At 39.3% G+C, this 60,948-nt stretch overlaps 2 protein-coding genes across 2 annotated transcripts; both read right to left on the bottom strand.

The window, feature by feature from the left end:
* Window positions 1–9,502: 9,502 nt before the first annotated feature.
* Window positions 9,503–11,765, bottom strand: DEFB129 (defensin beta 129). Its single transcript, XM_086335184.1, is given in 2 exon segments — window positions 9,503–10,044; window positions 11,708–11,765. Coding segments are annotated over 2 exon segments (600 nt in total).
* An 18,631-nt stretch (window positions 11,766–30,396) lies between these two features.
* LOC147360457 (beta-defensin 127-like) lies at window positions 30,397–33,101 on the bottom strand. Its single transcript, XM_086332591.1, has 2 exons — window positions 33,003–33,101; window positions 30,397–30,782 (listed from the first exon to the last, which is right to left on the bottom strand). The coding sequence occupies exons 1-2, from the start codon at window positions 33,049–33,051 to the stop codon at window positions 30,532–30,534; spliced, it is 300 nt and encodes a 99-aa protein (XP_086188717.1). The 5' UTR covers window positions 33,052–33,101; the 3' UTR covers window positions 30,397–30,531.
* Between the last annotated feature and the right edge of the window lie 27,847 nt (window positions 33,102–60,948).

Below are 60,948 nucleotides of genomic sequence, written 5' to 3'. Positions count from 1 at the left end.
GATCAGAAAGAAGCAATGAGGAACTAAAGTCAAAAGGCAGAATAGAGAGGGAGATGCAGTGGGGAACTAAAGTGAGAGGGTCTTCAGTCCTGTAAAACGTCTCCAAGGAAATGGCCAGCCTTTGGAAGGGGGTGTGTTGATCTCTTCTATTCACAGGTTGGTAGGGACAAACTATCCCTCCATGAGCTGAACAAAGGCACTTCAGTTTACAGTCAAGCAGAGGGGCAGGGTCCTTCAGGCAAGCCACTGAGTATGATTATAATAATAAAAGCAAGTCAAAGAAGCAGTTTCCAACAGGGAGTCAGAATTGGTTTCCTCCCTGTAACACAGTTAACTAGGTACTCACAAGTTCTGTCTTATGTCTTTCTACAAGGGAGCCACCGAGGTGTCTTCCAACCCAGCCTGGGGTATTTCTTGGTAACTTCCAACCAAGCCCCACCCAGTATCCAGACCTTGGGTGGATATATCTACCAGTGCCAGATATCTTTCAGCCAGGTCTCTCTTCAGTACTTTAATGGGAGGGAGCAGGTACCTGTTATACCTCATCAAATTAAAAATTCAAGATCTCAGCTGTCAGGCGAGTGTATGCTCCTCGGTTCTGTCTCATCACAACAAAGATTTGGAGTGACGGACATTAAAGCCCTCGGCACGTCACAGCTCTTGGGTCTTGGACAGACCGTGTTATAGCTCTCAGGTCTCGAACAGACCGTGTTATAGCTCTTAAACAAATCAGTGTTACAGCTCTGTGTTACAGCTCTATTTTACTTAGAAAATATCAGGAAAATCCATCCTCGAGTTGTGAGGGCATGCCGACCCAAAGAGAAGCGCATCCCTGCGCACTCAGGGCATGGGGGGGAGGTGGGGATGAAAGAAAGAGAGAGAGAGACAGATCCCCGGCCCTTTGGCTCCTCTTTTTATATGTATTTTTCCTCCCCCTGGGCCTGCCCTATGTAAATTGGGCTAGCCAGGAGTGCTGTTTGTTCTACCTGAGGTCCTCACTCTGGTCCTCTGACCTTCCTTTGTTCTATTTTCCAGGGCTTTTCCCTTCCTTGTCTTTTAGCCACCGCACCATTCTGGACTCATGTTTCCTATTCTAACTACCTAACATCAACCAATATGGGAGATCCTAGAACAAGGAGAGACTTACTCAAATCCATTTGGAACTCCCAAGGCAGCAGATGGGCATAAGGGGCCTTTGCTGGTACAATGGCTCTGGTTTCTTGTAAAGTTGAGACAGAGGAGAAAAATCTACTCTGGGTCCCTTCAGTTCAGTCACTAAGTTGTATATGACTCTTTGTGACCCCATGGACTGCTGGACCGCAGGCTTCCCTATCACCAGCTCCCAGAGGTTGTTCAAACTCATGTCCATCAAGTCAGTGATGCCATCCAAACATCTCATCCTCTGTCATCCCCTTCTCCTCCTGCCTTCAATCTTTCCCAGCATCAGGTTCTTTTCCAATGAGTCAGTTCTTCGCATCAGGTGGCCAAAGTTTTAGAGTTTCAGCCTCAGCATCAGTCCTTCCAATGAATATTCAGGACTGATTTCCTTTAGGATAGACTGGTTGGATCTCCTTGCAGTCCAAGGGACTTTCAAGAATCTCCTCCAACACCACAGTTCAAAAACATCAATTCTTCGGCATTCAGTTTTCTTTATAGTCCAACTCTCACATCTATACATGACTACTGGAAAAACCATAGCCTTGACTAGATGGACCTATGTTGGCAAAGTAATGTCTCTGCTTTTTAATATGCTGTCTAGCTTGGTCATAGCTTTTCTTCCAAGAAGCAAGCATCTTTGAATTTCATGGCTGCAGTCACCATCTGCAGTGATTTTGGAGCCCCCAAAAATTAAGTCTGTCACTGTTTCCACTGTTTCCCCATCTATTTTCCATGCAATGATGGGACCAAATGCCATAATCTTAGTTTTCTGAATGTTGAATTTTAAGCCAACTTTTTCACTCTCCTCTTTCCCTTTCATCAAGAGTCTCTTTAGTTCTTCTTCGCTTTCTGCCATCAGAGTGGTGTCATCTACATATATGAGATTATTGATATTTCTCCTGGCAATCTTGATTCCAGCTTGTGCTTCATCCAGTCCAGCATTTTTCATGATGTACTCTGCATGTAAGTTAAATAAGCAGGATGACAGTATACAGCCTTGATGTACTCCTCTCCCGATTTGGAAGCAGTCTGTTGTTCCGTGTCCAGTTCTAACTGTTGCTTCTTGATCTACATACAGATTTCTCAGGTGGCAGATAAGGTGGTCTGGTGTTCTCATCTCTTTCAGAATTTTCCACAGTTTGTTGTGATCCACACTATCAAAGGTGTTGGCATAGTCAATGAAGCAGAAATAGATGTTTTTCTGGAACTCTCTTGATTTTTTGATGATCCAGTGGATTTTGGCAATTTGATCTCTGGGTCCTATGCCTTTTCAATGTTCCAGTTTAAACATCTGGAAGTTCACTGTTCACGTACTGTTGAAGCCTGGCTTGGAGAATTTTGAGCATTACTTTACTAGCGTGTGAGATGAGTGCAATTGTGTGGTAGTTTGAGCATTCTTTGGCATTACCTTTCTTTGGGATTGGAATGAAAACTGACCTTTTCCAGTCCTGTGGCCACTGCTGAGTTTTCCAGATTTGCTGACATATTGAGTACAGCACTTTCACAGCATCATCCTTTAGGATTTGAAATGGCTCAAATGGAATTCCATCACCTCCACTAGCTTTGTTTGTAGTGATGCTTTCTAAGGCCCACTTGACTTAACATTCCAGGATGTCTGGCTCTAGGTGAGTGATCACATCATTGTGATTATCTGGATCGTGAAGATCTTTTTTGTATAGTTCTTCGTATTCTTGCCACCTCTTCTTAACATCTTCTGCTTCTGTTAGGTCCATAGGATTTCTGTCATTTATTGAGCCCATCTTTGAAAGAAATGTTCCTTTGGTATCTCTAATTTTCTTGAAGAGATTTCTAGTCTTTCCCATTCTATTGCTTTCTTCTATTTCTTTGCATTGATCACTGAGGAAGGCTTTCTTCTCTCTCCTTGCTATTCTTTGGAACTCTGCATTCAAATGGGTAAATCTTTTCTCCTTTGCCTTTCACTTCTCTTCTATTCACAGCTATTTGTAAGAAAACCATTTTGCCTTTTTGCATTTCTTTTTCTTGAGTATGGTCTTGATCCCTGCCTCCTGTACAATGTCATGAACCTCCATCCATAGTTCTTCAGGCACTCTATCTATCAAACCTAATCCCTTGAATCTATTTCTCACTTCCACTGTACAATCGTAAGGGATTTGATTTAGGTCACACCTAAATGGTCTAGTGGTTTTCCCTACTGTCTTCAATTTAAATCTGAATTTGACAATAAGGAGTTCATGGTCTGAGCCACTGTCAGCTCCTGGTCCTATTTTTGCTAACTGTATAGAGCTTCTCCATCTTTGGCTGCAAAGAATATAATCCATCTGATTTCGGTATTGACCATCCAGTGATGTCCATGTGTAGAGTCTTCTCTTGTGTTGACGGAAAAGAGTGTTTGTTTGTTTATTGATATGGCAGGACATATTTTCATTTCACACTGACAACATTAAGTGCTGGCAAGGATGTGAAGCAAATGGAAATCTCACCCATTGCTGGTGTTGACCTAAAACTGTTAGAGGAAACACTGACTGAAACCAGCCACCCTGGCCATGCAAGATAGTAGCCACTTGCATGAGTTACCTTCGAAAGGAGGTGCTGGTAAAGAATGAAGAACTAACAAGCTACCGCCAAGCAGAAAAATTCGGGATAGGTCAAAAGGAGAGAGGAGTCTCCAGTCCATTCGTCCTACCAACCTCCCAGAATCCTCTCTGGAATCCATCTTGGCTGAGCCATGCACACAACCAGAAAGGAGGCTAAGTCAGAGTGATCGGCCAGAGACAATCTGGAAATCAATCCAATTACCATAAAACTCAAGGCTGCAAGCCTCATGGGCGGAGTAGTTCCCCTGAGTTCCCTTATTCTGCTGCTCTCAGCCTGGGCATCCCTTCCCAATAAAGTCTCTTGCTTTGTCAACATGTGTGTCTTCTCAGACTATTCATTTCCAAGTGTTAGACAAGAGCCCACTCTTGGGCCCTGGAAGGGATCCTCCTTCCTGCAACAAAACAATAAAACAGCCAGTTGTTTTACAAGTAAAATGGGTTTATTCAGGAACAGCAAAGAATCACAATGTGAGATGCATAAATCTATTGTAAACCACAGGCAAGTCCAGAGAACAAAAGTAGAGAAAATGTTCTTTTACAGAGAAGAAGGGGGAGTTGAGAGAGGCTGTTAAAACCAGTTTGTGGGAATAAACTGGGCACTGAAAGGCCACTGAAAAGCGTAGTGGCTTTTTCATTGGCTGAATAGTGACAGTTTTGTCATTGGTAAGGCTATAGGCAGGCAAGGAGAAATTGTTTCCTTTTCCTGCTGGGTAGTAAAGTAGTAAAGTATTAACTTTCTTCTTGTTGATAATGCAATTAACCTTGAGTGGTAGAGTATGAGAGCTCCCCCTTCTGACCTCTCAACTCCATTTTGCAAGATGTTTCCATTGATTAATTTTCAGGGGGTGGCAATGGAAAATGCCGCAGTCACTCTGGAAAAGGGTTTTCAGTTTCCTTTAACGTTAAACATACCTTTACCATAGAACCTAGCAGTCTTACACCTGGGTATTTACCTTAGTAAAATGGAAACTTTTAATAACACAAAAATCTATAAGCAAATGTTTATAGCAACTTTACTTGTGTTAGTCAAAAAACTGCAAACAAACCAAATGTCCTTCAGTGAATGAAAGGATAAAAAACCAGTATTAAATGTCTAGAATACAATACTATTTAGCAGTAAAAAGGAATGTATTATGGATATTAATATATTTGGGAAATTTGGATGAATCTTAAAGCCATGTTAAATGAGAGAAGTCAGCCTCAAACGTTCCATTTTTGTGATATTTTCAGATAAGGCAAAACTACAGGCAAAATAGATCACTGGTTGCCAGGAGTTATGGTGCAATTAGAGTTTGAATACAAAGTGGTATGTTTCAGAGCAATGAAACAATGTCCTGTTTGTGGTGATGGTTGCATGAATCTAAAGATGTTAAAATTCATAGAACTGTACACTGAAAGGAAAAACAGCCAAATTTACTCCATGATATTAATAAATTATGAACTTCCCTGATGGCTCAGATGGTAAGGAATCCAAGAGAATCTGCCTGCAGTGTGGGAGACCTGGGTTCAATCCCTGGGTTGGGAAGATTCCTTGGAGAAGGGAACAGCTACCCACTCTGGTATTCTGGCCTGGAGAATTCCATGGACCGTACAGTCTACGGGGTTGCAAAGAGTCGGACATGACTGAATGACTTTCACTTCACTTTTTATAATAAATTATAGAAAATAAATAATTGCATCATCCTATACTTATTGTTCTTCAGCGTCCTTTAAAAAATTTAACATGTCTAAGAGCTCACTTCATATTGAAAAATATAGATCTCCATTATTTTTTTCTAATTTTACATAACTTTTTATATATGAACATACAGTGGTTTAGTTAAACCCTTTTGATGGACCCTATTGAGGCTTCCATCATAGCTCAGTTGGTAAAGAATCTGCCTGCAGTGCAGGAGACCCAGGTTCTATCCCTGGGTCGGGAAGATCTCCTGGAGAAAGAAATGGCAACCCACTCCAGTATCCTTGTCTGGAAAATCCCATAGACAGAGGAGCCTGGTGGGCTGCAGTCCATGGAGTCGCAGAGTCTGGCACGACTGAGCAACTAATACTTCCTATTGATGAACATGTATTTTACTTTTTCTATCTTTTCTTTTTACAAACAAAATGGGAGAGATTATTTCAAATATCTGCTACTTCAAATAGCTCTTCTGTTTGTGGTTATGCTATCAATTCAATACACACTTTACCTGTTTATATTAGGTAAAATGTTTAAATAATTTCTAAGTCAAATCTTCAAAACAGGATATATTCAGAGAAGTCTAGCTTCTTTTAAAAACCTCTCCTCGAGGGTGTGGAGAAAAGGGAACCCTCTTACACTGTTGGTGGGAATGCAAACTAGTACAGCCACTATGGAGAACAGTGTGGAGATTCCTTAAAAAACTGGAAATAAAACTGCCTTATGATCCAGCAATCCCACTGCTGGGCATACACACTGAGGAAACCAGAAGGGAAAGAGACACGTGTACCCCAATGTTCATCGCAGCACTGTTTATAATAGCCAGAACGTGGAAGCAACCTAGATGCCCACGAGCAGATGAATGGATAAGAAAGCTGGGGTACATATACACAATGGAGTATTACTCAGCCATTAAAAAGAATACATTTGAATCAGTTCTAATGAGGTGGATGAAACTGGAGCCTATTATACAGAGTGAAGTAAGCCAGAAAGAAAAACACCAATACGGTATACTAATGCATATATATGGAATTTAGAAAAATGCTAACAATAACCCTGTGTACGAGACAGCAAAAGAGACACTGATGTATAGAACAGTTTTATGGACTCTGTGGAAGAGGGAGAGGGTGGGAAGATTTGGGAGAATGGCATTGAAACATGTATAATATCATGTATGAAATGAGTCGCCAGTCCAGGTTCGATGCACGATACTGGATGCTTGGGGCTAGTGCACTGGGACGACCCAGAGGGATGGTATGGGGAGGGAGGAGGGAGGAGGGTTCAGGATGGGGAACACATGTATACCTGTGGCGGATTCATTTTGATATTTGGCAAAACTAATACAATTTGTAAAGTTTAAAAATAAAATAAAATAAAAATAGAAAAAAATAAAATAAATAAAAACCTCTCCTCTTTCTCATTTCTTCCTCTTTCCATAGATGGGCATTTAAAAATTTTCCTTCCATTTAAAAACAGATGTACCTAGTGCTTTTGTTTCTGTCTCCCCTCCCCTCCATCACTCTCTTCTCAATATGGAGAATTTCAGGTTACTTAAGGTTACTGAAGTGAGGAGCAAGATAGCAGCAAAAGCCAGAGGCAAGAACTTCTTGCCTGAAGGATGGGGACATGCCTGGGGAGAGTGCAGTGGGGTGGATAGGACAGAGCTACTTGTGTTACTTGCCTGGAGCTCCAGTATTTATTAAGACTTCAGATGAGATCTGAAGTTGGGCAGTGGGCAGATGATAAAGCAGAAAGCTCTGCCATCAGGTCACAGATTTGGTTAGACTGTCTAACTGGCTACTGGGTAAATTTACTGAGTACTCATAGAACATCTAGAAGATTAGCTCCCAGTCCTGGAAAATACGCCTTCTAGCTACTTGGCAAAGGTGAAGCAAAACAGGGACAGCTCTGTACTGTTCCTGTGACTTTAACTTGATACAATATACTTTAGAGAGCAGTTTGTTGATAAACATCCAATCTCCAAAGCAAAATTAAACAGAACAAAACTATGACAAACCTAGACAACATATTAGAAAGCAGAGACATCACTTTGCTGACAAATTTAAAGAAACAACTACCATACAGCTTTTATTTTCTAAATCTTCAAGTTAAAAGCATATACTGTCTTGAAGTTGTCTTTCTGATTGTGAATGCTTACCATAGATTTGCTACAGTAATCTTAACATAAAATCTTTTGTCAGCTAGATAGCCAATTGCAGCTGTTCCAAAAGCAATGATAATCACTGTGATCCTTTCAACTCCTAGTGCTTCCCAGGTGGCTCAGTGGTAAAGAACCCACCTGCCAGCACAGGAGATGCAGGAGACATGGGTTCAATCCCTGGGTTGGGAAAATCCCCTAGAAGAGGAAACGGCAACTCACTCCAGTATTCTTGCCTGGAAAATCCCATGGACAGAGGAGCCTGGCAGGGTACAGTCCATGGGGTTGCAAAGAGTAGGACATGACTGAGCACAATTTAACCCATATGCTGGAATTCGAAGTCAAACTCCAATTGCTGTCACTTGCAAAGTGTGTGCGCAGGGCACTGAGCACAAAGGGACTCCTTTATTTTCACTCTAAAACAGCAACTTTTGGTATTTATTAGTAAATTCAAACCCAGTTTGTGTGTAAAAATTCAAATTGTCTGACAATTATTAAATAATTATTCCATGCTTATTGCCTTTTACTATGCATTCTGTGGCTTTTATTCTCAGAGTTAACAATAAAACAGTCACATCTTACTATGAAAGTGAATGAAAAGTGAAAGTCATTCATCTCTACACATCTTACTGTAACTTTATATAAACTGATATCTTTGATTTAAGTATACAAATTCTACTAAGGATGCTCAATTTTCCTTATTGACAAACCCAGAATGAAGGCAGAGAGGCTTGGAGTCTTTTAAGAGGCATCTGTTGTTCCTACCTTTAATTTTTACCCAGAGCTCAGCAAGAAGGAGGAAAAGGATATCATCTCTCTCTTACTTTTTTCAGTATTTATTTTTATTTATTTATTTGGCTGTGCTGGGTCTCAGTTACAGCATTTGGGATCTTTGATCTTGGCTGCAGCATGCGGGACATTTAGCTGTGGCATATGAACACTTAGTTGTAGCATGTGGGATCTAGTTCTCGAATCAGAGACTGAACCAGGGCTGCCTGCTTTGGGAGTGCAGAATCTTAGTCACTGGGCCATTAAGGAAGTCCCAATACCATCTCTTTATGACTCACTGGTCTGCTTGGGCTGCTATAACAAAATACCATAGGTTGGGTGGCTTTAACAACAGATACGGATTTTCTCATAGTTCTAGAGGCTGGAAATTTAAGCCACATGGGACTATCGAGCACTTGAAATATGACTAGTATGATGAAATATGCTGTAACAGTAATATACATAAGAAATTTCAAAGACGTACCAAGAAAAGGCAAATATTTCAAATAATTTTTACATTAATTGCATATTGAAATGTCAAGGCTTTGAACTTACTGCATTAAACAAAATGTATTATTAACATTCAATTCACCTATTTATTTTTACCTTTTTAATGCGGCTACTTGAAAATTAAAAATTACCTCCATGGTTTGCATTTGTGGTTTGTAGCCTGTATCCACTGGAAGCAGCACTTTACCTGTTGTCCCTTCAGGAATCTGGTTGAAAATGCCTTGGATCAGAGACAGAAGTCATATCTTCCCCCTCTGCCCGCCCCATATTTTTATCTTAAGTGGCCTCATGAATTTCTTCTGTGGAGAAGGTAAACTTGGTCTCCCCACCTTATATGGGCCTTTCTATGGGAAAAAAAAAATCTATGGAAAAAGAAAATATGTCTGCTGTTTCCATTCCTATCACCCCAAGAAAAGCACATAATATGAGAACCATAAATTTTTGTTGCAGAGGCTTACTTTGGCTCATCGACGGGTTAAATTCAACACAGTCAGCATTTCTGTTGCTCACTCTCTCCTGAGCATGTAAACTAGAATTCTATTACTTTCTAGCTCTGTCTCCTCTGTGAGGCTCCTGTGAGAAAGATAAAATTATATAAACTGTGGGTGCTTGAACAGTGTTTATTGAATGACTGATAACAGAGGAAACAGTTCTGTCTCAGTTTATAGATAGAATAGATAAAGAGGAACTTGGTGTTTTAAGGGAGAGACCCGAATCCCTGCTCATCTGCTTCTCCAGCTCCAGTTATGCTGTCGGAAGTATATACGATGGAGGTGGTGCTGGTGGTGGGGAGTCAGTGCCTAAATCTCTTCTTTTTCTGGTAGAAGTAGCAGTGTGTATTATCTTCCCTGAGTTCACGGGGTTGGTGGTGGCAGAGTTCACAATGGTGGCATTTGGGATGATGATGGTGTTGATCTTGGCAAAAGCACTGGCACTTTTGATTTTGGGCAGAACAGATAAATTATGATGTTCGGTCTGCATCATGACACTAAAATTCTTGGTAATTTTTAGCACTTCCTGAGAGTCCTCTTTAAGCATATGGAGCATTTCATTTTGTATGTAGTTTTTTATCAGTTGAACCACTTTTGCTCTAATACAACATGTTTTCTTTTTGCATTTATCTAACTCTTTTTCATCCATGTTGCAGTGCTCTTTGCATCTCCCCAAACCCATTACGCATCTTCTCAAGCCAAAGTATTCTGCACAAATAAAACAGAAAACAGTGCTAAGGTTAATAACTAGATGTGATATTAAAATTGGTAGAGCAAGAGGAATAGAGTCAGAGTGAATTTGTTAATGCTAAATTTAAAGTACAGTGGTTAGGGACGTTGATGGAGGCAACAGGCAGGCCAAGAGCGTCTTTGTACATCTCTGAAATCCAAAATAAATCTCTAGTCTTGTCTCATTGAATAATTAAAACCTTAAGAAGAAAAGGAAACTCATTTGCTTCAGGGTTAAGATTTTAGATCTCCAATATATAACATCTTAGACACTTGTTGAGTGTTATTATCTCTTCCCAGGATCCTAGGAAATACAGAGAAGAGTAAAATCTCTCATAAAAGTAACCCAAGGAAGAGTTTCAAAAGAGAATCAACTAGACTGTTCAGAAGTTCTGGCTTCTTGCCAAACTCAGTGGTCTACGACCTCCCCCTCCTCAACAATCACTTGACCTGTGGTTCTTGCAGCATGGTGTTCTATCATTTTCATCCTCTCTGGACACTGTGTCCCTCAGAGATCTTACTTATTAGCATAGCCTTAACCTCATCTCTATGAAGATAATTCCTGCATTATTATCTCTATCTCTAAATCCCCTGCTTAGTGTAGTATCTCATCTTCATCTGTTGAATGTTTTTCCATCCTAATGGTTCATCTATTTTTTTTTTCCAAATCCAGAAGCTTCTCCTTCACTCAACAATTCAACAGATTTTCCATAAAATACAAGAGATTTATGTAGCACCTACTGTTCACAGGCATTTTAATATTGTTTCTCACCAGAGAAAACACAGTAAAATATTGTATTTTAAGCAGCTACACTGATTAACCTTATCTTATGTGGGATTTGAGACTCAAATTTGACTTTACCGGAGATGACACAACCATACTTACTTATTTATAACCCTTTTCTTAGGGTCCCAAGATAAAAAAATTAGACACATCTTTGACTACTCTTTTACTTTCCCTTCCTTGACCCATTGCCAATTTAAAATCTGGAAGATTCTTGTATTCTGAAACAAGTCTCAATGCTTCTGTCTCCATTGCAGAAGACAGTGGCCAATCTTCTGACTTAGCCATTTGCCCTGATGTGTTCCTAGAGGCTCTTGTGGGTAATTTGGGGGTTTCCAGTAAAACAAAGGCTGAGAAAAGGAATGAAACTCTGTAGAAGTCTGAAAAAGTTGAGATGGAGAACATAGACCTGTTCACTGAATCCTGAGAGTAGATTTTTTTTCTTGAGCGTAATTTTGAGGTCTTCCTTCTTGTCACACTGAAATATAAACTGATTGAACCTTTTACTTAGAGCTAGTTTAAATTAGAAATAGAGCAAAAATGGGGTAGACTTGGCCGGAATCCCAGGTGATAGCTGTGTAGGGGGCAAGGAGGCAGTTTTATATACTGAATAATTTCTGAGTTCACAAACAATACCCTACTTCCTTTGTAGCTCCATGTGTATCCCCGTCAGACACAGTCTGGGTTTGGAGCCTGTGGGACTATGTGACGGATGGTGAATGACTGATGCAATATAAACTTTTCAGCTGTATCTTTGGGCATCTCATTTTCAGTGTCTCTTTGGGTTTCCGTTATCAAGGACTGCCAAATCTCTGCTTCCTCCAACCACTCCCTCTTAGACCCAGGATTTCACATTACCTGTGTTCACCTGCCACTGTAGCATGAGGCTAGCAAAGATAGGGAAAAGGAGCTTCATGGCTGGGTGTCAGAGAAGAAGCCTTGGATCTGGGTTCATATTCTTGAGCTCCAGCCTTTATTGGCATCTTCATGGCCTTAGGCTCTGAGCAGTCAAGTGCAGCCAAAGCTCACGGCAATTGTGTTTTCTATGATTCTGTTTGAGAATCAGTTCAGTTCGGTTCAGTTGCTCAGTTGTGTCCGACTCTTTGTGACCCCATGAACTGAAGCATGCCAGGCTTCCTTGTCCATCACCATTTCCTGGAGCTTGCTCAAACTCATGTCCACTGAGTCGGTGATGCCTCCCAACCATCTCATCCTCTGTCGTCCCCTTCTCCTGCCTTAAATCTTTCCCAGCATCAGGGTCTTTTCCAATGAGTCAGCCCATCAGCTGTGGCCAAAGTATTGGAGCTTCAACTTCAGCATCAGTCCTTCCAATGAATGACTACCTGAATACCTCATGCAAGAAATTTCCTGTTCTTAATCCTGGGGGGAATTACAAGACACATAAGACATGAAAGAAAACACAGCTCTTTACATTTCTTCCTCTTTAGATTTATTTAGGGTATCTGATTTACCCTTTGTGAGCCTAGAGTTAGGCCTGAGGCATTTAATGTATGAGAATCAGAAGAACAGAGCTTGTATAGCCATAGACTCCTGGAGGATAGAGACTTTGTCTTTTCTGTACTGTTTTCTCCATGGGTGCCAAATTAACATGAGAACTCAATACATGTTTGTTGAATGAGTTTGTGGGAAGCAGTTCTTGGCATAACTTTAGCTTCTTAAAAAAAATGAAATGTAATTAACATATAACATTATATTAGTGTCAAGTAGAAGTGAAGATGTTAGTTGCTCAGCCATGTCTGCCTCTTCGTGACCCCATGGACTGTAGCCCACCAGGCTCCTCTGTCTGTGGAATTTCCCAGGTAAGAACACTGGAGTGGTTTGCCATTTCCTTCTCTAGGGGATCTTCCTGACCCAGGGATCAAACCCAGGTCTCCTGCAGATTCTTTACTGTCTGACCACCAGGGAATGATTTGATATCTGTATATATCCTCAGAAGTGGAATTGCTGGACTGTATGGTAGTTCTATTTTTAACTTTTTGAGGTACTTCTATATTATTTCTATAGTGACTGAACCAATTTACGTTTCCACCAACAATGTACATAGATTCCCTTTTCTCCTTGCCGTCTTCATCCTTGCCAACACCTATCTTGTTTTCTTGGTGATAGATATTCTAACCGATGTGAGGTGATATCTCATTGTGCTTTTGATTTGCATTTTCCTAGTGATTAGTGCTGTTGAATGCCTTTTCATGTACCTGTTGGCCATCTGTATGTCTTCTTTGGAAAAATGTCTATTCAGATCCTCTGCCCATTTTTTAATCAATCTTTTTTTTTTGGCATTGAATTGTCGACTTTACACATGAACATCACCAAATGGTCAGTACCGAAATCAGATTGATTACGCCCTTTGTAGCTGAAGATGGAGAAGCTGTACACAGTCAGCAAAAACAAGACCTGGAGCTGACTGTGGCTCAGATCATCAGCTTCTCATAGCAAAATTCAGGCTTCTTAATAAATAGTGGTCCAATATTTCTACAAGTATTCAGCTGGTTAGAATATTTTCTTTTTTTACACTTCTTTTTGGAACTTGATCCATTATTTTTCACTGAAATATTTCAGAGTGAAAGTCGCTCAGTCGTGTCTGACTCTTTGCAACCCCACGGAATTCTCCAGGCCAGAATACTGCAGTGGGTAACCTTTCCCTTCTCCATGGGATCTTCCCAACCCAGGGATTGAAACCAGGTCTCCCACATTGCAGGTGGATTCCTTACCAGCTGAGCCACAATGCAGGTAAATTATAAATATAATATTATATTTCTATACATTCTAGTAAATATTTTTTTGAAAAAAGGGTTATTTTCCAACATAGCCAACACAATATCATCGCACTAGGCAAAATTAATAAAATTTCCATAATATTTAACAATTACTACTCAGTCTATTTTCAAATATCTTTAATTATTCCAAAACTTTTTTTAAAACAACTGATTTGTTCACACTAAAATTCACTCCAGGACCAGTCAATTTGAAGCTTTCTCTAAGTTAACATCAAATTTGCTTGACATGGGTGTGTCAAGAAGTGATTTTTTCTCTTTTTTTCTTTTGGCTGTGCAACATGGCTTTTGAGATCTTATTAAATAGTTCCCCAACCAGGGATTGAACCCAGGCCCTCAGCAGCGAAAGTTCTGAGTCCTAACCACTGGACCCCTGGGGAATTCTCTGATGTGATTTTTAATCTTGGAAGATACTGTGCACATGCATTTTTTTTTTTTTTTTTGAGAGTTGCCCACACAGGGTAAAAACTGTAACAGGCTCTACTTCCTTTTGAATTTTTAAGATTTTCCTTGATATTAGAGAGTCTTTTGAAGTCTCTAGATGTACTTGAGTCTTACAGAACAATTATGAAAGTATGATGTTTGTCATTTCCTAGGAGTTCTCTTAAAGTTTTGAAACTCATGATATTTGGATACCTAGTAGGAAAATTTGCTTTGTCCACTAGGTGACACTTGAAATCTGAAATGCCTGAATTTAACATGAATGGAAGTCAATGAAAACCAGAACTTAGCCATTCATGGAGCTTATGATTGAAGAAAAGGGGAAAAATGCATGACTGCAATGGATTTTTCAAAGTCTGCAGAAATATCAAATGGAGTATTTTAACTGGGAAAAATGCCTAATATCCTTTATTGCCTCTTAGTCTGATATGATGGGTAGATTAAGAACACAATTTTGACTAACCTGAAATTTTATCCATAATTTATGAAGTTTATTAATTTTATTGCTCCAAACATTTTCTAATTTGTTGTTGCTCAGTCGCTCGGTCATGTCTGACTCTTTGCAACCCCATGAACTGCAGCATGCTAGGCTTCCCTGTCCTTCACTGTCTCCTGGAGTTTGCACAAACTCATGTCCATTGAATTGGTGATGCCACCCAACTATCTCATCCACTGTCGTCCCTTTATCCTCCTACTTTCAATCTTTCCCAGCATTAGGGTCTTTTCTAGTGAGTCGGGTCTTCGCATCAGGTGGCTGAAGTATTGCAGCTTCAGCTTCAGTCCATCCAATGAATATTCAGGATTGATTTTCTTTAGGATTGACAGGTTTGATCTCTTTGCTATCCAAGGGACTCTCAAGAGTCTTCTCCAACACCACAGTTCCAAAGCATCAATTCTTCAGCACTTAGCTTTCTTTATGGTCCAACTCTCACATCTGTACACGACGACTGGAAATACCATAGCTTTGACTAGATGGACCTTTGTTGGCAAAGTGATGTCTCTGCTTTTTAATATGATGTCTAGGTTTGTTATAGCTTGTCTTCCAAGGAGCAAGCATCTTTTAATTTCATGCAGTCACCATCTGCAGTGATTTTGGGGCCCAAGAAAATAAGATTTGTCACTGTTACCATTTCCCACCCACCCCCCCATCTATTTGCCATGAAGTGGTGGGACAAGAGGTCATAATCTTTGTTTTTTGAATGTTGAGTTTTAAGCCAGCTTTTTCACTCTCCTCTTTCACCTTCATCAAGAGGCTCTTTAGTTCCTCTTAGCCTTCAGCCATTAGGGTATGTCATCTGCATGTCTGAAGTTGTTGATATTTCTCCTGGCAATCTTGATTCCAGCTTGAGGTTCATCTAACCTGGCATTTTGCATGATATACTCTGCATACAAGTTAAATAAGCAGGGTGACAATATACAGCCTTGATGTATTCTTTTCCCAATTTGAAACCAGTCTGATGTTCCATGTCTGGTTCTAACTGTTGCTTCTTGACCTGCATACAGGTTTTGAAGGAGGCAGGTAAGGTGGTCTGGTATTCCTATCTCTTTCCCACAGTTTGTTGTGATCCACACAGTCAAAGGCTTTAGTGTAGTCAGTGAAGCAGAAACAGATGTTTTCCCTTGCTTTTTCTAGGGTCCAACAGATGTTGGCAATTTGATCTCTGGTTCCTCTGCCTTTTCTAAATCCAGCTTGTACCTGTAACTATTGTTTTATACTTAAAAAATCAGGAGTAACTCTAACTGAGCTAAGTATTTTGTTGAGCCTGTCCTATGTACACAATTTTCCCTAAATGGATAGCTTTTCAAGATAACATATTTACACTAACATTATGTATTAAAAAAATAATTTAATATTTTTGACTGCGTTAGATCTTTGTGCTGTGTGGACTTCCTCTAGTTGCAGAGGTTGGGGGCCACTCTCTAGGTGTGATGTGCGAGCTTCTCATCGCAATGGCTTCTCTTGTCGTGGAGCACGAGTTCTAGAGGCACACGGGCCTAGCGGCCCCATGGCATGTGTAATCTTCCCTGATCAGGCATTGAACATGTGTCCCCTGCACTGGCAGGAGGATTCTTAACCACTGGACCCCCAAGGAAGTAGGGAAATTATTTTTATAGAGAAAATATTTTCTTCATTTTCACCTATACCACATGAAGGTATATGTGGTCCTTCTGGAATTACAAGCTTTCCTGTCTTGTATCCAGCTGTAATTTGGCCTAGAGATAACTCTGATGTCTCTGGAGTGTCTTATCAAAGAATGAAATGTATCTCTGGTTTAGATTTTAAAACCTTAGGAAACTCTCCAGAAAGATCCCGAAACTGAGTTATCACAGAATTTATTTTCTAGACTAGAAGATATTGATTATCCTCTGTGAATAGAGTCTCAGTTCAGGTTTGGAAACTTGTGAAAAATATTGTCCTTTCTGACAATACATGTTTTTTTACTATCACTTGAACCAGTCATGAAGCTTTTCTAGGTCATTGTAAGGAATGTTGACATTTTGGTATGAAATTTAATGTTCTATTAATTTCTTATTGCTGCTGTTACAAGTTACAAAAGAAAATTAGCAGCTTAAAGCAACACAAGTTTATCATCTTATTGTTGTGAAGGTTATAAATCCCAAATGAATCTCACTGGATTTAAAAGCAAGATGTCAGCAGGGCTGTATTCCCTTTGGGGAGCCTAGGAGAAAATCTTTCTTTGTTTTTCCAGCTTCTAAAGGATTGAATATTTGGACTCATGGGCCTTTCCTCCATCTTCAAATCTAGTCAGGTGACATTGTCAAACTTTTCCTGACACTGATTGTCCTACCTCCCCAGTGATTCTTGTTATTATACTGGACCCATCCAGATAATCTAAGACAATCTCCTTATTATAAGGTCAGCTGATTAGCAGCCATAATACCATCTACAGCCTTAATTCTCCCTTGCCATGTAACATCATGTATTCGTGGGTTCTGGGTTTTAGAATGTGAACATCTTTAGGGGAGCATTATTCCACCTACCTTAAATATCAATATCAACACACTTTGATTTTTCTACACTTAGAACTGGCTCAAAATTGTACATATAACTTATTTGTTTTTACTGTTGTAAATTTTTTATTGTTGATATTTGTTTTAAATATTGTTTTAAATATTGTTAAAAATAAACAATATTTAATTGAGCTTAACTTGGGTTTCGATATATGGAGGCTGAAACATGAAGGCATCTGACATATCACTTGTTGATTGACAGGTCTGCTTTCTTCATGTTTTTATTTAACTAGAGTCCAAAATACAGAATTATTTAGAGAAACTAACCCTGGGCATAGCCTACCTGTCATGGACCTGTATGTGATTTTCTCTTCAAATCATACTATAAACAAAGTTAATCTAAGTCACCCAAGACTAATCTATGATCTTTCTCTTTACTCTGGCAACTTTCATCAGCCAGTAAATGTCAGGCAGACATGGGCAGACACACACACACACCCCTCATCTCATTTGGAGAAAATTCTTACTTTGTTATGCTATGGAATTCTGCATCAAGGCCAAGGTGCTATCTTTTCTATTTTAGATCCACCTATCATGGTATTACTTAACTATCAATACATAAGAAAAACAAATCAAACCTTTGATTCATTTTGATTTAATGAAATAACCTGAAACCCACTGTAGCGTGGAGACAAAACCATGACATTGTGTATTTAAAATAGTTTAATCCTTCAATAGCTCTGGATGAAAGGAGAACAATAGTTAAATGGGGTGTGTGTGTGCACAGTCATTTCAGTCATGTCCGACTCTGTGTGACCCTATGGACTAGAGCCTGCCAGCCTCCTCTGTTTGGAAAGATAACATCTTAAGTAGGATTCAGAGAATATTTCTGAGTAATGAAACACATTAAAGGTCATTTATAAGTAAGGATTAAAAGCAATTTGTACTGCTACGGATTACAGTGGGAGCTACAGTAAATGTGAATGGGTGATTTTTTTTAACTGATCATGACTAGAAAGCAACGTTTCATTATCCATTCCAGCCTACTCAAAGGGAAAGTCTATTGTTTAGCCACAAAGGACCTTGAAAATGAGGAGACTATGGGCTTTTTGTGCCTAGCCAAGATTGCATAAAGCCTCTTGGATATTAAAGAGTTGACACAGCTGAACAGACTTAGAAGATCAACAGACTTAGAAATCTGTTGAAGTAGGTAGGTGATACCATTTTCAGGAAATAGTAATGTCATCTTTGGAAATCATAAATGTTAATTCTCTCAATACAGATTTTTCTCTAAAGATAGGTTCCTCTCTGAGTTGTGAGTAGGATATAAGGAGACGGATGGGGGAAGGATGTCCTGCCAAGTGCATTACCAATAAATTTCGTGAACAAAGCAACATCCTGTATTTGAATGTTTTGTCTTCAGTCTTCCAAAGATTGACTCAAAGAAGGCAGCCAGCGAGATAGGTTGGCATAGGTTAGCACAATGGCTAAGACCTTTACTTTAAGGTTTATGCAGACCTGTGTTATCCTAGCTCATTCCTCACTACTTGTGTGACATTGGCCACATGACCAATTCCCTAAATTGTGGCTTAACAATTTTAAAAAGAGATGTTAATATTAATTCCTACTTCATAGTGTTCTTGCAAGAATAAAAGTAAGTAATGCACATAAAATGCATTTGTCATCCAGTAGACCCAGATTGGGGCTTCCCATATGGCACTAGTGGTAAAGAGCCTGTCTGCCAATGCAGGAGATGAGGGTTTGATCCCTGGGTAGGGAAGATCCCCTGGAGGAAGAAATGGCACCCCAGTCCAGTATTCTTGCCTGGAGAATCCCATGGATGGAGGAGCCTGGTGGGCTAGTGTCCTTAGGTTGGTCCTTCAGAGTTGGTCACGACTGAAGCAACTTAGCATGTGTGCATGCAGACACACACTAAGAGGTTGTGGACTTCTCAAACCCTCCAGGGACTTCTCTGAAGTCCAGGGTTTAAGGTTCTGTGCTCCCAATAAGGCGGCATGTGTTCCATCCCTGGTCAGGGAACTAAGATCCCACATGCCGTGTGATATAGCCAGAAAAAAAAAAGAGGTGGAGCTGAGAAATGAGCTGAGACCAAGTGGGATACCAATGGGGCAAGTGCAAATCTGGTGGGGCCATTGGTCAATTCTCACTGCTCATTTTGACATATGAGCAATATTTGACAATCTTTCCTCCCTGACAAACTTAATTCACTCTGGTTACTGGTAAACATAATAAGCGATGTGCTGTGCTTAGTCGCTCAGTCACGTTCAACCTTTTGTGACCCCATGGACTGTAGCCCACCAGGCTCCTCTGTCCATGTGGATTTTCCAGGCAAGAATACTGGAGTGGGTAGCCATGCCCTCCTCCAGGGGATCTTCCCAACCCAGGGATTGAACTGGGGTCTCCTGCATTGCAGGTAGATTCTTTCCCAGCTGAGCTACCAGGGAAAACCATACTAAGCTATATGTAATACTTATTCTTAACCCTGATCCTAACTTTGTGCTATGATACTAGTTTAATCATCTTCAACATATATTTATATCACCTTCACAAATTTCAAAATTCTTCCAGGTAATGTTATAGAAAGATATTTGGATGGGCCCTAATTACTATAAATTCAAGCTTCTGGTGTCCACAAATTATAAAACAAGGTAAGCAACTTTCTTTAGGAAATTTCTAAAATAACTTTATTACTGTCTTGGGGGTATTTTATTTAGCAATAATTTTTCAGTACTTTAAAATCATCTTGTAATTATATACTGAAAATATAGTGTGAGTTTTGTGCTGTGTATTGAGAACTCCAAACTGAACTAGACCAGTGACCTGCCTTTAAGGGGTTCATGTGCGTGCATGCTCAGTAGCACAGTTGTGTCTGACTCTGCAATTCCATGGACTGTAGTCCTCTGTCCATGGGATTTTCCTGGCAAGAATACTAGAGTGGGTTGCCATGCCCTCCTTCAGGGGCTCTTCCCTACCCAAGGATCAAACCCGAATCTCCTGCATTGCAGGTGGATTCTTTACTGTCCAGCCACTGAGGAAGCCCCTAAAGTGGCTTGTATTCATAGATTATTGCAAATAATTGGAACATGACATGGTGTGACCAGCAACAAAAATATTTACAAAACACAGTGGTGGCACAAAAAGGGAGTTTGCAGCTCTATTTCATTGGGCTAGGGAAACTTTCACAGATGTAGAGATAATTGCACTTGGTTTTAAAGGAAAATTAGGAGCTCAACAGGGACAATTAGGTAGATGAGATAGGGTAATATTTGTAAAGAGAGATTTAAATGTGCTGGAATCAAATATCAACAATCTCAGATATGCAGATGATACCACTCCTAATGGCAGAAAGTGAAGAGGAATTTAAAGAGCCTCTTGATGAGGGTGAGAGAGGATAATGAGATAGCTGGCTTGCAACTCAACATTTAAAATACTAAGATCATGGCATATAGTCTCATCACTTCATGGCAAATAGATGGTGAAAAAGTGGAAACAGTGGCAGATTTTATTTTCTTGGGCTCCAAAATCACTGCAGATGGTGACTGCAGCCACAAATTTAAAAGATGCTTGCCTCTTGGAAGAAAAACTATGACAAACCTAGACAGCATATTAGAAAGCAGGGACATCACTTTGCTGACAAAGGTCTGCATAGTCAAAGCTGTGATTTTTCCAGTAGTCATGTACAGATGTGAGAGTTGGACCAGAAAGAAGGCTGAGTTGCTGAAGAATTGATGCTTTTGAACTATGGTGTTGGAGAAGACTCTTGAAAGTCCCTTGGACAGCAAGGAAATCAAACCAGTCAATTCTAAAGGAAATCAACCCTGACTATTCATTAGAAGGACTGATGCTGAAGCTGAAGCTCTAATACTTTGGCCACTTGATGTGAAGAGCTGATTCATTGTAAAAGACCCTGATGCTGGAGAAAATTGAGGGCAGGAGAAAAAGGGAGTGACAGAGGATGAGATGGTTGGATGGTATCACTGACTCAATGGACATGAGTTTGAGTAAACTTCAGGAGACAGTGAAGGACAGACAAGCCTGGCGTGCTGCAGTTCATGGGGTTACAAAGAGTAGGACACAACTTAGCAACTGAACAACAACAGGTTATGGAAGTAACAAGTTGAGTAGGGGCACCAACACTAATCTGGCAGAAATGTAGCTGGTTCCATAAAAAAAAAAGCCCAAGAGAGGAGAGTGGGAACCAGTTCAGAGTGAGTTGAACACCATACTAATGAGACTTGATCTTTGAAAGATTTTAGTTGTGGAATTGAGTTTTGTTGTTGTTTTAGTCGCTAAGTTGTGTCTGACTTTTTTGGGACCCCATGGACTATAGCCCACCAGACTCCTCTCTCCTTCAGATTTCCCAGGCAAGAATACTGAAGTGGGTTTCCATTTCCTTCTCCAGGGGATCTTCCTGACCCAGGAATCGAATCCACATCTCCTGCATTGGCAAGTGTTTTTTTTTTTTTTTTTCCCCAACCACTGATCCACCAGGGAAGCCCTGGAATTGAGCTTTACTGGATGGGTAAGACATTATGGGAAACTGAAATAACATCAATTCATCTAGTCAAGCCTAAACGCAATCTTTCTCTTAGAGAATTTTCTGAAAGTTTCATACATTAAAAAAATTATTCCCTGGTGGTCCAATGGTTAAGAACCCACCTGCCAATGCAGGGGACACGGGTTTGATCCCTGCTCCAGGAAGATTCCACATAAACCATGGGGGCAACTAAGCTTGTGTGCTGCAACTACTGAGCCTGTGCCCTATGGTCCTTGTGCCAAAACTACTGAAGCCGTCACGCTCTAAAGCCTGTGCTCCACAACGAGAGAAGCCATCACAATGTGAATCCTGTGCACCGCAACTAGAAAGCATCACCCCTCACCGCAACTAGAAAAAGCCTGCAAGCAGCAATGAAGACCCAGCACAGCCAAAAACAAAGGAATGAATAAAATTATTATTGCACATGCTTGTGTTTCCCTGAATTCGTTAATGATTCAACTTTCCAGATGAATTTGTGAGTGAAAGGTGGTACTAGTTGGATGGGACATTGGAAGAGAAGGAATGAACTAGGACTGACCCGCACAAACCAAGATGTGTAGCCAACCCACTGTGACCCAAGTGGGCTGATGGCCCAGGTGGAGAAATCACTGTTCTTGTTCTCTGGGAGCTCATATCCTGAGGAAGGGGGGGTAAATGTGATGTGATGAAACATTCGGTGACTGTGAACTCCATATTTGGGAATGAACGTGGGGGTGGACTTGAATTTCATCTTCTTCCATGTGGGTTAAAATGAGAGCTCAGAATGCTCATAGCATCCAAAGCCGTGTCTCATCTTGAAAGACTCTCTGTGGTTGTGTGACACAGATCACTGGACAAAGAAATTCTGCTGCCTAGTTGTCTTGGGAAGTCTGTAAACATGAAGCTGTTTCTGATCCTCATTATCCTGCTGTTTGAGGTATCTGAAGGTAACTTGTCCAAATGCACCATGAAATTCAAGGAAATATTACTATTCACAGGACTAAGGGCAGGGCCTTCAAGATAGTTGATATCTTGCTGAGATCATCTAAAGGACCCACTGCCCTGGGTGCCTGACTTGAGTCTGTCTTAGAAGACAGGTTCCAGGAAGGTAAGAAATTGGGGCTGAACTCTCAGAAGTCCTCTCCTTCCATCATCTAGCATTACCTTTACAATGGTGAACAGTTTTCACCCAGGAATCTGGCCATCTCTTTTTCCATTTAAATTCATTTTCAGCCTATATTACAACAGTAATGTGAACAGTAGAAGCTGTGGAGTCCTGTAGATGTGAGGTTAAAATACATCTTCCTCATTGCCTAGTTGTATGACATGAGCTAATTATTCCCTTTGAAAATCAGTTTTCTCATCTATCACGTAAGGATAATGACTCAGTTCCACAATGATTGTACTTATGCAAGGATTACATGAGTTTACTAAAGTGCAGCACCGAAGTCATGGTGGGGGCTCTGACCATGAGAATTCTCTTCCTTGCTGTTGTAGGAAGGTAGGTTGTCTCTTTGTGGCCCTATAAATGTCCTTTTAACCTTCAAAGATGATCCTGGTTGTGGAATTTAGAATATGGAGAATCGTATCTTTGTTTTCATCTTTATAAGGGCAAAGAAAGAATTGGAAAAGGAGCTTTATAACCTCCGTGCAATACTCTGAATAGGTGACAATTTGAATGTGTGGGAAAACAGGTAAACATGGAATTGAGTTTAATCTGTGGACAACATATTTATCTGAGATCAAAAGGAGGATGGGAAGAGAGACAGCAAGAGTGAGCAAGCAAGAGAGAGAAAGAGAGAGAGAAGGAGAAGAGAGGAGATAGGAGGAGCCAAGCTGTGAAAAGAATGAAGGAAGGAGTTTTCAATAGCAATATGCTGAGACCCATGAAGTATCAGCCAAGGGAGACTTCTGCTGCCCATATCAATGAGTGTGAAACGTAACGACACTGTTAACTTTAAAAGTTCTATCTGTGATGTTCTTTTAAAGGTTAGTTTGACTCTGAATTGTGCCCTGGTGACAAGTTGATACTGTCTAGGGCTGACGGGGTGCTGACTCTGAACATTGGCTAGGAACCTGGGATTTTACATGTCTGAATTTGGGATGAGTGTCAAGGAGGAGACTCTGAGTTTTCTCTCATCATAAGGTTCACTTTGGGACCACAGGAGGCCATAGCTTGTGGGAAACCACATAACTCTTCTTCTCTGCCTCAGGAACTAATCTGGTTCATTGCTGTTTCCTGTGCACAGACGCAGCGCGGTCCAGAAAATGCTTTAGTACCATAGCAGGTTACTGCAAGAAGAAATGCATGTTGGGGGAAATATATGACAAACCATGTACAAAAGGAAAACTATGTTGCATCAATGAAAGCAAAAAGAAAACACATCAGCAAGCTGTACAACAACCTGAACCTGCAAGCAAGCCTGATCTGAAGCTGGACTATGTTATCTTACCCACTGTCACACTTGGCACAATTCCACAATAAACCAAGTGCTGTTCCACTGGTCTCCTCTCTTCTTCTTAAACCAAAAGGGCCACCTAATCCGATGGGGAGGGGCAAGAAATTGATGTACTTCTTGTGTGAACTTGATTTTCCACGTAATAAAGTCTTATACTTTCCCCTGGATTTATTTGTTCATGTATTCGCTCATTTCTTTCAACCCTCCAAACTTAAATGAATATTTTTCATGTTTTGGGCCTTATGCTAGCAACGTGGCTGATACAGATATGAAGTGAAGATATTGGTAGAAGTGGCAGTTAGTCCCTCCATTTTCTATGTGAGGTAGTATTTCATAGCATTTCAGGTATTACTGCTCTTTTTAATGAAATTTCTTAGGTCTAAACAGATCTGAATGTCTTAACTTTGTGTGTTTGGGAATGAATACAGAGAGTTTGACTAGCAACCAAAAATTTGTTAGGAAAAGGCAAGACGTTTGAATATTTTCACAAATAGTTTTTGGGGCAGGAGTAATGGGCAGTGATAACAGCTAATGATAATTCCAATACACCATCTGAAGCTCATTTAATGTTCATGTTCCATCTCCCTTTTTAGTAGCAATTTGAACATCCAGTTGACACAACTGGGAAAATATTACTCTTAGGATCTCTGAAAGAATTTCATAGTCTGTTAGTTTCCATAGTGTGAAATTTATAAACTTTTGGCTATTTGGATGAATGACGTCTGCAGTTCTAATGGAAAATACTGTGACTATAGTTGACAGTACTGTACTGTATAATTGAAGTTTGCTGACAGTGGAACTTGTATTCTCACCAAAACAAACAAAAGAACATGAAGGTGATGGATATATTAACTAACTAGGCAGGAGATTCTTTTCATAATGTGTACATATATCAAATCATCACAATGTATACTTTAAATGTCTTGCAATTTTATGTCAATTATACCTCAATAAAGCTGAAATTAAAAACTTTAAAAAAGGAGTGAAATTTAAAGCCTTATAAATTGAGAAGGACATATTTAAAAAGCTCTTCATGAACTAGGTAAAATTTTTAGTAAGTCATGCTTTCTAAATGAACAGAACTGAACCTTTTGTGGTGACATCCATTGATGTTGCTTGGTTGAAGTATTAGTCATAAGTAGCTTTCATGAAGCTAACATTTACTCATCTTGGATAAAGAAATCAATGAGCCTTATCTCTCCATGTGCGTGCATGCTAAGTCACTTCAGTCGTGTCCAACTCTTTGCAACTCAATGGAATCTTCTGTCCGTGGGATTCTCCAGGCAAGAAGGATGGAGTGAGTTTCTGTGCCCTCCTCCAGGTGATCTTCTTGATCCAGGGATTGAACCTGTGTCTCTTATGAGTCCTGTACTGGCAGGTGGGTTTTGTTTTGTTTTTTTTTTTTAGCCACTAGTGCCCCCCGTGTACTGTCACTCTGCTTATTTAACTTACATGCAGAGTTCATCATGTGAAATGCCAAGCTGGATGAATTAAGATTGCTGGAAGAAATATCAACAAACTCAGATATGCAGATGATACCACCCTACTGGCACAAAGCAAAGAGGAACTGAAGAACCTCCTCATGAAACCAAAAGAGGAGAGTGAAAAAGCTGGCTTAAAACTCAACGTTCAAAAAACTAAGGTCATGACATCTGGTCACATCACTTCATGGCAAATAGATGGGGGAAAATGGAAACAGTGACAGGTTTTATTTCCTTGGGTTCCAAAGTCACTGCAGATGGTGATTGCTGCCATGAAATTAAAAGATGCTTGCTCCTTGGAAGAAAAGCTATGACAAACCTAGATGGTGTGTTCAAAAGCAGAGACATCACTTTGCTGACAAATGTCCATATGGTCAAAGCTATGGTCTTTCCAGTAGTCATGTACAGATGTGAGAGTTGGACCAGAAAGAAGGTTGAGTTGCTGAAGAATTGATGCTTTTGAACTGTGGTGTTGGAGAAGACTCTTGAGAGTCCCTTGGACAGCAAGGAAATCAAACCAGTCAATCCTAAAGGAAATCAACTCTGACTATTCATTAGAAGGACTGATGCTGAAGCTGAAGCTCCAGTACTTTGTGTGATCCTATGGACTGTAGCCTCCTAGGCTCCTCTGTCCATGGGATTCTCCAGGCAAGAATACTGGAGTGGGTTGCCATGTCCTCCTCCAGGGGATCTTCTCAACCCAGGGATCGACCTGGGTCTCCTGCATTGCAGGCAGATACTTTACCATCTGAGCCAGTAGGGAAGCCATACTTAACATTTACCTACCTGTTAGAAAATATGGATGTGCATTTATTGTAATGTTATACAAGTATGCAGTATACTATTGTATAGGTACAATATCACACAGGTCTTTACAACTGATTCATATTATTCAACTGAAACTTTATGCCTATTGTTTAGTAACTCATTTACCCTCTCCTCAGCTCTTTTTAGGGCTTCCCTAGTAGCTTAGCTGGTAAAGAATCCACCTGTAATGTGGGAGACCTGGGTTCGATCCCTGGGTTGGGAAGATTCCCTGGAGGAGGACATGGCAACTCATCCAGTATTCTTGCCTGGAGAATCCCCCTGGACAGAGGAGCCTGGCGAGCTACAGTCCATGAAGTCACAAAGAGTTGGACAAGACTGAGTGACTAAGCATAGCACAAAGCAGTATTACTGTATTTGTCATTACAATTAATTGAGAAAATTTCATGGTCAGTATTTGTCCCTATGCTGTGCTATGCTATGCTAAGTCACTTCAGTCGTGTCCGACTCTGTGTGACCCCATAGACCGCAGCCCACCAGGCTCCCCCGTCCCTGGGATTCTCCAGGCAAGAACACTGGAGTGGGTTGCCATTTCCTTCTCCAATACATGAAAGTGAAAAGTGAAAGTGAAGTCGCTCAGTCGTGCCCGACTCTCAGCGACCCCACGGACTGCAGCCTACCAGGCTCCTCCGTCCATGGGATTTTCCAGGCAAGAGTACTGGAGTGGGGTGCCATTGCCTTCTCCATTTGTCCCTATAGTCTTTATGTAATCTAGGTTCTATTTATGTACTCTTATCTAAGAAAAGTGAGAAGGTTTTTAATATAATAATAAACATATACTATCTGCTACAAATTTGGATATTGTTAGTGCTTGTAGAGAGGGGAATTATAGCTTTAAAATTCTCATGTATGGAATGAAGAAAGACTAAAAATAAAAGAGATAAACACTTATCTAACAATGTTAGGGAAAAAGGGCATATTAAAATTAAAAAAGTAGAAATAAGACATTGTATTTCACACAGGTAAAATGTAGTGAGGTGGATGAACCTAGAGTCTCTTATACAAAGTGAAGAAGTCAGAAAGAGAAAAACAAGTATCATCTATTAATGTATATAGATGTATATAATTAATGTATATATACGGAATCTAGAAAAATAGTACCGATGAACCTAGTAGAGCATGGACTTGTGGACACAGAGGGGTGAGGTGAAGGTAAGATTAACTCAGGAAGTAGCATTGACATGTACACTGTCATGTGTAAAGTAGATAGATGGTGGGAAGTTGTTATGTAACATAGGGAGCCCAGCCTGGCGCTCTGTGACGACCTGGATGGGTGGGATGAGGGGAGGGGAGGGAGGGTCAAGATGGAGGGATTTTATATATATATATATATATATATATATATACACATATATAATTATGACTGATTTGTGTTGCTTTATGGCAGAAGCAAACACAGTATTTTAAAACAATTTTCCACCAAATAAAAAATAAAAAACAGGTGATTTTTTTGCGTGTGAAGTTGTTTGAAAAACAAGTGAAAGTAAGAACATAAGTAAAGACTTTGAAGAAGTGGAAACTCAACTAAAATTAATGAAGAGCATTTGTTTAATAAGTGAATAGTGAGACGTGAGAAAAGCAAAGACATAAACAAAGGTCACACAGCAGACGTCAACCAGAATGTATCTTACAGATGTGAAAAAGACGAAGAAAACATTGTAAGTTGTTTTAGGCAAATACATTTGAAAATCTTAAAAACCAGGAAAAACAACAAAGCAAAAATACAAAAGCTGACTGAAAGAAATAGAAAATGGGAATTATCCTTTAAGTCATCAAGAAACAACCTATAATTTATACACTTCCTATACAGAGTTGAATCTTAGTTGATTGTATGAAATGTTTAAAGATATAACATGAGAGGCCCTTAGACAAGTAGGAAAAGAGAGACTACTGTCAGATTGATTTTGTGTTTAGTGTTTTAATTGAAATACACTTGTAATTTTAGACCAACTTTCTATTTATAGAAAATTAATGCAAAGACAGTATAGGGTTTTCCCTGTTGTTAGCATCTTACACGCCCCTGATGCATTTGTCACAGTTAAGTACATTGACTAAGCTCTGTTCTTATAACTTCAATCGTTTTTCTTTAACATTTTTTTCTTGTTTTAGGAGACCACACAGGATATCACATTACCTTTAGTTGTCTGTCTCCTTGATCCTCCTCTGGTCTGTTACAGTTTCTCAGAAATTTTTTGTTTTTGATGAATTTCACAAGACAGCAAAGGTGAAAGCCTTTTTCATCACATCATATGTTCACGCTGTCATGCTTTTCCCATAAAACCTACAGCGTGATTTCATTAGGTTTACCCACTGTAAAGTGACTTTTTGCTGCTTTTCATTCTCTACACTTTGGAAGCAACTCACTAAAAACAGCCCATATTCAAGGGAGAGGGAGGTGAAGCTCCACCTCCTCAGGGAGGAAGTATTTATATTAATTACTTGGAATTCTTCTGTACAGAAAAATCTGTTTCTTCTCGTCTATTTATTCATACCAGTGTGAACTCATGGATGTTAACTTCTGCATTGTATTTATAATCCAATGTTATGTTATTTATTTTATTACTCAAATTGTCCCAATTTTGGTCATTTAAAACTCTTTCAAAGTGACTCTATGTCCCATTTACATGCCTCATCCTTCTGATTTTTATAGCATGTCCTTACTTTCTGGCACTACAAAATACTTTGGGGGCATCTTGTATACTCTGTGCTCCAGTCCTAGAATAGGAGAGAAGAGAATAATTGAGAGAACATATACCACAGATTCATGATGGATATTACAGCGGTGAAATAATATAAGAAACAAAACTGGAAAATAGTGTGGAAAGGAGTTGGAAAGGAAATTTTTTGTGTTCAATTCAGTTCGGTCGCTCAGTCATGTCCGACTCTTTGTGACCCTGTGAACCACAGCACACCAGGCTTCCCTATCCATCACCAACTGCTGGAGTCTACCCAAACCCATGTCCATCGAGTCAGTGATGCCATTCAACCATCTCATCCTCTGTCGTCCCCTTCTCCTGCCCTCAATCTTTCCCAGCATCAGGGTCTTTTTAAATGAGTCAGCCCTTCACATCAGGTGGCCAGAGTATTGGAGTTTCAGCATCAACATCAGTCCTTCCAATGAACACCCAGGACTGATCTCCTTTAGGATGGACTGGTTGGATCTCCTTGCAGTCCAAAGGACTCTCAAGAGTCTTCTCCAATACCACAGTTCAAAAGCATCAATTCTTTGGCTCTCAGCTTCCTTTATAGTCCAACTCTCTCATCCATACATAACTACTCGTGTTACTCTTATCCAAAATGTATATCTTTAAGAATTAGGTGGAATGTATAAATGGATTGTCATTATGTCATTTTGCATATCGAGACAGCGGTAGGTCTCATACAACAGTGCAATTCAGACCAGTTCCTAGGTCCTTTACATTTCCTCCAAACTCGTTAAGGGCCCCAGTCACAGAAAGGATGCATTACTAGTGGTAACACATTAAACAACGACAACAACAAAGAAAATAAAATCTTTAGTCTTGCAGTTACGTACTTGTATCTGTCTCCTCCTTATATAGTGAGCTCCATAATAGTGGAATCTTACTCATTTCCATCTTCCCAGTTCATTGCTTTTACACACTAAAGAAACTAGACGTACCCATAGTTCAACTTTGGGTACTCTATTCTTAAACCAAACAAAGTGCACGTATATTCTCCTAAAATGTCCTGTCCTTTCTAATTTCCTTCTATTTGTTGATTTCATGTTGTTCACTCAAATTACCTTCTTTACTAACACTCAGATGTTGAAATCCTACATATTTCACAAGGCACCACTCTAATCCTAAATTCACTCACCAATTCTCTTGAATACTCAGCTTCATATTTCTTCTCCTGAATTACATGTCTACTTGTCTCCTTCCAGTCTTCCATGTTATAGATTTTTTAGTGTATCCATTATATCTCCCTTTCAAGGGTAGGTTCTCTGTTGCCCTTATCAATTCATAATTTGATATATTGAGTTTTCAATCTCTGGTTAAAGAACAATGAGTCAGAAAACTGGCAATGAGCTTTATTAGACTGTTTTTTAAGGTCATTATGGGGATCTAGGAACAAGAAAGGAGAGGATGTGGACTACTGCATCTTAGATCAATGGAATAGGTTGAGAAACGAACAGGAAATTGTGTTTGATTTATGTAGGCTTTCTGTGGGAGTGTGTAGAATTCTGTTCAATTAAATAATCTTGAGAAAAAGTAAGTGCCAATGTCCTTAGCTTTGGACGAGGTGGTCTGGTGATTTTTTTACGTTCTTCCAGTTCCACAATACTGATGCAACAATATCTTCCATTTTCACATAGTACTTCACGTACTTCTGTTGTTCTGCATATTTTCCTGCAGTATCCGTGTATATGTTGATTCCAGCATCTCTTAAGTTGTTCGGTTACTGTGCACATTAAGAACAATAGGCCAAGGTCAGAGTTTGAGACAAAAGGCAATTTTGGTCATGGGGAAGACAGGGGATGTTTGTAAGGATAAGGTATATGGGAGACTCACAGAGCATATATCAGTAATGTCCCACAGATATTACCCTCCAAGAGGGTGAACCTTAATGTTTATGTCTAGCTGGTCACTCATATTTTGTTCCTCTAGATTTCGGGGCTTCCACCCAACATCTGATGGACTTCACCAAGAGCAGTGGGTCTCATTTACAGAAATAAAGAAGTGGAATCCTTGAGTTCAGGCCATGGAACTATGCTATGCTCCATTTGAGAACCTCAGTAAATCTGCCTCTATTTAAATGCTTCTAAAGTACTACTTCCTGGAGGAGGAAATGGCAACCCACTCCAATATGCTTGCCTGGAGAATCCCATGGACAGAGGAACCTGGCAAGCTGCAGTCCATAAGAAGAGTCTGACATGACTGAAGTGACTTAACAGTAACATAGCAGTGTACCGCTTCTTTACCACTGCTCAGAATACAATCATTTCTTACTATGTATTTATGTCTGACTCAGACTCTGCTCTTGGTTCATACTTGCTACAATGATAAAGAATGACTTTTTTTGGTCCAGTCAGATGTTTTCCCCCCTCAACATTCTTCCTCCCCTGTTGCTTCTCAGTATTGTACATTTTTATCAATGCATATCTTCCTTTGGCTTCTACGTCATCACAATAATTTTAGATTTGTTTTATTCCTCCATGACTCCCCATTTTCTTTCTAATTCCAGAGGAAGGAATTCCTCCAGACCTTTGCTCACCATGATATGTCTTCTATCCTTCAGTGATCCTAAATATTTTCAATAATCTAAGAGTTTAGGATGTTCATATTTTGGCTTCAGGGCTTGTCCTATCCTCTGGGTACTAACCCCAGAGAATGAAGGCTGAGAACAAAGATGCTGCCTCCAAAACCAAGTTCTAGAGTTCCTTTGACTGTTAGAAATTTAAGGGGCTAGAAGTAGGCCATTCTTACTCTATGCTGCTGCTGCTGCTGCTGCTGCTAAGTCGCTTCAGTCGTGTCCGACTCTGTGCGACCCCAGAGACGGCAGCCCACCAGGCTCCCCCATCCCTGGGATTCTCCAGGCAAGAATACTGGAGTGGGTTGCCGTTTCCTTCTCCAATGCATAAAAGTGAAAAGTGAAAGTGAAGTCGCTCAGTCGAGTCCAACTCTTAGTGACTCCATGGACTGCAGCCTACCAGGCTCCTCTGTCCATGGGATTTTCCAGGCAAGCGTACGGGAGTGGGGTGCCATTGCCTTCTCCATTCTTACTCTGTAATAACAAGCAAATACAAGAGATCTGGTTGTGAAAGAGGAAAGGAAGCTAATTTTTAAATTTTTAGTATATGCCAAGCCTTATGCTGGATGTTTTATCACTTAATAAATTCCCCATGAACCAAAGGGCTTCCCTGGTAGCTCAGTCGGTAAAGAGCCTGCCTGCAATGCAGGAGACCTGAGTTTGATCCCTGGGTCAGGGAGATCTTCCAGAAGAGGAAATGGCAACCTACTCTAGTATTCTTGCCTGGAGAATCCCAAGGACAGAAGAGCCTGGTGGGCTATAGTCCATGGGGGTCTGAGAGACTAAACCTACCTACCATGAACGAGGTGTCATTATCTCCACAAATGGGGAAACTAAGGCTCTGTGAGTCTTCACCTTTTATCCAAAGTTGATAAAGTAGTAGATGCTGAAGGCATGTTTCTTAAGCCGGAATCCAGAGTTCCTTCTTCTTCCACTATTCACACACGCTAGTATAATGTTGATAGATTAAAATACATGTATACGGGATCAGAGTGGAAGAAAATAAGGCTGGGTGCTAGAGTAAAAACTCTGTATCCTCAGAAATAAGGGGATTCCCAGTTATTGGTCTTATGTCTTTCTGTAGTGAGTCTTTCTCAGAGGAAATTATGATCTCTTTTTAGCTCTGTGAATACTCCTTTTAAGAATAGTACCATAGTAGAAGCACTCAGGAAGAGGGAATTTTTGATGATATTTGATAGACTTCAGCCATTCCTAGGGCCTTATCTTTTCCTACTGTGAGTTATAAAATCCCCTTGAGTTCTTGAAAGTACTCTATCCATTATTGATTTGAGTGAGCCCCTGGAAAGCAGCTACGCTCACCACTATACCACCAATGTGGTTTGAGTGAGCCCCTGAAAATCTCTGGATTACCTGTGAACTTCTGGAACAGCAGAATTGCAATGATCAGGAGGAGCCTCATGGCCAAGCTTCCAGAGGAAGTGACAACCAGGTCTCTTGGTCCACTATGTCACCTTCCTCAGAGACTTAGATTCTTATACAATGAACCAGAGCAGATGGTATGATATGAAGTGTGCCCCCAAATTTCTGAATTGCGGATTTTGCAACATGTGGGCAGACACAGGAAATTTGGTTACTCACTTAACCCACACATGGGATTCAGAGAAACAGTGTGTTCCATCTTATCACACCTGATGCCATTCTGTAGGCTGTAGACTGCTGGTGAGAAAAGTCTGTGCTTTCTCTACTTTGGCTGTCTGCCTAGATAGACAGGTAGACCTATACTTACTTCTAAGAATGAATAAAGACATAAAATAAATGAAGCCTATTCTGTTGACTGCATTCATCTAAGTCTCTGACTGTTGTGTCTAACACTTTAGCCAGTCCAAATGGTAGCCAATTTTTATCCCTATATCCTAGCTAAATTTAGTTACTCACAGACAAGCAATATGGGCTTCCCAGGTGGCTCAATGATAAAGAATCCACCTGCCAACACAGATGCAGGAGATGCGGGTTTGATCCCTGGGTCAGGAATATCCCCTGGAGCAGGAAATGGCAACCCATTGCAGTAATTTTGACTGGAAAAATCCCATGGACAGACAGCTGTAGCCTGGAGGGCTACAGTCCATGCTGTCACAAAGAGTCGGACACAATTTAGCGACAGAACATGCAGCATGACAAGCAATATACAATGATGGAAGAAAAAAAAGAATGACTACAATAAAATTTTCATTTCGGAACAGTAAAAATGGGGAGAAAATACAGAGATAACATAGCATAATGAATGTATCATCTTGATGGACCATAATGGCAAAAGTTTCTTTCCTGCAACTGTAGAGAATTCTTTAGTTAGTTTCTATCTTTCTGTTCTATTTTCTGGGAAGACTTCCCTGTCCATTGATCTCTGTGGAGGTATCTTGGAGGAGGTTGGGAGAGAATTCTTCTGGGGATTGTTCTACTTTAACAACACATTTCTTATTAATGCAGGTTTAGGAAACTATGTGAATGATTTTGTTATTCAGGCTTTGACTTCTGTGACATTATAACTCTTAGGAAAGATTAGCAGAAAGTTAACAGACTTTCCTTTCAATTGCTTTCAGTCATTTTCATGTCTAAGACCAACTCAGAAATCTTTTTGAATCATGGCAGCTCATTTTAGATCCCAATCAGGACACTAATATCATCTATGGAATAAGCTTTTGGAGATTATACTGTTTCTACCACCCCTAACAATTTCTCACTCTGGCTCTGGCTGTGAGCAGATACAATATAATAGCTTCTGGACAGTGTAGATGAACTAGCTGAGATTGATTACCATTAATTTAAGCAGTTTCAACACATTCTTCTGTGTAATACCCCCAACAACACTTGTCTGTCTAAACGCAGAAATGTACACAACAGATAGTTGGGTCAATACAGATTTGTAGTGGGCCCAAGGACTCAAACGACTAAAAGAAGAGGAACAAAAGAGTTCTAGTTATTAGCTAAAGAGTTATTGAAGTAAATCATGGACTCTATTCTAGATAGGGAGAGAATATAAAGAGGGAGGGGCTGAAAAATGATCTTTGAGATTTGAAGGTGAAAGAGATTATTTATATTAATAAAATATACTGCCTCTACAATGGGGAGAACATTCTATATCTAACCTATGTTGTCTTATTCACCAACTTTTTGATTAGAAAACTCATATCCCTTTGTCCCACAGGTAACATTAAATGAGCATCTTAGAAAAAATGATGTCTCTTTACTCTCACTTCAATAATGTGTGTGTGTGTGCTTGCATGTGTAAATGCAGATATGTCCGTCTAGTCAAGGCTATGGTTTTTCCAGTGGTCATGTATGGATGTGAGAGTTGGACTGTGAAGAAAGCTGAGCGCCGAAGAATCGATGCTTTTGAACTGTGGTGTTGGAGAAGACTCTTGAGAGTGCCTTGGACTGCAAGGAGATCCAACCAGTCCATTCTAAAGGAGACCAGTCCTGGGTGTTCATTGGAAGGAGTGGTGTTGAAGCTGAAACTCCAATACTTTGGCCACCTCATGCAAAGAGTTGACTCATTGGAAAAGACCCTGATGCTGGGAGGGATTGGGGGCAGGAGGAGAAGGGGACGACAGAGGATGAGATGGCTGGGTGGCATCACCGACTCGATGGATGTGAGTTTGAGTGAACTCCAGGAGTTGGTGATGGACAGGGAGGCCTGGTGTGCTGCAATTCATGGGGTTGCAAAGAGTCGGACACGACTGAGCGACTGAACTGAACTGAACTGATGTGTATATCTCGGAGAAGGCGATGGCATCCCACTCTAGTACTCTTGCCTGGAAAATCCCATGGATGGAGGAGCCTGGTAGGCTGCAGTCCATGGGGTCTCGAAGAGTCGGACACGACCGAGTGACTTCACTTTCACTTTTCACTTTCACGCACTGGAGAAGGAAATGGCAACCCACTCCAATGTTCTTGCCTGGAGAATCCCAGGGATGGGGGAGCCTGATGGGCTGCCATCTCTGGGGTCGCACAGAGTCGGACATGACTGAAGCGACTTAGCAGCAGCAGCAGCAGCAGCAGCATCTATTCTAGTCCCTGCTGCCAGACAGTTTGTGTGCCTGGAAAATCTCCTAGTTGATCCCATAAAGTAGGGAGTAGTTGTTCCCATGAGTGAGGTAGAAGAATAAAGAAGATGACGTTTCTTAAACAGGAAGACATCACTGCTGCTGCTACTGCTGCTAAGTCGCTTCAGTCATGTCTGACTCTGTGAGACCCCATAGACGGCAGCCCACCAGGCTCCCCCATCCCTGGGATTCTCCAGGCAAGAACACTGGAGTGGGTTGCCATTTCCTTCTCCAATGCATGAAAGTGAAAAGTGAAAGTGAAGTCGCTCGGTCGTGTCCTACTCTTAGCGACCCCATGGACGGCAGCCCACCAGGCTCCTCCATCCGTGGGATTTTCCAGGCAAGAGTACTGGAGTGGGGTGCCATAAAGAGGAAGACATCACTAATCAGTACTAAAGCTAAAGACCTTAAAGTCCACTGGGGGTTTTAAAAGTACAGGTTGTTTCAATATACTACTTAAAAAAGGACATGAGTGTAATAAATTTCTGGATAACTCATCCACCAAGCTCTACTGAGTTAGGAGTTAAGAGAGCACATTTGTTTGTTTAAGTGGGTCAGCCAGGAAGCATGTTTGAAGTTTTGTTTTATTTTTCTTCTTATGTCAATTAAAATAGTATTTAAAGATAGTTTTATTGTGTAACATACATTATTAACAAGAATCTGGAAATATAAAGACAAAGAGAAGAAAGAAAACAACTAGCACCATTACTACTATCTAAAGAAAACACCCGGGAATATATTGTATACCATTCTAAATTTTTCTTTAGTTGAACTAAAATTGCTTTATTGTTTAACCTAAATATCAGTTTATGGGATTTACCTGATTAATAGGAAAGATGCAATAAAACTGTCTCAACCTTCCACCAACTGCCTGACTTTTGAAAGCCTCTGCTAGTTTCAGACCTCTGCTAGTTCCAGAGATGTTTACATTGTCAGGGATACACTGGCCTTCAGAATTCTCTGTCTTCATATGTTAACTCTGATCTGCACTATATCCACCCTCCTTGATGTAAAGTTCTTTAACTTCTAGCAAAAATAAAATCACACATACTAAGCGTTTTGGAATTTAGCAGAATTTATACAAGACTTTGGGAAGAAGAGCTACTGAGAAGATGATTACTTGGCTGGAGAAGGCAATGGCACCCCACTCCAATACTCTTGCCTGGAAAATCCCACAGACAGAGGAGCCTGGTAGGCTGCAGTCCATGGGGTCGCTCAGAGTCGGACACGACTGAACGACTTCACTTTCACTTTTCACTTTCATGTATTGGAGAAGGAAATGGCAACCGACTCCAGTGTTCTTGCCTGAAGAATCCCAGGGACGGGGGAGCCTGATGGGCTGCCATCTCTGGGGTCGCACAGAGTTGGGCGCGACTGAAGCGACTTAGCAGCAGCAACATAAATAACTTTCTATAGGATGGAAGACATGATTGAACTTCTTTTTTTTAACCTGACAACTTTATTGTTATTTTTTAATTAAAAATTTTTATGAAGCTCGCTTTTTCTTTCCTTCCTTCCTTCCTCTCTCTCTTCCACCCTTCCTCCCTCTTTCTTTCCTTCCTTCCTTCTTATTGAAGTATAGTTGATTACAGGATTATATTAGTTTCAGGTGTTCAACAGTTCAAAAAATTATTGAGTTTTTTTACATTACAAAATGATCACTGTGATAAGTTTCATTACCATTTGTCACCAAAGTTATTACCATACTATTCCCTAGAATGTACGTTACATCACTTATTTATAACAGGAAGTTTGTACCTCTTAATCTCCCTCATCAATTTCTCTAATCACCCCAGCCCTCTCCCCTTTGGGAACCACTAATTCATTTTCTATATCTGAGTCTGTTCCTGTTCTGTTTGTTCATTTGTTTTGTTTTTTTAGATTCCACATATGAGTGAAATAATATATCTTTCTCTGTCTGATTCTTATTATGACTGAGGAATATTCCTTTGCCTAGATATACCACATCTTCTTTATCCATCCATTTATTGATGAACACTTACGTTGCTTCCATATCATGGCTATTGTAAGTAATATTGCAAATAATGCTATAAATAACAAACTTGGGGTGCATATATGTTTTCAAACTAGTGGGTGTTTTTCCTTTTAAAAATGCCCAGAAGTGGAATTGCTGGATTGTATGGTATTTTGGTTTTTAATTTTTTGAGAAATCTCCATACTGTTTTTCATAGTGGTTACACTAGTTTACATTCCCACCAACAGGGTACAAGGGTTCCCTTTTCTCCATATCTTCACTAATACTCATTACTTTTTGTCTGTTTGGTAATCTTTCTGACATCTGGTATCTGGTTGTGTTTTTTTTTTAAGATTTAAAAAAAAATTAATTTATTTATTTTAATTGGAGGCTAATTACTTTACAATATCGTGGTGGTTTTTGCCATACATCGACATGAGTCAGCCATGGGTGTACATGTGTCTCCCTGTCCTGAACCCCACTCCCACCTCCCTACATACCCCATTCCTCCCCATCACTCGTTGTGGTTTTGATCTGCATTTCCCTGATGCTTTGATGTTGAATGTCTTTTCTTGTGTCTATTTGTCATCTGTACTTTTTTTTGGAAAAATGTCTATTTAGGTCCTCTGCCCCTTTTTAAATCAGGTTATTAGTTTTTTTTGTTGTTGTTGAGTTGTATGATTTCTTTATATATTTTGAATATTAATCATATTAGATACATGATTTGCAAATATCTTCTCCCATTGGGTAGACTGTCTTTTCATTTTGTTACAGTTTGCTGTGTAGGAGTTTTTTAGTTTGATGTAATCTCATCTGTTTATTTTTACTTTTGTTTCTCTTGCCTGATTAGACATATCCAGAAAGTACTGCCAAGACCAACATCAAAGACAGTACTGCCTATATTTTCCTATGACCCAGGCTTTTCCCTGGACACCCTTAGCTGTGTCATACTAGCCCCCTCAGAGTATCTTCATAGCAGTCAATCTTGGTCCTCTCCCTGGGGTCCAACCTCCGAGGCCTGAATTTTATAGTTTTAGGTTTTACATTCAAGTCTTCAATCCATTTTGAGTACATTTTTAAAATATGGTGTGTGATAGTGTTTCTACAGTTTATAATTTTTTTCATATGACTATCCAGTTTTCCCAATACCATTTGTTGCAAACACTATTCTTTCTGCATTGTATGTTCTATTCTCCTTTGTCATAAATAAATTGTCCATATATTCATGTGTTTATTCCTGGGATATCAACTCTGTTCCATTGATTTATGTGTCTATTTTTTTTCTGCCAATACTGTGCTGTTTTGATTATTAGAACTTTGTGATAAAGGAGTTTTAAAACAGGGAGTGGGATACCTTCAGCTTTGTTCTTTTTTTCAGGATTGCTTTGGCTGGCATATACATTTTAGAATTTTTCATCTATTTTTGTGAAAAATGTCCTTGGGATTTTGTTAGGGATTGCACTGAATCTGTAGATTGCTTTAGTTACTGTGGACATTTTAATAAGGTTAACTCTTACAATCCATAAGCATGGGATATGTTGTCTGTGTAGTTCTCACTCCATTCAGACTGAGAGAACTCACTTAGGGTGCTTGTGAAGGCAGGGTCCTATGTTCTGCAAGCACTCAGAGTTACAGTGTTCCTGGCATAGTGATCTCTTGCCTCTCTGGTGGACCCAGACTTTTCCCTGGACTCTCTCAGCTGTGTCATACTAGCCCCCTCAGAGTATCTTCATAGCAGTCAATCTCCGTCCTCTCCCTGGGGTCCAACCCCCGAAGCCTGAGCCTCAGCAGCCAGCCTCTACTTGGTGCAAAGAGCTTGCAAGCCACTTCTTGGCTAGGAAGTGCTGTTTGGCAATGATCCCTGTGGTGAATTCTCTCCACTTTACCACCTGATTACCTGTTGCTGCCTTCCCCTCTGAGGCTCTGAAGCTCCCCCCTGACCCCGTCCATGATCCGAATATGCTCCCTCCTTGGGGCACAGGTCCTTGTCTTGAAATGCTTTGTCTCTTTTTAAGATCTTTCTCTTCTGCCCTACCTCATTCTGAGGAGACTGGCTTGCCTTTTGGAAATCTGGGGTCTTCTGGCAGTGTTCTGAAGATGTTCTAAAGGAGCTGTCCCACAGTGCAGATGGATTTTTGATGTATTTGTTGTCGGGGTGGGGGAGGTGAACTCCCTGTCTTATTCCTCTGCCATCTTGAAGGTCTTTCCCATTGTATTACTTTCTATAATATATTTTACAAATACAAATAACCTATAGTTTTTTTTTTCTGCATTAAGTCTGTGTTGCCATATGTGTGCTTCTTTAGTTAAGGCACATGGGCTTAGTAGTTGGGGTGTGTGGGCTTAGTTGCCCCCAGGCGTGTGGGATCTTAGTTCTCCAACCAGGGGTCAAACCCACTTCCCCTTCCTTCTGCAGAGATCATACTTGAGAACTATGTGGCTATGCAGAATTTCAAGGTAAACCTTTGAGGATATCTTCAGAATTGGCATGAAATGGCTTAGAGATGTTGTACCTTGAAAGCAGGCAGAGATGCCTTCAATATGTGATTGTGTTTGTGAAAGATTCTCTTCCTCCATGAATCTCAGACTTTTCATATTTTAAATGGGAATAATATATCTCTCTAGTATAAGTCTTAGAATTCCACGGGTGCAAGAGACCATGGTGTTCTATATGTCTTAACTATTTTAGTTTTCAGAGTGATTTTAGGATAGGTGTATGGTTATATCTGTATTACTAGTCAAAAAATTGAGGCAGGTGTTACATAATGAGTAAAAGCAATGTGAGCAAACCTAGATATAATCCTGCTGCTGCTGCTAAGTCACTTCAGTCGTGTCCAACTCTGTGCAACCCCATAGACAGCAACCCACCAGGCTCCCCCATCCCTGGGATTCTCTAGGCAAGAACACTGGAGTGGGTTGCCATTTCCTTCTTCAGTGCATGAAAATGAAACGTGAAAGTGAAGTCGCTCAGTCGTGTCCGACTCTTCGTAACCCCATGGACTGCAGCCTACCAGGCTCCTCCTACCATGGGATTTTCCAGGCAAGAGTACTGGAGTGGGGTGCCATTGCCTCCTCCGAGATATAATCCTGCTGCTGATGCTGCTAAGTCGCTTCAGTCGTGTCTGACTCTGTGTGACCCCATAGACGGCAGCCCACCAGGCTCCCTTGTCCCTGGGATTCTCCAGGCAAGAATACTGGAGTGGGTTGCCACCTCCTTCTCCAATGCATGAAGGTGAAAAGTGAAAGTGAAGTCGCTCAGTCCTGTCCGACTCTGAGCGACTCCATGGACTGCAGCCTACCAGGCTCCTCCATCCATGGGATTTTCCAGGCAAGAGTAATGGAGTGGTGTGCCATCGCCTTCTCCGGATATAATCCTAGATATATTTTATTTCAGTTTATTCAGCTTTAATCATGTTATCATAGTTATTATAAAATGCTCTTGTTTAGATTGTATATCAACATGCTTGGCATGTTTTGAGTTCTCCTACCACGAAGACACATTTTCTCCCTCAAACGCTAAAGCAGTTAAAGATTATTTACCACCTTATTTCAAGCATGAGATGAAGAGGGAATGGACCGAGGGCATGAGACAGGAGTTTCATGTTGCAGCTCTAAGATTACATTCCTCCTCTGTAATCTCAGTGATCACAGCTCTGTGAGGTTGTCAAGGTAGTGATCAAGGTGATTATTGAGGAGAAAGCACAGTGAGTTCTACCACAAGCCTTTAAACCCCATCTGGCTGTTCAAAGAGACTCTATGAGCCTAACTTCTGTCACATTTTTCTCTGCATAGTAATAAACTTTCCCTCCAGGTGAAACATGGCTTATAATCACCCATAAGGTCCAGTGGGCAGGGCCCTCAGGCAACGTGTCTTTCTGTTCACCCAGGAATCAGCAACCTGCTACAGCTATGTCCCTATAATGTGAGTAAATTTGAAGATACTACTCTGCTGCTAAGTCACTTCAGTCGTGTCCGACTCTGTGGGACCCCATAGACGGCAGCCCACCAGGCTCCCCCATCCCTGGGATTCTCCAGGCAAGAACACTGGAGTGGGTTGCCATTTCCTTCTCCAATGCATGAAGATGAAAAGTGAAAGTGAAGTCGCTCAGTCGTGTCTGACCCTCAGTGACCCCACGGACTGTAGCCCACCAGGCTCCTCCATCCATGGGATTTTCCAGGCAAGAGTACTGGAGTGGGGTGCCATTGCCTTCTCCTAGATACTACTCTAGCCACCTTCAAAGTACTCTGAGGAGGAGTAAATGTTTCAAGTTTGTAAACCGAGGCTCAAGGATGGAAAATCATTTGTCCATAGTCCAAGACTGAATACACTCATGGTGGCAACATGAAAGACCTAAATATATGTCTGAGCATAAAATTCATTATTTTTTCTACTATCCTTCTCTGCTACAATGACCTGCCTCTTGTCCTCCCACTTTTCAGAGTGAGTTCAAGACTTCTAGCTACAGTGATAGCCATGAGTATATAAGACCATGATGTTCTACTAATTGGGACAATTCATCTCTCAAATATCTTTTACTAGATAATGACATATCATAGATTTATCTCTTGAAGGAGGCAGAGGCCTGTTTCCTGGTGACAAGAATAAATGAAGGTGGTGTTTCATTCTGATTACCTTGTCTGACTTGTCTGTGCAGAAGTCTTATGGGAAAAGTCCTATGGCTAAATACAAGTGCCTATCCCAGTATTTAAGTTACAGTACAGAGCTCTTGATCTCCCTTCTGTCCTAAGTTGGCAATTTATGTGAATGTAGATTCTCAAGGAGAGAAGAGAATTGCATAATATCAAAGTTCTCTTAGTAGACAATTGAGTCTGTCTCAGTTTAATAGCTACAAATCAGTATTATTTTTTTCCTCTAAAGTGAGGTCACAATACCTACATCCTAAATTTTTCATGGGAAATCCAATTAGAAAATAAATAAGAAAGCACTCTATAGAAATGATTTTGTATGATTAACCACTTCGAAAGTATGTAGCAAATGCCTTCAACCTGTAGGAGAAGGCCGTCAGTTGTTCCATATTATGGAACAGTGGTTCTCCTAGTGTGGTCCTTTGGTCACCAACATCAGCATCACCTGGGAACTTGTGAGTAGTGCTAAGTCTCGGGCTCCATCACAGAATTAGAAACTGGAAGTGAGGATCATAAATTTGTGTTTCAGCATGCCCTACAGATATGTCTGATGCCTTTTAAAGTTTGATAATTACTGGTAAGGCAGCTTGTGGGCCTATGGACTGGGAACTGTTTTCAAGGATGACACCATTTCTGTCCATCAGTCAGACAGAATGAGTGTTTTATACTAATTTGTGCCTGGCTTCTGTCTTATTTGCATCCCTACCATGGAATTGTTGGCGCTACAGAGATGTGATGCCCTTCCAAACAGGGCTGAGCTCAGGGATAGTGGGAAGGGAGGTATAGTAAAAAGACTGACACCAAAATAAGGCCCTTTGCTTTAATAAATCGGGGATCCTAGGTCAGGAGACAGAGGCTGAAATGTTCAAGCAATGCCTGTTGTAGATCCTCCTGTAGCTGCAGATGTCATACTACTACCACCAGGAGGAACGGTTTTAGAACAGCCATTATCCAGAATACAGCATAATTTTTCTTTGCTGCACATCCCGGTAGGAGGATTTATCACTCTCTCTCCATTTCTGCATGTGCTTCTGCAATTTCCAGTTTTGTTTGCACACTTTCTCACATACCAATTACCTGCATAAAGGAATTATATAGATTGTTTAAGCCAGGGATCTATCACAAAAAGATTAAAATAACAATCAGTTCAGTTCAGTCGCTCAGTCGTGTCTGTTTCTTTGTGACCCTATGGACTGCAGCTCGCCAGGCTTCCTTGTCCTTCATCCTCTCCTGGAGCTTCCTCAAACTCATGTTCATCGAGTTGGTGATGCTATCCAATCATCTCATCCTCTGTTGCCCCCTTCTCCTCCTGCCTTCAGTCTTTCCCAGCATCAGGGTCTTTTCCAATGAGTCAGTTCTTTGCATCAGGTGGACAAAGTATTGGAGCTTCAGCTTCAGCATCAGTCCTTCCCATGAATATTTGGGACTGATTTCCTTTAGGATTGACTGGTTTGATCTTCTTGCAGAGTCTTTTCCAACACCACAGTTTGAAAGCATAGTTCTTTGAACTTTGATTATTCAAGGCCCTTAAGTTGTTTTATTATATTTTTCCAAAATAAAGTCCTGTTCTGAGAGTTAAATCGGATTTTATAAATATGTATATGTAGATTTTTAAATATGTAAATTATGAGCCTTTAAGAGATAAAATTCTGCATACACAAACTCACCAGGTGTCTATTTCCCTTTATTTTAAATGGAAAATATATAACACATTATTACTCATGAATACAAAACCTCTAACCAGTTTCATAAGATGTACCTAAACACACATACACACCTAAATAGAAGTAAAAAAGCCATAATTTTAAAATAAGAAATGCTCAGATTATTGCTATAATGCTTCTATTTATTACCCTAACCTACATGGATTTTGTTAATGTTCAGTGAGATTTTAAAAATATCTTTACATGTTTCTGAGGCCCTACAAACTGTATATGAAATATAACTCTAGAGTTGCCCTGTATATTGTCTTCTTAAATATAAATGTAAAAATTTCACATATATCTATATATAGACATCTATATATCTATATAATATTAAGACATAAATATATTCTGTAAATTTCAGGGAATAAAAAACCAAATATATTCATTAGGAAGGCATTCTGTAGGATGTTGCTGTATATTTTTACACATTATATACATATATAAAAATTATCTCATCTCAAGGTATAACACCGAGAAGGCGCTGAAGAGGCAGTTGAATCATTTCTTTCCTTACTCTATAAATTAGTTGTCATTCCTATACTCAATCAACAAATACATAATGCACGCCTAAGTCTTCCCTGGTGGCTCAGCTGGTAAAGAATTCACCTGCAATGTGGAAGACCTGGGTTTGATCCCTGGGTTGGGAAGATCCCCTGGAGAAGGAAAAGGCTACCCACTCCAGTATTCTGGCCTGGAGAATTCCGTGGACTGTATAGTCCATGGGGTCGCAAAGAGTCGAAAACAACTGAGTGACTTTCCTTTTCACTTTCACCATGTCAAGAACTTGGCAATATGATGAGAATAAAATAATGAACAGGAAGACAAGGTCAAGAAGCTTATATTAGAGAGGGTGAGAAAGAAAATAAACAAGCACATTAATAAACAAAATAACTACAGATTGTGATAAGTGCAGCAAATGAAAACAATAATGCTGTGTAATAGAGGGTAAATGAATAGAGTAATCATTTTTGAGTGCTATTGCTGCTACCATTATCTCTTAATTGCTGCTTCATCTTCCTCTGAGAATTAAATGAGATTCTCATGAATGATATTTACATACATACATTTATACCCATAGACATACAGATGCATGCATGGGCCTCTCATGCCTAAAATCAGAATTCTGCGTACAGTCACTAAGGAAACTATACCATAAGAAATGACATTCAAACCCAGAGGTAAAGGATCAAAAGTTTCCACCTATATGAAGAGCTAGAAGAAGAGCATTTAAAGAAGAAATAACAAATGTGAAAGCCATGGGCCAGGTAAGAACTTGATATTTCTGAGAAACAGAAAGATTGCTTGACTTCTTTTGTTTTCATGATTTTTCTTACTCTGTCTCCTCTTTTTATGTTGTGTATTCTGCAGTGTCTTTCCATAATGGTCCTTGGCCTTAAGCTTCCTCTCTAGCCATTCTCTCTGTGATCCCCTTCTGTCTCACTCTCCCAAACATCTCCATGGAAATGTTTTTCTTTAGCTTTCTTCAGCTAGGACTTGTGGATGGAGACCTCTGAACAAGGCTCCTTCCTTTCCATCCCGATTTTCTTTGGGCCCTGATGTTTGGCGATTCTTCCTTCCAAATGTCCTAAGAGTTGCCTTTCTAACGCCTTCAGATTTTGGATTAGACTTGCATACTTTTACAGAATAATTCTGAATTGCTTGTGTTTGTCTGTTAATAGAAAGGGAACTGAGGAATTTTCTTAGGGCTGTTTGTTTAGAAAGAGGACACCATGCGACCATGTATTGTACATAATCAAAATCCCACAGACAGAGGGAGAAAGCATGCAATCTAAACCCAGTATTTCAAGGATTCCATAAATCTGAACCATCTTCTGAGAAACCGTCATACTGTTACTAATTTTCTCTGTCATCAATTTGAATAGTTCTGCAAAAATCTAGAGAACGTAAAGCACTATCTCTAGAGGCAGGCTGTAGAGTTATACAACTTTCTACCTTCTAGTAAATTCTACCTCAGAAAAGTCAGTTTCTCACTCTATGTCATAATTAAAATGTGGGGCTGAGTCCAGTGTAAAACACAGAATGAAAAACCAGTGGTGGAGCTTCCGTGGTGGTCCAGCAGTTAAGAATCCGCTGGTTCCATCTCTAGTTCCAGAAGATCCCACATGTCATGGAGCAAGGAAGCCTGTGCACCAAGCTCTGAGCCAGTGCTCTAGAGCCTGTGAGCCGCAACCACTGAGCCCACGCACTGCAGCTACTGAAACCTGAGCACCTAGAGCCTGTGCTCTGTAACGAGAGAAGCCACTGCAACAAGAAGCCCACACATAGCAATAGAGAGTAGCCCCTGCTTGCCACAACTAGAGCAAGCCCACAGGCAGCAACAAAGACCCACCACAGTCAAAATAATAATAATAAATAAATAAATCTTAAAAAACCAGCAGTAAACATGAATGAATAAACTCTTCTCAACATGAAGGAAAACTTCCTAAGCTAATAGGAGAATGCAAAAAAGTACCAATAGATTCCATGTGAAAATAAAAAACTTGTTCCTTAAAGAAATCAATAAAAAATTTTTAAGAAATAATCAGTATATTGCTAAATATTTGGAAGAAATATGAAATAGAAATACTGAAAATACCCATACACTAGTAAGATTACATACTAGTTTCCTAGGACTCATTTAGATACCTTTTGATCAAGCAATGGAACTTCTAAAATTTACCCATATAACCAGAGAATCTCACAATGATATGTTAACAACATCACCTATAATAGTGACACATTGGAAAAAAATAATCCAAATGACAAACAATAAGGGATTCTCCAAGTTAATATTGGTACAGAAATATGACAAAATAATAGGCTTCTACTACCAATTGTACTTTCAAGAAATATTTAAAGATCTGTGAAAATTTCCCTAATAAAAAACATCAAGTTAAAAAAGGGCAGGTTCTAAACTTATACATCAGTTGGTCTCAGTTTTTAAAATTTAAGCAATGAAGAAATGGTGGCATTTATCTCTAAAATGCCCTCAATGTTCTTAATTTTGTAAATATAAACTCTAGAACTTAGCAAGAAGAAATGTTTACACAAATAGAACTACAATCAGACATACAATTTCCAACAGTCTTGAATTCTTTCCCCATATTCACTCAGAATATTTTTCTTCCCTTTTCCACGTTATATTCCTATAGATATTTAGGAGTGAATTTCCCTGTTCTAATCAAATCCAAGAACAACAACAACAAAAAAAAAAAAGAGAGAGAGAGAGAGCAATCTTCTTTATAAGACCAAGAAAATTGAGAGAAGTAATATTACAGAATTGTAACTTTGGGAGGTTGTCATACAAAATGAAGTGAGACTGGGCTGGACCGAACTGGCCTTAGTGATAGAATAAAGGGAAGTTTGGAATGTTAGTCTTTGGAGGCAACTTGACAGGTTTCATCCTTCCCTCCTTCAGCTTCCATTACAGACACTATTCTATCATGAGAGTCTTGAGGTCTCTTATAATAGAGGTGTTCCAAAGAAGTAAGGCAAATTTCAGCCCACCTCCCCCTGACAGTGGAAGCCCTGCCTCACTCCCATGGATGTTTGGTAATAGGGACTCCACATGCAGGACCCTGGTTCAGACTAACATTTCTACTTCCCCAAGATTCAAACAGAATCTGTTTTACCTGAGACCAACTGGACCAGAAGGATAAAGAGTGTAAGAGTGAACAATAGAGACTTCATTGCTTCTGAAAGACAGTAGGCAGTGGGTGCTATGGAATCCAGAACACTCTATATAGTGTGACTCTGAACACGGGTCTTAATTGTCCTCCCAAGGTGGGGTTGGGCTCAACCAGTGTACCAGAAGGATATAGGATATTGTGCCAAACATAACCTCAGTCCATTGGCCAGCAGCTCTAATTGAGGCATCACTATTCAAGAGTCCTGTTCTAGGCATGCCTTGGGGGAAAGAGAAAGACTCAGAAGAGAAGGTGCACTCCCTGCTGAAATGTGTGACAGGAGAGAAAGACACAGGAAGAATTTACGCAGATACCCTAAGGCTGGGTACCCCTATCTGTTTTGTTTTGTTTTGTTTTTTTTTACAGTTTCCTGTGTTGTTTCTGCCAGAGTGTTTACTTTAGCACATTGTGACAATCTTGTCATCTGTCTCTCTCCCCAAAATGCAATGTATTTTTGAACACTGACTACATATTATTATTTCCTGTATATTAGTTCTGGGCAATAGAGAAGTATCTAAGTTGTTCCCTGAATAATGAAAAGTTGACATTTTGTTGATAATCTGGAAATTTATGAAGTGTTTTATTTTTTAAAGAAATAAACAATACTCAAAGATTATATGCTAAGATTTCTTTAAATCCCCACTTGGGTCTGGCGACAGAGCATCATAAATTGAAGTGCATCCATATGATATAATGCTGTGTATGTCGTAACATGAGTGCAGCAGGTTTTCTCTCTGTATTTCTGGATGAAAAAGCAATATTGGAGAACATGCATAGTCACGATTCAATTTATGTGAAAACGTTATGCGAAAAAGTATGCATTGTATTAGTAAATGCTTTAACTAGAGTGCAAAGCAGATATTCTAATAATAGTTGTTTTCTGACTGAGTTTAAGGCAGGCGTTTAAAGAGGATTTTGTGTTAGAATTTTTTTAGGAGCGGGGGTTGCCCAGTGGATTGTGACTGGAAGACATAAAGTCCTAGAGATTTTATTCTTCTTGTGGTTTTTATTTTTCCTTTTAAAAATTACTGAGATGTAATTGGTGTACAGTTGAACTGAATTATTTAAAGTGTACAATTTGATGAGTTTAACAAATTATATACTCTTAAATCAACACCAGAATCAACATAATACATACATTCATCCTCAAAAGTTTCATTATGTCCCTTAGATGTTCACCCCTTCCTCTACCTTTTTCTCTTCTCAGCTCCATGACACCCAGTCCCCTCTGATCTACTCTCTGTCCTTATAGCTTTGTTTACTTTTTCTAGACTATTGTATAAATGAAGTCATACAGTATGCATCTTTTCCTGCCTGGATTCTTTCATCCAAGGTAATCTTTTTGAGATTAATTTTCACCATCGTGTGTATCAATAGGTCTTTCCTTTTTATTGTTAATATTCCTTTTTATAGCAATTTTATAACCATGTTTGCCATCTCTTAGTGGACATTTTGATTGTTTCCAGCTCCTAGCTGTTGCAAATAAAGCTACTAGTGATCATTTTTGTGTAAGTTGTTCAGTGGACAAATGCTTTTATTTCTTTTTGGTAAATACCTAGATGTGGAATGACTGACTCACTGGTAGGTACATATTTCACTTGCTAAAATACCAAATTGTTTTCCAAAAGCTGTGCTAATTTACATTCCCACCAAAAGTATATGAGGATTCATTTTTCATCAACACTTGGCACACGTAGTTTCTTTCTTCTTCTTCTTTTTTAATTTTAGCCATTTAGTGGGTATGTAGTTAGTGATGAAAATATTTACTAGGTTTTCATGTAATGTTTATCATCTACATATCTTCCTTGGTGAATTCTGTTTATATCTTTTCCCCAAATTTTGCTTAGGTTTTAATTCTCATTATTATTGAATTCTAAGTGTCCTGTTTATTTTAGATAGAAGAATTTTGTTGGGTTATATAATATGTAAATAGTTTTTCCCAGTCTGTGACTTGTATTATCATTTTCACATCAGTACTATATTTTTATAATTATTTTTATTTTCATGAAATCCAGTTTATTAATTTTTAATTTTATAGTTTTGTCCCTTTTTGTGTTATAGTTATGAAATTGTTGCTAAACCCAAGGTCACATACATTATCTAGATTTTCAGAAGAAAACTTTAGAAAGAAGTTTTTTCTCTTTCTTTTAAATCACCGTTCAGTTTTTGAGTTAATTTTTAAAAGATGTGAGGTAGGAATCAGGAATCTTTATTTTTTCATTTATGACTATCCGATTGTCTCAGTGTAATTGCTGATAATAGGATCCTTTTCCTATTGAATGTATGGGTCTGCTTCTGTACTCTCTATTCTGATGTATATACACATATCTACCTATCATCTCTATTAAAAAGCCATCATAATTTCTTTATTATTATAGCTTTTTGGGATCTAGTGCTTCTATGATATTTTTCACATTTAAATATTTGATCCCAGGACTTCCTTAGTGGTCCAGTGGCTGAGACTCCGTGCTTCCAGTGCAGGGGGGCCGGGTTCTATCTCTGATCAGGGATCTAGATTCCCACATGCTACGACTAAGAGTTTGCATGCCGCAACTAAAGATCTCACGTGTTGCAACTAAGACCCGGTGCAGCCAAATAAAATAAAATAAATTTATTTTTTAAAAGTACAGGGAGAATAGTAGGAATTGAGCTATTCTGTTTCTTCCTCCTACCTCCTCTCCCTCACAAAATTTATTACGTAAACATTTAATCCAATTGAACTTTTTGTACATAGGATATAAGGTATGGATCAAAATTTATTGATTTTCCATTAAGTGTTTTTCAACCAAATCCATTCACTTAATATGCCATCTTGGTCATTTATTAGATTCCCATGTACATTTGGGTCTGTTTCTTGACTTTCTCATCTATTCTCATGATTCTACTTTTCTATTCCTAAACCAACAGCAGCTCATTATTTATGATTTGTACATGCAGAACTTTTGACTTTTTAATCTAAACTTATTTGATTTCTTCTATTTAAATATTTAACACATCTTTTTAAAAAAATTATTTTATTGTGGTAAGAATGTGCTGTGCTAAGTCACTTCAATCGTGTCAGACTGCAATCCTATGGACTGTAGCCTCCTAGGCTCTTCTGTCCACGGGATTCTCCAGGCAAGAATACTGGAGTGGGTTGCCATTTCCTTCTGCAGGGGATCTTCTCAACCCAGGGATTGAACCCAGGTATCCTGCATTGCAGGCAGATTCTTTACCATCTGAGCTACTAGGGAAGCCATACTTAGCATTTATCTACCCTGTTAGCAAATATGTGTGTGTACTTATTATATTGTTACAAAAGTGCACAGGTACAATGTCATACAGACGATCTTTACAACGGATTCATCTTACTTAACTGAAACTTTACGCCTACGATAAGTAATGCCCCATTTACTTACCCTCTCCTCAGCTCTTTTGAGGGCTTCCCTGGTAGCTCAGCTAGTAAAGAATCTGTCTGCAAAAGCAGGAGACCCCAGTTTGATTCCTGGGTCAGGAAGTTCCCCTGGAGAAGGGATAGGCTACCCACTCCCGTATTCTTGGATTTCTCTGGTGGCTCAGACCATAAAGAATCCACCTGCAATGCTGGGAACCTGGGTTTGATCCCTGGGTTGGGAAGATCCCCTGGAGGAGGGCGTGGCAACTCACTCCAGTATTTTTGCCTAGAGAACCCCCATCGACAGAGGAGCCAGGTGGACTCACTCACTCACTATGACAATCTCTAGGTCCATGCATGTTGTTGCAGTTAGCATTATTTCATTCTTTTCTATGGATGAGTAATATTCTATTGTATATATGTACCACTTCTTTATCCATTCCTCTGGTGATGGACATTTAGGTTATTTCCATGTTCTGGCTATTGTAAATAGTACTGTAATGAACATTGGGATATATGTATCTTTCTGAATTACGTGTTTTTCTCCCCCCAGGTATATGCCCAGGAGTGGGATTGTAGGATGATATAGCAGCTTTATTTTTAGTTTTTTAAGGAAACCCCATACTGTTTTCCATAGAACCCGTACCAGTTTATTTTCCCACCAACAGTGTAGGAGGGTTTCTTTTTCTTCACACCTTCTCCGGCATTTATTGTTTGCAGATTTTTTGACAATGGCCTTTCTGATCAATGTGAGGTGATGCCTCACTGTAGTTTTAGTTTGTCTTCCTCTAATAATTAGAGCATATTTTCATGTGCTTTTTGGTCATCTGTATGTCTTTGATGTTCCTGCAGTGTTGGCCATGATTTGTTTCCTAAAGACTCCATGAAACATTTGCATTTCCAAAAGCCACATGCGACTGTCTTGTCTTCATAATCAGCTATTACTCTGTTTGGAAAATCAATGTTTTTCTTTTTATGAGTTGGGAGGGGGATGGAAGTGGGGGAGATGTATTAATAACAACAGGTCCTTGTATGTGTAGCTGCATAGATGGTTTTTCCCCCCTGACTTCTGTGTGGAACAAAAAACTAAGAATTATCGAAGCTGTATTCTTTTATTTCCTCCTCTTAAAATCTTTTAGGGTTTTTTTTGGAGGTGTTGTTTTCTCCAGAATAAATGCATTATTTTAGAAAAAAAAAAGAAATGTCTATTTAGATCTTCCACTCATTAAAAAAAATTATATATATATTTATTTATTTAAAAAAATTTAAAAAATTGATTTATTTTAATTGGAAGCTAATTACTTTACAATATTGTGGTGGTTTTTGCCATATATTGACATGAATCAGCCACGGGTGTACATGTGTCCTGAACCCCGCTTCTACCTCCCTCCCCATCCCATCCCTCTGGGTTGTCCCAGAGCACCGACTTTGAGTGCCCTGTTTTATGCATCGAACCTGGACTGGTCATCTATTTCACATACATGTTTAAATGCTATTCTCTCAAATCATCCCACCCTTGCCTTCTCCCACAGAGTCCAAAAGTCTGTTCTTTATCTCTGTGTCTGTTTTGCTGTCTCACATATAGGCTCATTGTTACCATCTTTCTAATTTCCATATATACACGTTAATATACTGTATTGGTGTTTTTCTTTCTGACTTACTTCACTCTGTAATAGGCTCCAGTTTCATCCACCTCATTAGAACTGATTCAAATGTGTTCTTTTTAATAGCTGAGTAATATTCCATTGTGTATATGTACCACAGCTTTCTTATCAATTCATCTGCCAATGGACATCTAGGTTGCTTCCGTGTCCTAACTATTGTAAACAGTGCTGTGATGAACACAGGGGTACATGTCTCTTTCAATTCTGGTTTCCTCAGTGTGTATGCCCAGCAGTGGGATTGCTGGGTTGTATGGCAGTTCTAGTTCCAGTTTTTTAAGGAATCTCCACACTATTCTCCATAGTGGTTGTACTAGTTTGCACTCCCACCAACAGTATAAGAAAGTTCCCTTTTCTCCACACCCTCTCCAACATTTATTGTTTGTAGACTTTTGAATAGCAGCCATTGTGACCAGTGTGAGAGGGTACCTCATTGTGGTTTTGATTTGCATTTCTCTGATAAAGAGTGATGTTGAGCATCTTTTCATGTGTGTTAGCCATCTGTAGGTCTTCTTTGGAGAAATGTTTGTTTAGTTCTTGGCCCATTTTTTGATTGGGTCATTTATTTTTCTGGCATTGAGCTGCATGAGCTGCTTGTATATTTTTGAGATTAATTCTTTGTCAGTTGCTTCATTTACTATTATTTTCTCCCATTCTGAAGACTGTCTTTTCTCCTTGCTTATAGTTTCCTTCATTGTGCAAAAGCTTTTAAGTTTAATTAGGTCCCATTTGTTTATTTTTGCTTTTATTTCCATTACTCTGGGAGGTGGGTCATAGAGGATCTTGCTGTGATTTATATTAGAGTGTTTTGCCTATATTTTCCTCTAAGAGTTTTGTAGTTTCTGGTCTTATATTTAGATCTTTAATCCATTTTGAGTTTATTTTTGTGTATGGTATTATAAAGTGTTCTAGTTTCATTCTTTTTCAGGTGGTTGACCAGTTTTCCCAGCACCACTTGTTAAAGAGATTGCCTTTTCTCCATTGTATATTTTTGCCTCCTTTGTCAAAGATAAGGTGTCCATAGGTGTGTGGATTTATCTCTGGGTTTTCTATTTTGGTCCATTGATCTATATTTCTGTCTTCGTGCCAGTACCATACAGTCTTAATGACAGTAGCTTTGTAGTATAGTCTGAAGTCAGGCAGGCTGGTTCCTCCAGTTCCACTCTTCTTTCTCAAGATTGCTTTGGCTATTTAAGGTTTTTTGTATTTCCATACAAATTTTTTTTCATATTTCCATACAAATGGTGAAATTATTCATTCTAGTTTTGTGATGCTTCCTCCTTGGAAGGAAAGTTATGATCAACCTAGATAGCATATTAAAAAGCAGCAACATTACTTTGCCAACAAAGGTCCATCTAGTCAAGGCTATGGTTTTTTCCAGTGGTCCTGTATGGATGTGAGAGTTGAACTGTGAAGAAAGCTGAGCACCAAAGAATTGATGCTTTTGAATTGTGTTGTTGGAGAAGACTCTTGCGAGTCCCTTGGACTTCAAGGAGATCCAACAAGTCCATCCTAAAGGAGACCAGTCCTGGGTGTTCATTGGAAGGACTGATGCTGAGGCTGAAACTCCAATACTTTGGCCACCTCATGTGAAGAGCTGACTCACTGGAAAAGACCCTGATGCTGGGAGGGATTGGGGGCAGGAGGAGAAGGGGACGACAGAGGATGAGATGGCTGGATGGCATCACTGACTCAAAGGACATGAGTCTGAGTGAACTCCGGGAGTTGGTGATGGACAGGGAGGCCTGGTGTGCTGCGATTCATGGGGTCACAAAGAGTTGGACACAATTGAGCGACTGAACTGAACTGAATAATGAGTGATTTGAGCATTTTTTTGTGTGTTTATCGGCTATCTGTATGTCTTCTTTGGACAAATGTCTGTTTAGGTCTTCTACCAATTTTTGATTGGGCTGTTTGTTTTTCTGATATTGAGCTATATGAGCTGCTTATGTATTTTGTAGATTAATCCTTTGTTATTTGCTTTGTTTGCAAATATTTTCTCCCACTCTGAGGGTTGTCTTTTCATCTTGTTAATGGTTTCCTTTACTTAAGCTTTTAAGTTTAATTAGGTCTTATTTGTTTATTTTTGTTTTCATTACTCTAGGAGATGGGTCAAAAAGGATGTTGCCTAATTTATGTCAGAGTGTTCTGCCTATGTTTTCCTCTAAGATTTTTATAGTGTTTGTCCTCACATTTAAGTCTTTAATCCATTTTGAGTTTATTTCTGTGTATGGTGTTAGGGAGTGCTCTAATTTCATTCTTTTACATGCAGCTGTCCAGTGTTCCCAGCACAATTGTTGAAGTTTTTCTCTTGTTTAATCTTGCCTCCTTTGTCATAGATTTATCTTTGTGTTTCTATTCTGTTGCACTGATCTATATTTTTATTTTTGTGCTAGTACCATACTATTCTCATGACTGTAGCTTTGTAGTACAGTCTGAATTTAAGGAGCCTGATTCTTCCATTTCCCTTTTTCTATCTCAAGGTTACCTTGGTTATTCAGGAACTTTTGTTTTTCCAAACAAACTTTATTGGGTTTTTTTGCTCTAGTTCTGGGAAAAATGCCATTGATAATTTGTAGAGATTGCACTGAATCTATAGATTGCTTTGGGTAGTACAGTTATTTTGATAATGTTGATTCCTCCAATCCATGAACATGGTATCTCTCTTGACCTGCCTGTGTCACCTTTGATTTCTTTTATCAGTGTCTTATAGTTTTTTGAGTATAGCTCTTTTTCCTTCTTAGGAGGCTTATTCTCAGATATTTTATTCTTTGTGATTCACTGATAAATGGATTTGTTTCTTTAATTTCTCTTTCTGATCTTTGTTTGTGTATAAGAATGCAAGAAACTTCTGTATATTTCTGTGTATCTTCTGTGTATTTCTGTGTATTCCTGCAACTTTACTGTATTCATTGGTGAGCTCTAGTACTTTTCTGATAGTATTTTTAGAATCTTCTATGTATTAGTCATCTGTAAACAGTGACAGTTTTACTTTTTATTATCCTATTTGGATTCCTTTTTTTTCTATTTCTTCTCTAATCGTCATTGCTAGGAGTTGTGAAACTATGTTAAATGAAAGTGGAGAGACTGGACATCATTTTTTTGTATTTTTAGATAGTATTTTTAGAATCTTCTATGTTAAATGAAAGTGGAGAGACTGGACATCATTTTTTTGTATTTTTAGATAGTATTTTTAGAATCTTCTATGTATTAGTCATCTGTAAACAGTGATAGTTTTACTTTTTATTATCCTATTTGGATTCTTTTTTTTTCTATTTCTTCTCTAATTGTCATTGCTAGGAGCTGTGAAACTATGTTAAATGAAAGTGGAGAGACTGGACATCATTTTTTTGTTTCTGATTTTGGAGGAAATGCTGTCAGTTTTTCACTGTTGAGAATGTTTGCTTTGGGTTTGTTGTATATGACCTACATTATGTTGAGGTAAGTTCCCTCTCTGCTTACTTACTGGAGAGTTTTGTTTTGTTTTTATCATAAATGAGTATTATATTTTGTAAAAAACTTTTTCTGCAGCTATTGAAATGATCATATGGTTTGTATTCTCCAGTTTGTTATGTGATGTATCACATGATTTGATTTGCATATATTGAAAAATACTTATATCCATGGGATAAATCTCACTTGATCATGGTGTTTGATGCATTTAATGTGTTTTTGGACTAGATTTACTAGCATTTTGTTGAGGGCTTTTGTATCTATATTCATTTGTTTTATTGGCTTGTAATTTTCTCTTATAATATTTTTGTCTGGTTTTGGTATCACAGTAATGGTGGCCTCATAGAATGTGCTTTGGAGTGGTTCTTTCTCTGCAATTTTTTGAAAGAGTTTCAAAACGATAGATTTTGACTTTTCTCTAAATGTTTGATAGAGTTCCCCTGTGAAGCCATCTGGTCCTGGACTTTTGTTTGTTGGAAGTTTCTTAATCTCAGTTTAAATTTCAGGACTAAGGATTCATCTGTTTGTAGTTTCTTTTTCTTCCTGGTTCAATCTTGGAAGGCTGTACCTTTTTAAGAATTTGTCCATTTCTTCCAGGTTGTCTACTTTATTGATGTTTTGTTGCTTGTAGTAGACTTTTATGATCCTTTGTATTTCTATGGTGTCCATTGTAACTTCTTTTTTATTTCTAATATTATTGATTTGAGTCCTTTCCTTTTTTTTCTTAATGAGTCTGGCTAAAGAGTTATCAATTTTGGTTTATGTTCTCAAAGAACCAGCTTTCAATTTCATTGATTTTTTTCTATTGCTTTCTGTGTTTCTACTTCATTTATTTCTGCTCTGATCTTTATGATTTCTTTCTTTCTACTAACTTGGGTTTTTATTGGTCTTCTTTAGTTGCTTTAAATATAAGGTTAGATTGTTTTGCCTTCTCATACTGTCCATGGGGTTCTCCAGGCAGGAATACAAGAGTGGGTTGTCATTTCCTTTTCTGGTGAACCACGTTTTGTCAGAATTCTTCATTATGACCTGTCCATTTTGGGTGACCCTGCACAGCATGGCTCAAGGTTCATAGCTTCACTGAGTTATGCAAGCCCCTTGGCTATGACAAGGATGTGATCCATGAAGGGGAAGATCAGTTTTCATTCCAATTCCAAAGAAGGGCAATGCCACAGAATGCTCAAGCTACCATACAGTTACACTCATTTCACATCCTAGCAAGGTTTTGCTCAAAATCCTTCAAGCTAGGCTTTAACGTTATGTGAACAGAGAGCTTCCAGATGTACAAGCTGCGTTTTAGAGGCAGAAGAACCAGAGATCAGATTGCCAACATTTGTTGGATCACGGACAAAGCAAGGGAGTTACAGAAAAACATCTACTTCTGCTTTGTTAACTATGCTAAATCCTTTGACTGTGTGGATCACAAAAAACTGGAAAATTCTTAAAGAGATGGGAATACCAGACCACCTTCCCTGTCTCCTGAGATACCTGCTTGTGAGTAAGAAGCAACAATTGGAACTTGTCATGGAACAAGTTCCAAAATTGATTGTTTCAAAATTGGGAAAGGAGTACAAGGTTGTATATTGTCTCCTTGCTCTTTAATTTATATGCAGAGTACATCATGTGAAATGCTGGGCTGGATGAATCACAAGCTAGAATCAAGATTGCCAGGAGAAATATTAACAACCTCAGATATGCATATGATACCATTCTAATGGCAGAAAGTAAAGAAGAAATAAAGAGCCTCTTGATGAAGGTGAAGGAAGAGAGTGAAAAAGCTGGCTTCAAATTCAACATTCAAAAAATGGAGTTCATGATATCCAGTCCCGTCACTTCATGGCAAATAGAAGGCAAAAAAGTAGAAGCAATGACAGATTTTATTTTCTTGGGCTCCAAAATCACTGTGGAGGGTGACTGCCACCATGAAATTAAAAGACCCTTGCTCCTTGGAAGGATAGTTTTGACAAACCTAGATAGCATATTAAAAAGCTGAGACATTAGTTTGCTGGCAAAGGTCTGTATAGTCAAGGCTATGGTTTTTCCATATAGCAGTCACATATGGATGTGAGAGTTGGACCATGAAGAAGGCTGAGCACTGAAAAATTGATGCTTTTGAACTGTGGTGTTGGAGAAGACTCTTGAGAGTCCCTTGGACTGAAAGAAGATCAAACCAATCAATCCTAAAGGAAATCAACACTGAATATTCATTGGAAGGACTGATGCTGAAGCTGAAGCTCAAATACCTTGGCCACTTGATGTGAAGCGACGACTCATTGGAAAAGACCCTGATGCTGGGAAAGATTGAATGCAGGAGAAGAGGACAATGGAGGATGAGATGTTTGGATGGCATCACCGACTCAATGGACATGAGTTTGAGCCAGCTCTGGGAGATGGTGACGGACAGGGAAGCCTGGTGTGCTGCAGTCCATGGGGTTGCAAAGAGTTGGACGTGACTGAGGGACTGAACAACAACAATATATATAATAAAATAATGCCATTTGCAACAACAGAGGGATCCAGAGAATATTTTTACTTAGTGAAGTAAGTCAAACAGAGAGTAATAAATATCATGATATCTTCTCTATATGAAGCCTAAAAATAATACAAAAGAATATACATACAAAACAGAAAGAGATTCATGTATGTAGAAAACAAACATGATTATCAAAGTGAAGAGGGGAGAAGGGAAAAATCAAGAGTATAGAATTAACAAACTACTATATATAAAATAGATAAGTTCAAAGATATACTGTATAGAACAGGGAATTGTATTCAATATTTTGTAACAACTTGTGATGAAATATAATCTGGAAAAAATAACAATACTTTGCTGTACACCTAGAGTACATAGTATTACATATTAACTACTATAATTTTTATTACTCAGCCATTAAAAAGAATACATTTGAATCAGTTCTAATGAGGTGGATGAAACTGGAGCCTATTATAGAGAGTGAAGTAAGCCAGAAGGAAAAACACCAATACAGTATACTAACGCATATATATGGAATTTAGAAAGATGGTAGCAATAACCCTGTGTACGAGACAGCAAAAGAAACACTGATGTATAGAACAGTCTTATGGACTCTGTGGGAGAGGGAGAGGGTGGGAAGATATGGGAGAATGGCATTGAAACATGTAAAATATCATGTATGAAATGAGATGCCAGTCCAGGTTCGAGGCACGATACTGGATGCTTGGGGCTAGTGCACTGGGATGACCCAGAGGGATGGTATGGGGAGGGAGGAGGGAGGAGGGTTCAGGATGGGGAACACATGTATACCTGTGGTGGATTCATTTTGATATTTGGCAAAACTAATACAATATTGTAAAGTTTAAAAATAAAATAAAATTAAAAAAAATAGATTGAAAAAGAAAAGTTCCTGAAACAGCAATAAGTATACATTTTTAGGAACTAACTTACTTTTGGGCATGAATTGAATCTGCCTCAAAGAATGAGGGAAATAAGATTGACATCTGAAATGCATGTTATGTCTGAATAATGTCAGAGAAACACTATTAAGCAAGGCGTTGTCTCTGCTGCTACTGCTGCTGCTAAGTCGCTTCAAACCCAGAGATAATGAAATAATTGTAACAATATTCCTCCATAATAATATCTTTATTTTATTTATTGGCTGTACCATGTGGCATGCAGAATCTTAGTTCCCTGACCAGGGCTGAAATCCATGCTGCCTGCGGTGGATTGAGGGGTATTAGCCACTGGACCACCAGAGAAGTCCCCGTAATTATCTGTTTTATATGGGCAAGTACCATTTCTGTTGGGAAAGCATAGTTAAGATTTCTTCAATTCTTACTAATTTGTTCTCTAGACGAAACTAAATTGTATTATGATCTACTGTGAAGTGGTGTAACACTGGCATTGTTAATAATATTCAATTATCTTATTGATTAAATCATGAGATAATATTGATATTGATGATCAAATATATTGAGGAGTAGAGTTAAAACCTCCTGGGAATAAATTAGCAGTGTAATTTCACTCACCTGAGGGAAAACTGGATTTAGTTAACCATTGGCTAGTTTCTATGCTAAATAGTTCTGTACAAATTTATCATAAAGTAAAAGTCATAGATGAAGAGGGAATAAAGTAATAAATTAGTACAAAAATATGAAAATTTATGTAATGGATTTACAGAGTGATTGTTTGCTTCTTGAAGTTCATCCCTAACCCACGTTAGCTTCTCTGTGTTAGGAATATCCGTGCAAGTGTGCGAAGTCACTTTAATCGTGTCAGACTCTTTGCGACCCCACTGGACTGTAGCCCACCAAGCTCCTCTGTCCATGGGATTCTTCAGGCAAAAAGTGGAGTGGGTTTCCATTTTCTTCTCCAGGGGATCAAATTCCCGACCCAGGGATCAAATCCCCATCTCTTTCGTCTCCTGCATTGGCAGGTGGGCTCTTTACCACTAGCGCCACCTGGGAAGCCCGTATCCTGTTGTTATTTTTATGCTCATTAGGTAACTGTTAACCTAATTGTGGATGCTCACAGAATCAGGATCGTTTTTCTGTAAGAGGGCCTGCATAAAGGGCCATGGTTGTGAACTATGAACTAAATAACTAACTCAACACATTTGTGATTGCCCAAGCCTACACATTTCAAAAGCCATCAGAACTGGTCCAAAACCAGAATCGCAAATAATTTTTGAGCTCTTAAAATATCCTGCCTGAGAAAATGTCTCTGTAGAACTGTGACTTGGGCCATGCCGATCACATGATATATATTAATAATAAATA

The sequence above is a fragment of the Bos grunniens genome, chromosome 13 (assembly GCF_055505025.1).
Source record: "Bos grunniens cultivar Pamir isolate PY7600 chromosome 13, Bosgru_T2T1.0, whole genome shotgun sequence".
Lineage (NCBI taxonomy): Eukaryota > Metazoa > Chordata > Mammalia > Artiodactyla > Bovidae > Bos > Bos grunniens.
The sequence above is the reverse complement of the archived record's forward strand: the minus strand, read 5'-3'. Positions and strand labels throughout refer to the sequence as shown.

Excerpts from the sequence above, each read along its gene's own strand:
- LOC147360457 (XM_086332591.1), bottom strand. The coding sequence starts at position 33,051 with ATGAGGCTCCTCCTGATCATTGCAATTCTGCTGTTCCAGAAGTTCACA. Across the intron at positions 30,783-33,002 it reads GCTGTTCCAGAAGTTCACAG|TAACCGAACAACTTAAGAGA; the intron begins GTAATCCAGAGA and ends TAATGTGCACAG.